We start from the raw sequence: 72,089 nt of genomic DNA, 5'->3' as shown, positions 1-72,089 counted from the left end.
CAATACCTTCTTGCTTTTTCTTTGCCCCCCAAAAAGGTATGTACAAAACGAAGGAGAACAATGCCGGTCCGTACAAAGACAGACTTGATGAAAAGTCAAAGAAAAGATACGAGAAAAAAAATCAAAGGAGTGAAAGGTTTAGACCCTTACGAGCACACAGAGTGGACAAAAGACGTTAGCGTGCTGCCCAACTTTCACCACGCTCATATTTATAATTATACGGTTCTTGGAGTGAGTGCATACACTCATGAAGTATTTAGTAACTTCAGGTCACTGCAACAAGCCCAGGTACAGTTTACCGACGGATGGGTACAGGACCTTGAAATGCACCGTGTAGAACGAAAGACCATCGTACAAACAAAGGTAAGTTTACCAGTCTCACAAATCGTCTTCATAAATACACATTTGTTAACCGTTTATTAATAGGACCTTTGAGCTCAACGGTAATTAATTAGTAGTGGAAATAATTTCTGGTACGCGTTACAGAAATGTAGCAGTGACAATAATATTGTATGCTGTAATCGTACTGGGCAATTAGTGATACAAAAAACCTGTTTTATCCTGTGAATAAAATTATATGTTTTTGTCAATGTACCATGGTAATAACAGAAGCGAAACGCAATATTTTGTCAGGACAATTCACTATTTATGCTCAATAAACAAAGGAGCATAGCGCAACAATTTCTGTTCAGCGCCAGACTTGTTTGAAACCTATATCACCAATTATGTTAAGAAAAATGACTCATTAACTACAACAGAAGACTGACCTTTGTGGAAATGCTTGGAGCAGACTAACATGTGAGCTGGAGTGTTCTGGGACGTTATATTTGGTCTTTGAATGGCTGCAATCCAAGCCATCCGTCGGCTCTTTGTTACTTCGGAAACATGGCTTGAACAATTTCTCTTCAACGACGTAATCCGATAACAACCGATCTCTTTACCCGTCGGCTTCCCGTGGCTGTCATGTGACCAGCTATTGCAGTTAATAATACAACAGCTTCTTGCCATTTTTTGTGTTTCTTTTTATCGCTGTGTAACTAATTTCAATTGAAAGCCTGTGTCCTGTGTGCGCTAGTACCGCTTGCCACAAGTTCCCATAATCCTTTGCGGTTTTACCCCTGGATGACGTCACATTTTCAATCTCTATAGATACCCCCCCCCCCCTCCCAAAATGGTTTGTTCCAGCTCCCCTCTCCCCTACTCTGGCTCTAGCGCCGTTGCTGCCAGAGCGCTGGTGGCTGAGACACAGCGGAGCAGAGGTGTTAGTGCCTGGCTTAAAACAGGACATATTAGCTGCATTTAACCTTCAGTTACTCTTTATATAGTTAGGTAAGAGTCAGACCATGTTTCTTTTTAGCTGAAAAACTTGTTGTAAAACTTGTGTAAAAAAACTTGTTTTTCGGCGATGTTTGCTACCCTACAATTCGTCCTACACTGCAGTAAAATCAGCGACATTTGACCGTCCTGTTGCTCCCATTGAAATGTATACAGCCTATTTAAAACCTAAAACTTAAAATTGTCCGTAGCCTACTGTTGTTACCACTGTCCTGTTTTAAATCGATACTAACTAGCTAACTGACCGAATGCTCATTAACCTTATAACTCCTGTTGTGTGTGTGTGTGTTTTGGGGCCACCCTGGGGCGCACACATGTCAGTGCACCCCAGGGTGGCTGTGGCTACAATGTAGCTTGCCAGCACCAGTGTGTGAATGTGTGTGTGAATGGGTGGATGACTGGATGTGTAAAGCGCTTTGGGGTCCTTAGGGACTAGTAAAGCGCTATATAAATACATTTACCATTTTTTTTTGTACAGACAGACAGCCAGGTTCATAATGGATATAACGAATTTTTTTTTAAAAGGAGCCACATTCAGGTAAAAGTGTAAGATCAAATGATCCATCAATCAAGAATAATGTTGGATCAGTGTTTCAATATTTATATCTTTTATTAGATGTTCATGTGGTTTGGTTATTTTCCTTTTGGTTGAAAGTAAACTGAGAGAGGACTTTTTGTTAGTGATCTTAATAGTATTTTTTTTCATATTAATGTAATTTATCATCTAATAATCTATTTGTGTATGGTTGTCAGTCCAAAGAGGGAGAGAGGAAAGAGGGGAATGTGAGGAGAAAGTACAAGGTCAGGAAGAACCAGGTAAGAAAACAGACAGGGAACAGTGACAGGCACAACAGAAACTATTAATCTGACGAAGAGAAAAAACCTGATTTTACTCACACAATCTGGAAGTTGTGTCCTCCCTATATTAAAGCTGCTGTACAGAATCTGCAACTGGTTTGAAACATTTTTGACCCTCTTTAACAACATTCCAACATAACATTATAATTGATTGGGGAGATTAAAATTAATAATATATTTTTATGTGGTTCAGCCACAACTCTACTAAAACCTCAGCCAGTAATAGGTAGGCCAACTTTTGGACCGTCCAGTTGTCTGTATGACTGCCAGTGCCAAAGTGCCAAACGGTGCCCTGGTGGAGTGAGGCGCTGTAAAGAGAAGCAGATGCTCTGTTTCTAAAAATGTTTTAAGCTTGTTTCAAAGATTCTGTACAGCAGCTTTAAATGTTTTCCAAAAGTACACATACACTTATCAGTGTTTCTTAAACTTCTTACAGTGTGTACCACCTGATAAAAATGTCAAGCTCTCCCAAGTACCACTATGAAAGCATGAAACCCATAAATCTTACAACACAAAATTAGTATTATTAAATTAGTAAAATTAGTGTCTGCAGTAAAGATTTTTATTAATAATATTTTTTTCTGTTTTGGGAGTGTTTTTTATGTATTTGTATTATATTATACATACACATTAAAAGTGAATCTCTGTCCAAAAAATGCACTCAGTTTACTTTTTACTCACTATGAGCATCATTCATTATTCTCCCCCAGTAATTAAGGTTAGGATATGTATTTTTTTTTTTATTCCAATCCATTCTTCTTTAGCAGCATTTAAATAACCTTTATCAGATTTGATGGTTTTGTTACAGACTTTTCAAAAAAGTGTTTTGCTTTTCTTTCACAAATGTGGGGATTAAATTGTGTTAAAATGTACAAAACAGTGATGTCATGTTTTGAGACGAGGACCCAGGGACAGAGAGACTTGATGAATTTAAGAATCATATGATTTATTTTGGCTGGCTGGGCAGCTCTCTGGGTGCTCAGCACCCCCAAAGCTCTAATTCTAGAATCGCCCCTGCTTCAATGTAATATTACCGTATTGTGTGTGTATAAGGACCACAAATGGCACCTGTTAAGAGACATGGTTACAAATGAGGATTTCAAACTCCAGGCTGTCAGTCACGCAGTAGAACTTGGGAACAGAGAAGCTGCGAAATCTGTCTGTCTTTGTTATTATGCTCAGGATCTGTTAGTTTACATTTTGACTGCACAATTGTGAGCTTTTTGTTAAGCACAAAAACAACATTGTTTAATTATATTTATGGAGCATTATTATTTAATAAATGCTGATAATTTATTTCTGAGTAATTTTTCCATGTACATCTACGCTGTATGTTAATAAAAGTGAGAGTCTGTGTGAGATCTGGGACACAGCTTTGACTAAGAACTCTCTTTTTGTTCTTATTTTATGGCTTAAAAAATATATATCGTATATCGCCATCCAGCTAAAGAATATCGAGATATGAATTTTGGCTCATATCACTCAGTCCTAGCAGGAAATACTTATTCTCATTTCTCACAGAGCTGAATCTAAATTCTGATGTAAAACTCCAGCAATGAGTTTCTATAAATTACATGTCAGTTAAGATTAAATGTCACAAATAAGTCAGGTCCACATAACCTCATATGAAGGTAGAAGTACATATACATGTGCAAAAAAATTTAAAGTACTGATTCAACTTCTTTGTGCAAGTTTTTTTTCTTGCCAAGCTAACTGATAAGAAAACATTTACACAAAGCAATACCATACCTTACTTCAACTTAAATTATAATCCTAATTCTGAATGTACTCACTGTGAGTATCTCTTATGTAAACGACAAAAAGAGAAAGACAAATGGGGAAAAAATAGCTCTATTTAACATTCGCTGAATTGTAAATGAGTGACTGTCTTTGCACCTAAACAAATAAATTAGTACACTGAGGAGTTAAAGTGGGAGCCAGCAGGTGTGGGAACCCTACGATTGGTTGTAGTGGTGCAGCGTGGGAAAAAAAAATCACTTGTACATAGGGCTGCTCGATTATGGCAAAAATGATAATCACGATTATTTTCACTGAAATTGAGATCTCGATTATTTGATGATATTTATTTAACAATAACAATGTATTGAATAATGGCTTAAAAGATTGTCAAAAATAATATAAAATAGTGTGCAAATACTGATAACAGTGCAAATGTTTGCAATATAAAAAATAAATGAAAAATGTAAACATCTATGTTTAGTGAACTTTGCAGTGTTGCTCTGTGGTGCAGCTACGACACCGTAGCAAAGTTTACACACTATGTCTACTTGATCCACGTCTGACTCCGCGAACCCATAATGTTTCCACACCACTGAAGTTTTTTTTTACCTCTCTTTTCAACCAACGGCAGTCACTCTCCTCTCCAAATAACTTCTGCTTAGCTTCCCTCGGGTCCTCTTAATTGTTGTGACGCGCGTTCGAAACGCAGAGAGGTGCGCTCGATTTGCCACACGGAGCAGCGCGAGAGTAAAGCATGAGGGAGGTGCTAATAATCGGCTCAGTCATTTTTAATGATCGTTGAAAGCCCAGATCGTAATTTAGATTAAAATTCGATTAATTGAGCAGCCCTACTTGTACATGTCACAGTAATTTTTATGGGGAAGACTTTTTGTAGGAGCTATGATCAGCTGAGCTGTGCTGCTGCTCTTTGTGGATAGTCAACTAAATTCAACAAGACATGAGCACATGTTACATGAGCCATCATGGCTGATTTCCCACCCCTTGACAGTATAAAGCTAATATAAGAGTGGAATTCAGTGAATGAATTTAATCACCACGATTTACCATGAACACCACAGCCGCTCTGCACCAGTCCAACAGAGTGCATCACTGTAAACTTCACCACAGTACTTTAGGGCAATTTAGCTGCACTAAATTGCACAGTATTTTCATGTAACCTTTGAATAACACAAAGCTAGTATATTTAACTCGAATTATCACAATAAGCACTGTTGATATTGTCAGAAAAATAAATACTCAAGCAAAGTACCGATACCTCAAAACTCTACCTAACTATTTTAAGTAAGTATTTGTACTTCATATGTGTTTTGAATCTACATAAATAATTTAGCATATTTTATGATCATTTGAGGTGTGTGTGTCAATAAAATACATCTGACATTAAAACAAGCATTTTGGTCGTGAGCTGCTGTATCGTTTATTCACTAGACTTTAAAAAGGTAGACTACAATGTTTTTCCTTACCAGGCATGCGATGTAACTGTGCACCTATAAAACACAGATAAAATCAGTTATACAGACAGTCAGGTTTCAAAAATACAAAATCACACACCTACATGTGGAAATTTACAAAAGCACACGAACAAGGAGATAGAAAGAGAGTGCTGTATCCCATGCACACAACTGCAGATGGCAGCATACCACTATGGCCTTTGAAATCAAGGAGGCCTTTTCCCAAATGTATTTAATTACACATCAACAGGAATGCCATTAATGACCATTAATGAATTTCTACTGTTCCACTCTGACAGAAAAAAGCAGTTACACAATAAAACTGCTGCTGTCACTAGTAAACTGCAAACTCCCTTTACTGCTGTGGCTTGTAAAACTCCCTCAGGACTTCGGGTCACCGTGACCCAGACAAAATCCCCAGAGACAGCCAAGAAAGAAGAGCGTGCACAGAAATCCTTTAGCAGTAGTGTTAGAGCATTTTGTCTCATTTCTCACATGCTTAACAGTGCTTGGTATGCTGATGACAATACTGATTATTGTCTACTCTGCAGTGAACAGCCTCAGGAATGTCTGGGCATCATCCAGGTGATAGCAATTATGTCATCTGAGCAGCTTGAGGTCATATGTTACGTCACGATGAAAGAATGAGGGCATCGATGGCCAGTGAATACCACAAATCTTCCCTAGAAACATGTTTTTTTCTTCTCACTTTCATACCACTGGAGACCTTTTCATGATTGTTTTACATTTTTTGGCCATTTTAGTTTATTGTAAAAAATACAGTGAGTATGATCTGATTGAAAGTGTAACGTTACCAATAGCTTCATTTTTTAAAATTTATTTTAGTTTTAAATTGGAATTTTGTTTATATACTCTTGTCACTTTATTTGGTGTTCATGTGTTCAGCTGCTCATTATAACAAATATATAATCAGCCAATTGTGTGGCTTCCACTGTATTTATGCATGTAGACCTGGTCAAGCCGACCTGCTAAATTTCAAACTGAGAATGGGACAGAAAGGTGATTAAGTGACTTTAATTGTGTTATGGTTTTATTGCCAGATGGGCGGGTCTCAGTATTTCAGTTTGTGATCTGCCGGGATTTTCCCACGCAGCCATCTTTAGGGTTTATAGTGAACAATCCAAAACAGAGAAAATATCCAGCAAGCAGCAGATCTCTGAGCAAAAATTCCTTATTGACACCAGAGGTCAGAGAAGAAGACTGCTTCCAGACTCCTTTGGAAGAGAAGGAATAGGAAGAGTTCAGTTAACTCCGAGGACCGTTTATCACAACCAAGATATGTAGAAGAACATTTGTAAATGGAAAACAGGACAAATTAGAACGTTTAAGCTCATCAGGTGCCTCTTCTGTCACCTACTGAGGCTACATTTCCCACTGGCCTACCAAAATTAGACTGGTTTCTTTAACATCTCAGTGAGTTCACTGTACTCAAATGGACACAGATCTCAATAAAACAGAGCACCTTTGGGATGTGGTAGACAGCAAGTGTGTGATGTTCTTGCTGTCTCACAGCAAGAACATCCTGGGTTTGAATCCACCAGCCAGCTGGGCCCTTTCTGGGAACTTTCCACGTTCTCCCTTGCCTGTGTGGGTACTCTGGAGTCTGCTCCCACAGTCCATGCTAGGTTAATTGGTGATGCTAAATTAGCATCACCAATTCATTCATGTCACTGTGAATGACAGTATTCTGCCTGTTAGTGTTAGCCTCGCAATAAACTGGCTACCTGTCCAGGGTGTACCTTGTCCCAGGATAGGCTTGAGCCCAACTATAGACTTGAACTGAATATATAGAAGATAATACGAAGAATGTTTCTAGAATCTTGATTAATCTATCCCATGAAGAGTTAAATTAGGTCTGAAGGCAAAATGGGGTCCAACCAGGTACTATCCCACGTACCTTATAAAGTAGCCAGTGATTGTATGTTTACAGCAGCAATTTGCTTCATGTTGTGAGTTAAACACTTCTCTCGCTAATACAATATTAGCGAGAGAACCACAGAGATACACTGTGAGTTCTCAGCAATGGTGGAAGCAAATGGCAAAGAGAAGTGAGAACACAGGAGCATTAAGAGATAAAAGAGAACAGGAGAAAAGACAAGCTACACAAGAGGATAGAGAAAGGATGACATTATGCATTAGCTGCATAAAAAATGTTTTAAGAGTGAAAAAGACAGGAGTGGAAGAGTAGTGATCAGTGCTTCATGGGGGCAACATAACTGAGGGATGATTCAGGGTCACCTAATTCAGTCCTAAATACAAGTTTCAGGTCTAACTTTAAAATGAACCTTTAGCACTCATTAAGCGCACAGTGCTTGTAAATGATTTCATGACAAAGCCCGCTGCTTGTTACTCTGTTGATCCACGTGACTTGAGAACATTTATTTCCCAGGGCGTCGCTGAACATAAAGTCCAAAATCTAGCAAACCAAACATAGTTATCTGCTCAAGGGCAAACTGTGGTTAGCAAAGTTTTTTGCTCCCTGCTTGGAAGTATAGTTCACATGAAAGTGACTTACCAGTGTGTGCATGAGCTTGTGCATGTATGTGAGTACATTGTGTGCTTATGTCTTCATGGTGATTTTGTGTAGGTATGCACGTACGTGGCTTATTGTCAAAAAAGTATGCAAAAAGAGAAGGATTTAAGTTAAGATTTACTTTGCAGCAAAATCAGTTCAGTTACACGTTTTTTAATATCTCTTAGTGTTAACAAACAAAGAAGTATAAAGACTCATGAAGGCTGTAGTTTTGATAAAAAGGTCCTGTTTTCTCTCTTTTAAAAATTTGCATCCATATTTGAGAACGCATGAATGAGACTGGTGTTTATTGTCACAGCAGATGCATGGTGGCATCGATGCCAAGGGGCGGTTTGTTAAAAATCCACAGTAAAGTTTAGTAAATAACAGATTTCTTATTATGCATTAAGAAATACATAATCTGGAATATTTAAAAAAAAATCAATACATTTGGTCAGCATGTGCCCTAATCCTTCTGTCATTTCAGCACAGATAAACTGACTCCTAATTTAACAGTAGTTATGGATGTATGCAATTGTTATTAAAAACAGTTTACTCACTACTTTTGAAAATGTTTGTGGTCTAGTTTTGCTGAACTTCAAAAGTGACAAAATTATAGTACAAACACAGATGGTACAGAAAATAAAATTTTATCAGATATTTTTTTCTTTATCAACAAACTTTAATTTATGAATGAAGGCTTTCATTGACCCAATCAAAGAGCTAATTCTGTACACGTGGGAGGGAGCGCAGGATGGTTTCGTGTGAGCAGTTGGAGTTGAGTTTTTGCAGTGGGTAGAGTTGGATGTTAGGAGACTGATTGCCTGGACTTTCAAACCACACTATCTACTCAGGGTTAGTGTTTGTCTTCTTCATTTTCTAGTTGATTTTCTGTTAATCATAAGCCCCAAATACATCATTGCGGTGCCTGAGCTTCCTATGTCGAAATACCCAGCCACAAGTGCAATTCCCAGGAATAAGGGTCCACCTTCTGTCGTCTGGCTCAGAGAGTTGGACACCATCCTACAAATGTCTACTCTGAACTGTAAGGGCAAATAAAGTCAAATTAAGATACTAGGAAACAGGTATGATGATAAGGTTCCACGTTAAGTTTAAACTGCATAGACATGCTGTTTTGTTATTCCAAATGAGTCTCAAATGTGTGTGGATTGATATAATTATGTTTTGTGGTTGCCTCCAGAGAATCCGAATTATGTAGTGGTCATGGTGCTATTCATAGTTTAGTGGGATTAGTTGAGGTCCACATTTTCTCAAGTCAAAAACATTCTCTAAACAGCAGCTGGAGTTTAATGAGAATCTTCAGTAGACTGTGTCTATAAAGGGTTTTTAGCAGGTATTCAGGCAAAATACTGCCTTCTGTTAAGACATGGACACGGTTGGAGGGACGGTGTTGTTTTAGGTACTGCTTACATGTAAAATATGATGTAGAAACTCTGGTATGAGGAACAGATTGGGCGTTTTAAGACGTACTAGAGAAGAGCACTGCACATTGGTTTTTAACACACAAAATTACAAATCTGATCTCTGATGATCACAGAGATGGAAAAAGCAGAAATACAGTATTCGCATTTAAAAGTAATGCATCAGGAATGTACGCTTGCATGTGTATATATGAGTGACTAATGCAGTGCCTTGCCAGATGGCATCCAGTTAGGGTGCAGCAAAAGTTGAGCCTGATTCAATTTTCTTGCCTGAAGACTCTGCTGTTATTTTGCAGGACCTCCCTTTGCACAACTGTAGTTAAAAACTTAATGCTGTGGGACTGGCTGCATTGAAATTGAAGAGATGTGGGTATTCGTTTTACTGGCTTAAATCAGTCCAAATACGGTCTCATTCGTGTGTAATTTCCTCTTATGTTTCCACAGAGAGTGTTTCCTCACTAGCCGTTGTGGTGGGGTAATTCAGTACAGAAAAGACTTTGGATCATACCAGTTTAATTTAGAGCTTGAAATTAGTTTCAGCCAAACTTTGGACTGGGTGGATGTTTGCAAAGTATGATGAATGCTGAGCTGGACCCTGTTTAACTTAGATTGAAATTTAGTTGGATTTAAATGAGTTTCAAGCTATTTTAAGACAGTCTTGACTAAAATGTGAATCTCTCCTTTTTTTTTACAACACCATCCCATTCATCAAAAGAAAGGGACATGACAATCCTGCATGTTCATAGAAATCCAAGTGCAACGTGCAAAGCATCATGGATGACATGATGACTACAAACAACTCCACTCACTGCAGAAAACAATTTTTATCCATTTTACCCCCTTCCTACAAAATTGTGTGAGGATTGTAGGGATTGTCACATAATTGAGTTATATCATGTTTACAGCACTGGACCTGGTCACAGTTTGCATTTAAGAGATAAGAGATAAGATAAAACTTTATTAATCCCTCGGGTGGGTTCCTCTGGGAAATTCGGTTTCCAAAAAAGCACAGCACCGACAGAAGTTACAGAGTTACAGAATATTATATATATATACACATATATAAATACAAAGACATATATAGATAAAATATACAAAGGGGATAAATAGAATCAATAGGAATAAAAATAAAAATACAAGTGAATTGCACATTTCAAGTATGGAAGTCTATTGCACCGTTGACTATTAACAAAAAAACAAAAACAAAAAAACATTTCACCATGATATTCTTGTATCTTGACACAATAAAGTCTAAATAGTAAGCCATATAAAGTCACATGATTCTTGTGCTAGCATGCATAGAAATTTGCATGCATGTTTGACTACTTTATTCATTGTCTTCCAGTTATGCTGAAAATTAAAGAAGAAACGCAACACAAGTAACAAAACAAGTGTTTGATTGCTGATTATAAGGTTATCACTGAATTTTAAAACATTATTGTGCTACATGACAGAAATTTCTAGTCAATGAAAGAAAGATTAGGGGCTCAGAAGGGCAGGGCTTGAATGCAGCAAGAGGCAGGCACCAAATCAATCTTTCAACCCTCAGTTTCTGCGAAAAGACAGGTTCCTGCTAAAGCATGCGTTTCATAATGGAGAACGAATGTCAATGATCTTCTCTTGTGTTTGACATGCGGAAATTTATCAGCTCAGCCAATAAATCCTATCAAAACTCTGGTTGATCATTAACTGGCCAGCTGGCAAGTTGGAACTTATGGTATTGGAAGGGTCAGTGCTGAGGACTTCTGTCTCCCATTATGTTCACAAAGGTTTGTGAACATCAGCTGAATTCAGAGAGGAATTTAAATGCTCCAGGTTAAGAGCAGGTGTTTGGTTTCTCCAATGAAAATCATGTTGGTGCGTGTACAGTATGTGCCTTCAAGTTAGTGGTCAAGCAGAATGAAGTGGTCTTAAATGTAAACAACTGAAAATGTATACTTGCAGTCATGTGTTCAGTGAATGTGCATGCATAGAAGTGGTGCATTTGAAATGCAATAGGAGAAATAGACACAAGATGGAAGACGCTTAACAGTATATTTTAAGGAATACATTGGCCTCTTGTCTTCATCTATGCTATCTTTATCAGTACAGATAGGTAGATACAGTTATGGATAAACCTTTCAGTGACTGACAAGAAGAACAGTGCAGAATAAAGATAAGGTTTATCATAGATTACTGATTTGTTTTACCTGAATAATGTACAAATAATGTATAATGTACAAATTACCTACGTTTTCGGTCTCCTGCATATGTATATGTATATGTACTAACTGTAAAACATGGGTGCAGCATCTAGGCCCTGTACTACAAAGTGAGTTCAATGTGCTTCGAGTACATTCACTTACCCTATAACTTTGGTAATTTAGATAAGTGGTCACACAAACGTGGTTATAAACTTGTTAACCCAGGGTTTCCCTGTACATTGACACGAAAGGGGTAGCGCTGATAGCATCTAACCAATCACCACTATTAATAGGCATACTGGCAGCAGAGTGGCTGATTTCTCTAAGGAAGATAAAATGTTATCACTACAAAAATATGAAAAGGTTAAATAAACAACACAGAGTGAACACAACAAAGCTATTGCAGACAAAGCAGCAGTGTGAGTGTGTGGGGGAATAAATGCACTGTACAGAAGTTTAGTATTAAGCCCCCTGTATGAAGTTGTGAGGGCTTCAAGTACTTTGGTTAATTTGGAAATATTTAATACTGTTGCACATTAAGGAAACACAAAGACCTCAAATGTAAAACACTTCAGACACTTTTACTCTCCCAGGAATGGTGGCACTAGAGAACTGGTTAATCAGTTGGCAGTGATTTAATACCTGTTGATCTCTACGGTTAAATTCCACAGGGTAACCTTTAAGTTAGCTGGATAGCTGGATCCTGCTTCATAGTATCGGTCTGAAGAAAACTGAAAACCTACATTCTGTCTAGAGGTCAGCAGAGGGTGACCCCCTCTAGCTGCAAAACAAAGTTTATTTAATAGACGTTTGTGAGAATTTAAATCCAAGACTTTCTTTATCACCATGGCAAATATTTTCCTCATGACCAACCTTTGCATTATAGCTCACTCCAGATTGATTTCCTGTCATCCAGGTGTCTGTAGATTCACATACAGTACCTGCTTTCAGACAGTGGAAGAGTACTGATGATGCAGTCACCAGTATCATTCACCTGATTGTTAAGCACCTGGAAAATCCCAAGCACCATGTCTGTATTTTGTCAGTTGAGTTTAGCTCTACCTTTAACACAATGCAACCATACTTAGCCAACCACAAGAACACAGATCACAAACTGTTCTTCACTGAGATAAATATTCTTGTCATTAATTTGGATTAATTTGGCTCCATCTGTTACTGTTCTTATTGTCTTGGAGCAACTGTAACCACATAATTTCCTTAGGGATTAATAATGTATTCTGATTCTGCCAGACCCATTATATATCCTCCATTATGATTATGAGTTTTTGTCATCTGGCAGATGATATAGAGTCCTACAATGCAGGCTAAATAAGTAAAAAAAACACCCCCATTTATACCACATCAATCAAGCTTTTAAATAACAGTTTTTAAAGGTAACTGTGCAGTATGGGCATTGTTGAGTGTTTTTTGTTCTAGGTTGTACTAATGTTGGACTACCATATTGTATCGTATCATACCCCAGTGTATGAGTATTTGGTCTTGGTCACTAATTTCATTTCTTATTAAATATTTTGTGTTCACTATATATATTTTGTCACATTTAGAGTAAAATAACAATAAAGTGACTCTCTCCATAGTGGCTACCCTATGACTAACTAATATGAGTGCACAGAGTTTTCACTTTTTCCACAGAGTTTCAACAAAAACAGGTCATGACCAAAATACTCAGCTAAAGACTTACAAACTGGAATCCAAAAACCAATCATGTTAGCCACAACTATCTTTTATACAGTTGTGGTTGGACGTTTACATACACTTGTCATGGGCGTGAATGTCATGGTAATTGTGGGCTTTTAGTGATTTCTTTGAACCATTTTTTCCATGGTGAAACGTAGGTGGCAAAAGTACAGAATTCTTTACTTTTAGAGATACTGTTAAAAAATATCTCTGGTAAAGCTAAAGTACTGATTGAGATTCAACTTTTTCTCTAAAAGCATTAAAAGCATAAAAAGAATGTCAAATCAAATCAAATCAAATCACTGTACACTGGTACAGCACATGCGAGTGAAATTCTTGTGTGCAAGCTTCACAAGCAACAGAGGTGTGCAAAATACAATAACATAAGAACAAAGCAAAATATAAGAATGGGAATCTGAGAATTATAAGAATAAATATATGTACAAATATAAGAATGTATGCCCATTACTGAATATGTATACGAAATATGTATATGTGTGTGTGTGTGTGTGTGTATACATATATATAAAATAAAATAAAATAAAATATACAATATACAGAGGTTAGCAGTTGGATATTGTGCAAAAGAAATGGCACTGTATGTACATTATGGAGTGCATAATGAGGGGAGGTGTCTATAAAGTGTTCAGCAGTCTGATGGCCTGATGGAAAAAGCTGTCTCTCAGTCTGCTGGTTCGGGACCGGATACTGCAGAACCTCCTGCCTGATGGAAGTAGTTTGAACAGTTTATGGCTGGAGTGACTGGAGCCTTTGATGATTCTCCCCACTTTCCTCAGGCACTGCTTCCTGTAGATGTCCTGGAGAGAGGGAAGCTCACCTCCAATTATCCTTTTGGCACACCGCACCACTCTCTGGAGAGCTTTGCAGTGTTTGGCAGTACTCATTGGACTGACCAGTACTCAGCACACTCAGCACAAGTCCAAGCAACACAGAGAAAATCTAAGGATTTTCTCCAGCTGTAGGATTATAAAAGTTGAGAAGGAAGTGCAGATTCCAAGATCATCAGTGCAAACAAGTCAGTTGTCAAGCTATTTTGATGTATCACCCCTTTAACAAGGTCTGAAAGAAGACCCAAGTTCTTACCCTCAAATTAGAAGAATTTGGTTGTAATATTCAGGAAGCTACCAACACTTGGGATACCAAGGCCCAAGCCTCCCATTAACTGGAAAATGCTGGAACACAAACATCACTGTGCACATTGAAACTAGTTTTATATTACCACACAGTGTAAAGGTGGTGCCCAAGAAAGAAGCCCCCGCTCCAAAATCAACACCTTTGCAGCTGCCCATGTGGAAGAGCCTTATGCCTTCTGGAGAAAAGTTTCTGAGACAAATATTGAGCCACTTGAGCCTAAAACTAACCCAGAAACAGATTCAGCATAATAATATCTACATAATACATGCAGGTATTAAAGACATGCATGTCTTTAAAAAATATATATTTTGCAGGTTTTATCAATGCCAACTTTTCAAAAGTGTTTTACAAAGCCATTATTTTATTATTAATTTTACTGTTGACAGCAAAACAAGTATTCAACAAAGTTAAATAAATGAACAATTTATGATTTAATAATGGTGTCTGTCCTAAAGTGTTAACTGTAAGTAATGACAGCACCTTTTCCTTATTTTATTTTCACACCATTTGAAGTTGTTAACTCACCTGAAAATGGACAATACTATATCACGTGATATGTAGAGTTTGAGTGAGGTGGACAATATTAAGGTGGCTTAAGGTGAGTAAAACATACACACATTCACAACAAGTCAGTGTCTGAATAACAGAGTCAGTTAAATTCTGTCTAGTTTGATTTTTCCTTATATAGAGCCAAATCACAACACCTGTCACCTCAAGGTGCTTTATATTGTAAGGTTAAGACTCGACAGTAAATTACAGATACAGTCTATGGTCTGGATTTTCAACTGTGTGCTCAGCAGTCTTTTATCCTGTTGGGTCCTTTTTGTATTAGTCATAGAAAGTCAAAAAACTAGCTCACCCGGCAACTTCCTTCAGCATGTCATTTAATTTTCAGAAAGCAGGATGTTTCGTAGGTCCAAACACTTCCTGTTGTGGTGTTTTCAGAGGATGTCTCCTCATGCATTATGTCAATGGATGCCATTTGAGGTGAGTGCTTTGTTCTTCCCGGCACACTTACTTCTTTGACATCTCAGGAGAGAGCAAGAGAAGATTAAAACAAAGGAAGACAGCATGCTCAGTCAAGGGAAGAGGACAGAAGACCATGAGAAGTTGTCTACCTTATAGCTCGATCTGTTTACATTAGACTTTTAACTTTTAAACTTTTAATAGCATTTGAATTTTTCATTAGATTTGAAGTGAATCTGCACATCTCAATGCTGAAGGCTACTCAGCAGCTATGTGTCAGCAAGAATTTCTTCCTGATTCTAAGGGGTCAAACACGCATTCTGTTACAGCAGCGCCGTCTGTTAATTCCAAACATTAAAATCTACGTGTGTGCAAATAGACAAAAAATTTCAGGCTGCTGCTTGTTTCTCTTCTGAACGTAACCTTTGGTTGGGTTATCTGTTAATAGAATATCAGTTCAGATTGTTCTACTTGCACTAAGTCTGTGGGTGTATATGAGTGGTTCAGGACCATGGACAGAGGCTCAGACAGTTGCGCAGCCTGTTATTGAATGTTCTGCTGTTGGAGACTCCCTCCTCCTCTTATTACCATCGATGACTAATGTCATCGTTGGTGATTACTATAGCAATAAAAAATACAGAAGATGATCCTGCACACACAGAAAACAAGCTCTGAGGATTGAGGTAAAACAACTTGTAGTACAGTTTTTTTTCATCTCATAAATTAGGATACATATGTGATCATTTAGAACTTTTTTTCTTTCTGACACTGATGTCATTTGCTGGTTTTATGCTTAGTATGTACCAGAGAAAGTGCAGACTAAATTATAGTAACTTTTCTGAACCCTAGTCTTTACCCAGATTTTTGACAAGCATTAACCAGTGCCAAAGTTTGTGCCCTAAACTGGTTTAATTTGTTTTTATTCGTTGAGTCCACTGGCTAACTAAAAATAAATACATAAAAAAATGAAAATGATTCTCAAAATTGAACAAAATGATGATTTTGCAGTTTGGAACAGGAAAAAGAAGAAAAAAGGGATGTGGAACCAGATGTTATCAGCAGCTGTAAAATGTCGTTGTCTCACATGTTGAAACACTGAATGGTGCATGTTATCTTTAGATACATCACTTGCAACAGTGGGCCACTGAGTTCGCAGCTAAGGAGAAGTGAAAACACATTCAAGTGGTCACTCAGTGGTTACACAATAGTTTGTGCAAGACCATAGCTTTGCAGATTTCACAGTTAAAAAGTGAAGTTGCAAAAATAGGATAAAAACTGTCATGTCTCACAGTTTACTCGTGGATTGAGTAAATTGTGATGATATTTGGTTCTGTAACTTATGTACCTTCAAATGCACATTTTACATAAATGTTTACAGAGTTGTGTAAAAAGAGAGAGAGAGAGAGAGAGAGACGTTTTCACAGGACTCGAGTCCAAGAGCTTAACAAAAAATTACATATACCATTCCTGCTCATGGGAATTAAAAAAGGAAGTAAAAGCCAATTAATGATAATCAAATGTATTTGATTAACTGATAATTAGTAAATGTTAGACCTCAGTTAAAGCAGTTTATTGGTCTGAAGAATTCAGGTATCTGTTAAGGCAGTGCCAGAGTCTCCCCAGGTGTGGACTTCAAGCTAATTCAACCTAAAATCAAACCAAACCAAGCAATTCTCAGAGTAACAGCAAAAAAATCTAGGAGCTACATCTCAGACTTTAAAGGCCTCAGTTAATATGTTAAATGTTAAATTCTTGACAGTACAATTAGAAAAAGACTGAACCGCTTGTTAGCTTGTTTGAAAGGATTACGAAGAGAAAGTCTGTTCTCTCCAAATGAACATGGCAGTGTGGCTTAGGTTTGCAAAGTTATGTCTGAACAAATCACAAGACTTGTGGAATTAGGTCCTATGGAAGGAATGAGGTAGGATACTGTCAAGCATGGCAGAGGGGTGATGATTTACGGCTATCGTGCTGCCACAGGACCTGGGCACCTTGAAGCCATTGAGTTGACCATGGACACCAAGATATTCTAGACACACATGTGATCTGCCTGAGAGCTAAAGCTTGGACCAAATCGATTCAATGATCCTAAGTGCAGCTGGAAACCTACAAGACGATGGCCGAAAAAAAGGAAAGGAATCAAAGTTTTGCACCTGGCTGAGACATAGTTGTCGGCCCTTAAGAGCTGTTCATAAACGAGTATTTTAAAAACAGTTATTACAAGTTATTGCTGCTGTAGGTACAAGGTACTGAATCATGGCATGTACTTAATGTTTCACAGGACTGCATAGTTCCCAGTGAAAACTCTCTTTTTAACATGACTGTATTGTATATCCCACTATGCTGTGAGAAAATTTGCTTGACACATTTGATGTAGGTTACCTAATGAGTTTTCTTTTAGCCCTACAATTTATTAGTTAATTTACTATCTGACAGTGTAAGATTTAGAGAGGCTCCAACCAGACCGGTTTTCACTTGAAACAGTGTGATGTGGATTACAGTCTTTCCTTTTTTGTTATGCTCTCTGTTTTTCTTTCCTCCCTTTTTCCAAGTCTGACTCTAATCGCTCTCATTTATCTAATCTGTTGTTTCAGCTTTCATTTTATTCCCTGTCATCCCACAGGCCTTTAAAGGAACCCAGCTAAAGAAAACAGGTATTGCAGCAGAGCTCCACTGAGGACTCGTATGTGACTGTGGACAACACATTCCACACCTGCAAAATAACCTGAAACGCTTCATCTTCCAGAGCCCTTGAATAACAGTCTTGTCTCATTCAACTCATCCATTTTACTCTCTTCATCCATCCCATTCTCTTTTCTTCCACAGCACAACTCTCTGTTCATGGGTAGTCAGTGCCAGAGCCCCTGCTCATTACAGCTCCACATCTGCACTCAATAACAAGCCACACTCTGCATGAATAACAGCAGTGTTGCAGATATGAGTGAAATGTCAGTGGAAGACTTTATTACTCGTGGGCGGAGAACTGCACGAGTGTGTGTGTGTCTGGCAGCCTTTCTTCAGGGCCACACTGCTATAGCGCAAAGGCCGGGGGAACCTAGCTTAACCTCTGCCCTAATTCTTCCCCCTGTGTGACCCTGCCCCTTGCCCCTGCCTGAGTCTCCTTTTACCTCCTTTGCTCCCTCACATTCTGGCAGAGATGGATGAGAAGGAGGCCGACAAGAGATCACACGCATTCTGCACCACTCCTCAGTGAAAACAAAGCGTGTGGCATTTAAGGAAGACTGGGGGACCAGAGCTTTGATTTGACAGGCTGACAGCCCACAGCGGCCTCAGACAGAATGAGGGAACAGCTGAGAAACACAGTGCTACCACACACAGAGGGGTTAAGATAAAGGTGGGGGTAAATGACCTGAGATAGAGACATTCCCCTGCATTCCTTCGGTTGTCTGAAAGGAGCTGTAAATATTTGTCAACAGACACACAACATGCCTTTACCTTTCCCTGCTGTTTCTGCTGAATGAGCCACATAACAGAGATGCCTGTCTGAGCATCATGACCTGCAGTGGCTGAGGTGGCAGCCTGACTGCCTTTATTGAAGTGTTTGGTTTCCCCAGAACAACCTCCATCTGCTTGTTTGGCCTTGAAGTAAAGAAGTAAAACATGGCCTTTCACTTTTACAACATGAAATTGTGGGAATAATGGGATGGAGGCGGAGAAGGATGTGGAGTAGTGACCCGCCTGTCAGGACGTCTAAACAAAGAGGGAGTGGAGGGTCAATCAGACAGACCTGATAAGCCTGGTCCAGACCTCTGCTAGCCACTGTTTACTCTGCAGACATACCACTGACCTACAGTCACTTCCTTCCAAGTTGGTCTCAGAGATGGAGAGGCATGAAGGAGAGCAGGGATGTAGAAAGAGATGAGGTTGGATAAACTGAAGAAAATTAAAGAAGGAAAAATATCCAATTTGTTGGCTACTGCTATGACTTAGAAATTTGCTTTTTGTGATATCAAGGACATAATTAAGGCTAAGAATGGCTTTTGATTTACTACATGAAATGAATCTAGAAAAGAAAAATGAAAAAAGAAACAAAATGAGAGGTCAAAACAGGCATCAGCTGTTGTTTTCACTCTCGGGATCTGGAAAGATGACGTAATTTAGAGAGAATGGTTGTGGTTGCCTGTACAGAGAGAGCTTTACTGGCCCCAGGCTGGCTGTCTAGCAGGCACACGAATCTCTGTGCATACAAGGGGAATCTCTTTAAAAAACCAAAAGAGCTCATGCTTGGCGCACCTCATAAATTAGGATAAATACCTATGAAAACATTCATAATAGAGAGAAATCTGTGAACTTATTTTATGTCACTTTGAGAAAGAACCTGGCAACCTCTTGATTTTATCAGCTTTCCTAATAATTATTTCAGGGGTAGTCCCAGGGGAACGTTCCTTTACTCTGCTCTCCCATGTTTTGGATCACAACGCCACCAAGTGAGTCTTCCCATTCTGTTCAAACATTTATCAATATCAAAGTCATCTCACTTAAAAGGTTTTTCCTTATATATATTTTGTTCTGTCATCGTGGGGCTCCTCTCATCTCTGATAACATATTATCTATGGGCTTAAGATGTTGACAGGAAACAAATTCCCAGGGATGACAAAAGCTTGGAATGTGCTGCAAGGAGGTTGTCTCCCACACTCCCCCAGAAAACCCACCCCATCCTTTCCCTCTGCACTCCCCCATCCCCATTCCCTCTGAAGGATGTTTTTGTTGGATAATTGATGCAAAGGTGCTATTGATAAGAAAGAAAGAAACATCAAACCACCTCACAGAAAAGAAGGCAGGTTGGGAGGGGGTGTGCAGATGAATCAAATGTCTTGAGAACGCCGCCAAAGGGAGGATTAATCAGTCCCCCCCCCCATTTCTGTTCTCACGTTTTCTGTTTTCCTTCTCTCCAACCCCTCCTCCATCATCCTTCCATGTGTGTGCTGCTGTGTGTATGCACAAATATGTGTGTCTACACGTGGCCCATCAAGACCTCGTAAAATTTCGGGAAATGAGCACAAAGTCCGAAATCCAAATATTTCTCTAGCACAGATCATATTACGTTAGCACAGTTTTGAAATCTTGTGTTTATGACATTAATGGTTACCTCATAGTTAAGATTAATTTAAGATGGGTCAAAAGTTTGTTTAGGAGTTAAGAGACCATTCGTTAAATTCACTGCATACCTTTTGTCTGTTTCTACTCTGAAAGGTCACATCAGAATAGGTTGGAGATATTTTTCATGTGCGGTTTGTGTCCTGATGAAAGAGACGAAGAAAGGGGAAGGTCACTCATTTTAAATAGCCGCATTTTCAGACTGTTCCACCTGGATTTTACGAGGCCCATGGCTGGACAGACTTTGGCCTCTTTTCAGCAGACTGATGTCATGGGTCAAATTCCAGTGCAGAAGTAGGCCAGGGCCCCGTATGATAGCAGATTGCTGACTAATCATAGAGAACAAATCGATGAAGAGACAATGCTCAAGCTCAAAGGAGCTTTGTATTGACAGCGGCTCACAGAGTGCTTCAGTGCTACTGGGGCCTCAGCAACGGACGGTCCCCTTGATGCTGTTTGAATTAAGCTAAAAGTGGCTTTATCAACAATTATCATCGTTTGTGTGTGTCTTTTATCTGTTACTCGTCTTTCAGAATCAGTTGCTGAGTTTAATAGCAGGTAGCAGCAGAGCGTAGCCAGTTTAGATTCTGTTTATTGTTCTACTACTGAGCCGATCTCTCACTGTGGCCTCTTAGAAAGTGGAGATGCCTTTCCATTGTAAGAGGGGGAAAAAAACAACAACAAAAGGAAGGGGGTAGGGTAGCATGTGTGTGTTGTGTGCGAGGCAACTGTGTGTTGGAGATGTCTTGTGTAAAGCTGAATTTGCCCAGAGGGGGGGTTTGGGCTCGCCTGTTCTCAGGGCTGGGCATGTTCCTCGAATGCCGACCCTGGAATTCCACACCCCGAGGTTGGGACTTTTATTTGCAATTCCACTTTAAACAATTCCCCAAAACACACACAAACACATGTCCTTGATATTCTGCTGGCCAGGGGAGGGAAATAGCTTTTGCAACCAAGTATTTACTCATATGCTAAGGGTGTTTTTAAAGAATTTGCTGCGAGCAACAAATTCTCTACCAATCATACACATTGATACAGCACTATCAGATAAACCCGGCGCATGTTCTTTCATGCAAATATTTGCATAAAAGACCCCAGTGGCAAAGGTCACTTTGGAGAGAAAGAATGTTAAGAATGTGGATTTGTTTTGTAATCCATTGATAGCAGACTTCACACTGAGGCTCTCTGTTAACTCTAAAATCAGAAGCAAATGAACATGCTTAGGTAACTTTGGTACAGATTTGCCCACAATTCAATTCAATTCAATTCAATTCAATTCAATTCAATTCAATTCAATTCAATTCCAACAACAGTCACCTCAGGGTGCTTTATATTAAAGATAAAGATCCTACAATAAGACAGAGAAAACCCGATAAAACAGACAACTCCTTTTAAGCAAGCGTTGGCAACATTGGGATGGAAAAACTCTCTTTTAACAGGAAGACACCTCCGGCTCAGGGATCCAGGCTCAGGGAGGGTCAGCCATCCAGCACGACCAGCTGGTGGTTGAGACCGGACAAAAAACACACCGTGGAAGAGAGTCCAAGATTAATAATAACTAATGATTGAATGCAGAGTGATGTATAAACTCAGAGAGTGAAAAAAAGGTAAGTAGAGATGAAGCAATGGATCATGGCAGAGAAATATGCTTGATCTTTCTAGTCTCTGTCAGTACTCTCACTGCAGCATTTTGGATCAACTTTTGAGGGAGTTTTTTGGACAGACCTATAATAATAAATTGCAATAGTCCAGCCAAGAAGTAATAAATGCATAAACTAGTTTTTCAGCATCACACAGAGTGAGGATGTTTCTAATTTTAGAGTTATTGCACAAATGCAAAAAAGCAGTCTGACATATTTGTTAAATATATACAAATGTTAAAGAATTAGATTTGAATGGCTTAAGTTCCTGCACCTTGTTACAGTTTTATTTGCATTTTTGTTCTTGCAAATGTAAGTTTGTATGTTTAATGCCATTCCTGCATGAATGGCATTAAAGACAAGCTTCAGCCTGCAATAAGTATTTATCTGTATCGTCATATTAAACATTGGTCCAGAAAAGAAACCGAAATTCAATTTTGTTTTAATTATATTGCCAGTACGACTGTAACACGAAACCTAAAGCGCCAAACTTAAACATTTCTCCACAGCGCTTAAGGCTGGCCTTTCCACCTGCTCAGCAAGACATAATTCATCACTGATTACTTGGTTGCTGCTGTGCTACATTGTGCACTATATTTCTTAAGTGTTAACACCATGAATCACTGTAAGATGAGTCGCTCTTGTAAATGTCAGCCACTGTCAGATGTACTGCTGTCTGAGTCTGACTTTTAGGGAACTGCTGTTGAAGTGAAACTCCCCGTAATCTGTGCTGTGGGTCATCCAGCTCAGCATGCCCATATGAGGACAGCACAAAGTATATTGGTGCCACTAATGCCAACATAATGGCTTCTGCAGCCAGGTCCAAACATTAACGGATAATCTGGCTTTGAAGCAGTTAAAACAGTATTAGTTGCAGACATACCACTCCGCTACAGTTTGTCTCGGCATAGATTATGGAAAAAAATGTTTTTGTGTATTATATTTCTTGAAAAATCTTTTGTTTATTTGTTTGTCTCTTTATTAAACTACTTAACACTGACTTAGGAATCATTCAAGTGTAAAAACACACCTAATTCAAGAACTGAACCAGTGCTGTATCTAAACCTAACAAAAATAACCAATGTGTACACAAACAAGGCGATTCACAAAGACCTATTAGTCAAAAGCTGCCATATCATAGCTTGGTTTGTTAGTGGAGGACTAAAGAAGAGGTTGCAGGCCTAAAAAACTGTCAAAGGCTTATCAGAAATGGTCTCAGTGGTATGGTGGCTGTCAAGATGCCATTGATAATGAAGGGAAACAGGGAGAAAAGGTATGTCTGGACTCTGGAGTAGTTTGGTAACAGCCGGGAGGAGGCTCTGTCATGGTTTGGGGCTGCATTTCAACCAGTGGTGGGAATCTTGTCAGAATACTGGAACACAGAAGAGGACCATCAGCTTTTGATTCATCTTGCAGTACATCTTGCCGTTTACTTGAAATTCTTATAAATTTGCAAAAAATACAAAAGATTTCAATGCTACAAGATTATGAACTGTGCCTGGTTTCCTCCGTGATGGTTATAATTCAGGCCAAAGATTTCAATTTGGCCTGAATTTAGTTTCTCATGGTCTGAGAGTACGTTTTGGCAAACTCCAGGTAGGCTGTCATGTATGTTTTGCAGAGGAATGGCTTCCGTCTGGACACTCTATCATACAGTCATGACTGGTTTAGTGCTGCAGAAATGGTAAAAATCCTTTTGGAAGGTTTTCCTGTCTCCACAGAGCAATGCTGGAGCTCTGTCAGTGTGACCATTGGGTCACGTCCCTGAGTGAGGCCCTGCTACTCTGACCACTCAGATCGGCCTGGTAGAAGAGTCCTGCTGGTTTGAAACTTTTTTCACATTGTCATTTTGGTGTATTGTATATAGAACGTTGAGGTGAAAGGTGAATTTACTCCATTTTGGAATAAGGCTGTAACGTGACAATATGTGGAACAAGTAAAGCACTGTCAATACTTTTAAGATGCACGGCATATACAGAGATTTAAGGAAGATATTTAGAATAAGAAGATAAATTAACCATGCATGTCTGTGCCATACATGAGTGAAACGAAAAAGCATCACAGGCCTGGCAAGTTCTGAAATGTTGACAGACAAACCTCAAAAGCTGAGCAGGGAACATTTTCCATACCCCCTATTGTTTCCCAAGAATTTGTGTTTAAGCAAACAAACTCTGACAGAAAGACATAGGCTACACACAAATACACACACATGCTGTAGCCTAATGAACGATGCAGTACAGCAAGCATTACGCATACCTCATTCATTTCCCTGTACTGTTTTCACTTGTTACACACGTACAGCTGCAGACACAGCACACCCACACAGACACACATGCACGTGTGCATCCTCTCAGACACTATCTATCAAACACACATCACACACAGTCTCACAATCACACAGACACGCTCAAAGTTACGCTCAGTCCCATTCTTTTTTTGTTTGTGACACTGCGTTAGCGGGAAGCCCGGCTGTGATCTAACCCCACCATGTTTTTCTCCCCTGTTATGCCTGGCACCTGTTGTGCGCTTGACATGCACACACTCACACACCAACCACTCACACGAGTCCCATACGCTTCTTCTCTGTCGTGTGCTATTAATAAATGGAAGAAATCTAAATTCTTCCCATTCCTGTCCAAAGACAAATGCTAGAAATATTGAACATATCCTTCGTAATTTCTGTCTAGTTCTTGGTTTATATTTTTCCGTACTTTGGCATAAAATTGTTACTACCAAAAAAAACTTTTACTGTATCTTTTATTTCTTATTTATAAATAGAATGGGTGGGAAAAGGCTTAAATAAGCAGGCAAACAAGGAACATCACAAAAAATGACCTCCAGGTGTTATTTTTCATGATATCAGCCTCAGAGCTCGACTTTATTCACAAGTTGTTAGACACAGTATGTGATTAAACAAAAGTGTTATTACTTTAATCTCTGTTTTTCTGCGCTTGTTGTCTTTTATCTCTGCCACACACATAAAAAAAAAGCAAACTGATGCAACATGGCAACCAAGTTAAGCCCTCAAACATATCATCCCTTATTAACAGACTGCTGGAAAGCCCTGGGCCCCCTGGACCGTCCCCTTGGGGTACACAGATGAGCAGGTGATACTGCTGGAATGTGGTTCAGCACAGGTGGAGAGGAACTTTGAACGGGAAAAGGAGTCATAGCCTGTCCCCTGCACTGCAGAGCTTCCCTGAAAAACGTCTGTTGGCAAAACTCCGACAACAACTCTGTATCCTGCGTTATGTTTTGCTTGGCCGCTGTGATTATTTTCATAGGAAGAACATCTTTATTGATAAAACTTTGTCTGTTGTCCAGGGCTGTTTTGCTCACTTTCTTGTTTGGTTTGCCAGTCTGTGGGGAGAACTCTGTCTCCCTTCTGACTTGTAAGGGATACATAATAGTAAGAGTGATATTTTTGTTTTCCATGAAAATAATGCTTGTTTTCAAAGAGACATTTACTAGAAAGAAAGAAAAAAAGAGAAAAGAATGAAATACCACAGGATGTTTACAGAGCTGGTTCTGTAATCATGACTTGGGACACATTTTGAAGATATTCATTTGCTCCTGGTTTTTTTTTGCTTTTGTTTTTGTTTTTTTGCTCTTTTTAATTAGATGAAGTAGACATTTCTGCCGGAACTCAAGACTACTGAAAAGTTGAAAAGTGTTACTGTGTATTTTAGTATGGTGTCGTTTTATCAGCTTAAGTAAAGATTAAGTAAAAAAGCAGAATCAAGAAATCTAATTTTCATAAATAATCTACTCTCCCTCCAACCACTCTGCTCCACTCTCACTCTCTGACTTTCAATGCAATCATAGAGCAGCTGTCTGAGCAGTTATGTGTGTTAATTGAGTCCAGAGTTGGACTACAGGTACAATTTGTCATACACAGATATTTAGAGTTAGCTCTCAGCACCTGAAAACTATGCAGCCTTCATTGGTTATTGAAGTACACAGGTGGTCAACCTATAGGGCTAAGAAATGGCTATTTGATAACACACTGCTGGGGGAGAAAGTTGCCTGAAACAGTCAGTATAATCTTTCATTTTTAAATATTTAAAAATTAATTTTGTAATGGAGGTCAAATAAAGACGTGGTTATTTGCAGTGATGACCTGGCAGTAAATACTGCCAGGCAGCAGTTGATTCACCGAGCATACATGGGACAAACAGAAGGCTTGTAAGCAGCAGTTTGTCTGGAGAAACATCTCACTGTTCAACCTAGCTTCAGACAGCAAGCTAACTCTCGCTTTAATGATAATAATAAGGCTAACTTGGTATAGCCTCTCTCCCTCTGAGCCCACAATTACTAGCCTGACACACTGTGTACGCACAGTCTGTCTGGGGTGCAAGCCACTGGATAATTCTTGGTTGCCTGTCGCAGCCACTTCTCACAAACACACTTAACATACAAATACCAGCAAAAAATACATGGTTATAAACACACACTAAACATGAACGCACATGCACAGACATGCATTTAGGATCATGCACATATCACAATATGAAATTAGCCAACATGTAGAGGGAGACAAATGTGGATTTGCAGCTAATTTTCCTGCCCAAAACGTCTAGTTAAGGTGAAACCACTGCTGTACGGTACGTCATTTCTTAGGATCTTTCAATAACCCAGAGGGGAGTAAGTGTTCAGTGAGAACAGGAAATTACCAAAAACCTTTTGAGTTAATGACAGTAGCTTTGTGTTTCTATCACCTACTCTCTGGTATTGTGCTGGTGACACCCTGTTGAGTACACAAGCAGCTGATTTTTGACATATGGTGAAAATCTGCATATCACTGACGTGTCACTTTGCAATGTAAACGTGTAAAACATATCAAAAATGATTTGATTGACTTTTTTGTAAAATTGTGATCATAGTTTTGGTTGGTTGGACTGATTAGAGCTGCAGAAGTGAACAATCTAGAAAGGGCAACAAAAAAAATGCAAATCCCCCCCCCCATCCAACCTTAAACCCCTCATACCAGGCAATCAAAGCCATATGCATGCACTTCATATGTACACACAACACAAACTTGAATAAAAGGCCACCAACAACAAGACAGCTCATTTTGTGGTGCCATCTGACTCAGTATGTGCCTCATTGTTACCTTCACTTGTGGGTGAGTACATCGTTGGGGGAGTTGCTTTGCAGTGTAGGCTGATGCTCCATCTGAAGAGATGTTCATGTATATTTGCATCTGTATAGCAGCCAATAGAAACAGAATTAGTCTGTTCTCACATGCCATTGGGATCACATTTGTAAGTGTGTGGGGGTTAATAGCACAATATTGAAATAAAGTTTGCACAGTAGTTTTTGCCAACTTTTCCAAAACAGCTGGTTGAATCACCCATGTGGACTCTATCAGTCTTTAAAAACAGGAACATAAGCTGTCTGCTTCTGTTATTACTAAGGCACAAAGGTGCATCAGACAGAATGGTGATATAAGATGGACTAAGATGAGAACTTGCTGTTCTGTGAATGGCTAAAGACACCGACTTTATATTTTTGAAGCCTGAAACGAGAGCCTGAGAGGAGATGGTGAAGGCTATTGCAACTTATTTATAATTACATGAGCTTGTGTACTCATTACCACCAAAGGTCTATAAATCCACATTATCTCACATTCTGCTTTTTTATGGCTCAGCCACATCCTCTGTTTAGAATGATGTGGCTGAACATTAATCAGAATCATCCACTCTGCACTCTCACCACATTTATCTCTCTCTCTCTTTGCTTTACTCCATATGAGGAGTGATTTTTGTACCATTGGAAAGGGTAGGTGTAGATATTGAACCATGGACCGGAGTCCTGTGAGTCTGCTGGCAGCAGGCCATTAGCCCTTAATGCTCACTAATGCAATGTGGTCAGAATGGCAGGATGCATTGAAAATGATGAACTGCACTATACACACACATAATAATCATTTTTTACATTTCTCTCAACTTAATTATATAAAATCTTATTAAACTTTTTAAACATGGCTAAGCTGTTTTGTTTTATATGAAAAATGGCAGACAGCCAGTTCAGTGGCTTAGATCTGTTGTAGCTGCTCACATGTAAATTCTCCAGAGAACACATTTACAAGAAGCTAATGAGTAAGATTTTATCAGCTTGAGAACAGTCGTATTACATACGCTTCATTTTAAACCTGGCAATGTGATGGGCAGGTCATAGGTGCTTTATGCAAACGTCATCTGATTCTTCCCTTTTTTTGGCTCTGTCTTCATATTGCTGTGCTTCTTATCAGCTTTGCTCAAGTGGCACAATATAACAGTGTAACGTTGGACCCAAGAAACATAAGCCGGAGCGAATTTGACGACAGCAGAACTTTTATTTAACACTGTGGTTTACTGGGACACAGACACTCCAGCTCTCTCTCTGCTGTCACGTCCGCCCTCCTCCTCCGACTGTCACTGCCAACATATAAAGAGACACAATCACTGTCAGATCCCAGCACACCTGTTCACCCCGCCCCTGCGCCGCCCCGGGAGCTCACTGCGTCACCCCTCCTCTGCAGCTGGCCAGAGACCACACCCACGCCACAAACAGTGATAGCATCTGTTTAACAGAAGTTGTTTGCACTTCAGTGCCATAGTTTTACCACCTCATGCCAGTGAGCGAACCATATTTTCTTCTTTTCCTTGTACTAACAGATTAATTCCTGGCAGCGACAGAAATAGCAAAAGCTGTGTCTGTTCCGTAATGTCTTCAAGGAAACTATTGACCTACCATCCACCGCATAAATACACACAGCTTTTCATCCCTGTATGTTCCTGGAAGCTTTGAATTTCCCAACACAAATTGTATCTTGGTATTTTGGATACCAGAAGGTGTTTTCTTTCAGCTATCTTATAATACTGCTCAGACTTACATGTATGTATAATGCATGTTTTTGTCATGGTGTAACCTGCTCTGTCTCCATGCCTTGTATTAATGTGCATATGTGCGGCACGGTTTACTGGTCTCCCATAGGCAGACCATTAATTGCTTGGCGCCTCTCAAGAGGAAAAAGAAAAAAGGAAAAAACTGGGAAAAAAAAAAGCAAACAAAGAAACAGTTTTGTTAATAGCCTGCTGCTGTTGGCGGCTGATTTGGCCCAAGTGGTAATGCCAGTTCTTTTGGAACACACACACAAGCATCGAACTGCCACCCATCATTAGCAGAGTTCAGTGTACATAAATGCATGTGCATAGATGTGCGCATGTGTTCACATATGAGTGGTGTGTGTAAATGTGCGTGCTCATGTTTACATGTTTCCTTTGCATGTTTGTATATGCAGCGTTATTAGTTTGTGTTTGCCTACATGTATTCATTAATTTGAGGGAAAAATGTTGCCACTGCATTACATGCATGCACGCACACAGACACAATGCACTGTAGAGACTATATACATTGTCTTTATGCTGGGGCGTTTTTGGACATCCTCCCCATCCACCTCACTGAAGCATGAGAATGAAATTGACGGTCTTGGGCTGAACGATGGCACAGCAGACACAAACAACTGCTGCCAGCTTCCATGGCAAGTCTCAGCGGACAATGGTTTGGTGCAGCCAAATGGCACAGTTGCAATGTCCTTCTCGAGCAATTTCCTCACAAATATTTTCACTCTCCTTGTTGTGCGTCTGTGTTTGCTTGTGTTGGTGTGTGGGCTCCGACAATATCTGGAATGTCTGTCATTCTTAAGAAAGGTACTTGTTTACGGGATAAACTGCTGCACTTATTAAAAAACAAAATTCCAGTAAACTCTAGGGAACCGAGCTGACTGTTGGTGTAAACTAATAAAATTGACTTGAACTGAACTGAAATTAGATGAAGTTACATGTCAGACAATAAGCAGACATGGCACCTATCCTTACAACACACAAAACAAAACAATAAAAATAAAAATAAAAAGAATAATTAAAAGGTCAAAGAGAGGAACCACAAGAGCATAATAGAAAGAATGGACTCTCTAACCTCTGGACCCTGGTGAGGGCCAAAGAAATGGAGCTTATCTTGTTTATATGGGGAAGATAACTAGCATGCTCATCTGGCCTGAGAGGAACCTCTACCGTAGCCGACGCTGTTCACTGGGGACTCAGACTGAAGCCTGTTTTTGTGTGTGAGAGCCCGACAGCTGTACGCACAACCTGGAACTTGCTCAAGAGATGTACAAAAGTCCAACTCAACACTTGTTGTTCAAAACCCATAATAAGTTCCAAAGGGATTTGTGCATGGTTTATAAAAATGGAGAAACATGTTGAGCAGAAGTTAGCGAAGATTGTTTCCCTGCTATGTTGTTATTTTTATTTTCTTTTGGATCAGCAAATTTTTTTTTGTTTTGTTTTTTGTTTCATGCCATAAAATCTTGGAATTTCCTCGGTGAATTAACTCATCAGTCTGTGGAGTTCCTTTTAGCTGGTAGTCCTTTCAGAGCTTGTGCTGCTTAGCGCTACCTGAACAGAAATAATTTTGCCAGCCACTCCAGCAGAGAGTCTTCCAGCAGAGTTATTTGAAGTGAGGGATAGGTATGGATCATGGCCTGCCTTGTAATTAAGAGAGATTGCTATTTTCCCCTCAGAATGGGCTCTCCTATCCTGATCTGTAATTATATGTTGTTCAAACATAGCGGGGAGTGTCCCTGGTTATTGTGCTGCCTGGTTTATTGTGCCTCTACTGCCACAACAAGTGCCAGCATTGGTGATTGTCTGCCTTTAGCTTCTTTTTAATTTTTCTGTAACAGTACAGTGCAAAAGAAATCCTTTTTCTCCCACACTTTTTTACCCATCCCGCCTCTAATGTTTTTAATGAATCTTGACAGGAATGCATTACCTGCGCGCACGCATGTGTGTGCATATAGTTGCGGGTAGTGCCCCGGTGACCTCCACATACTGACATTGACATGCAACAATGATGAATGCGCTGAGAAAGCAAAGTAAGGACCCACCTGGATAATGTTAAAGTTAAAAACTCTGAAACTTTAAACGTTCCAAGATGCTGACCTTGTTTAATTAAGTGCAGCGTTTCGCTTTTAAATCTTTACTGCCACCCACTTCACTTTTCCTGCAACACCTCCAATTAATTTAAAGTCTTTAGCGATACAAAAATGAATAAAATTGATAAAGGCAATCTTAGTTGGGGAGTGTGGATAACATGCACTAATTTTGTTTGTGTGAAAATACAGATAGTTTTACATCCTTAAAGAGCCCATAGAGTGTAACATTTAACCCCTGTGAGTAAGTATAGCCCAGGCAGAGTCTGCACCACACACAGAGTATATTTAAGTGTAAAGCTGTGACCCCCTTGTTTTCCAGTAAGAGGAAATTGTCATGCAATGACCCAGTGACCACAATGGAAACCACTTCCCCCTTTGTTTTGATTTTATATGGCTTAACCGCCTCATTTCCCATGTTCAGGCCCTGCAGTCTACAGTCCATCACATTTTGTCACATCCACGTTGCTCTTCTGTTTCTGCCATCTATGACCTTTCAGTGTTTGTTGACCAAGACACCAAAAGCCTCAAAATTGCAAAACTTTACAAATGTTGCACTCAAAACTGTCTATGTTTAGTGTGCGAGTGGGCTGTATGGATCATTCTCATGGTTTTTAAGTGACCATTAGACAAAGACGGAAGACAAACACTGAAATTGTGGAGTTGTTTTTCTGTCCCCATATAGCTCTTTTTTTCTTTCTTTTTTTCTTTTTACCTCGTCACACCCCCAAAGTTTTATTTTACACTTACAAACTCTGATGTAGTCTATATCAACTGAAAAGAAAGAGAAAAAAAAGTCAAGACTTATGACAACAAACTATACAATGTAAACAATATAAACAAACACACATGATCATGAAGAAGACCTGACCTCCTTCTCTTCTCCTCACATAGTTTTACTTTGGAGAAATTCCACTAAAACTTCCACTTCATTGTTAATATGTCCGAACCTACGGTTACATAATTAGGAAAGCTTCGTCACAGCTCCTGGTTGATTAGGAATCAACAATTAGGTAGTTTTGTGGGCCGCTGACGAAACACAATCCCCTCTTTATACTCAGCCTCTGCTGTAACCACCTCAGAGCCAATGCAAAGATACAGATTGAATTGTGTTTTACATTACCAACTTAAGCTCTTTGGGTGAAAATTAGCCAAATGACTATCTTCCTGTGTCATTATTGACAGAAGAAGTGTTAGATGCTTGTAACCATAAACACCACACACAAGAGTTTTGACTATTCCAGATGGCCAATACAGTTTGTCCTGGACATAGAGCTTCTGTGGTATGACCCCCTTTCCCTCTAATTCTCCCTCTCACTGTCTCTTCCTCTCAATCTCGTTGCCTTCTCTCCATCCTCTTTTCAGTCCACAGCAATTAGAGAGACAAAGTGGGAAAAGAGGAATGTGTGAGCACGCTTTGTGAGGACCGAGAGAGGGAGTACAAGGGAGAAAGTGAGCGATAAAGAGAGAGGGAGAGATGAGAGATAGAGGAGGAGAGGAGAAGAAAAGAGAGGAGAAGGCCCATCTTAATTGGCCTGTGTAGCCACGCTGGGCTGTGATGGTCTGGGCTTGCCAAACCCTGTGCCTCAATAGTTGGCCTGGCCTTACATGCATCCCGTGCATCCGGCCAACCACAACTAACTCTAGTGTGCTCTTTGGCAGTTTCCAATGTCAGGCCTGGGAGAGTTGTGCCACCCACATCTCCACTCCACAGTTCAGGAGGCCTCTCTGTTGGGGATGGATACGTGGGTTTGCGTTTATGGCATATTTGTCTCCACCACTTTTATGTTGAGGTGGCAATTTTTGTGCTGTCTCTATTGTTTACTTATTTAGGATAATTTTATAGTGGCAATATGTCCCAGCTCCAGATTTAGACACAATGGTACGTTTAAATTTAAGAAGTTAAAAATGCCCTTGCTGAATTTACATGCATACCTCGGACAGATGGGAAGAAAAGCTTTGTTCTGTTCTATGTAACAAAGGGATTAATACTCAATAATGAAATCATTAATGAAAATGCAATTTCTTTCAGCTCTACTGCAATGTCTCTTTCTAGACTGTGCTACACTACTGCAGTATAACCTTGAATAAACTTGACACCTTAGCCTTAGATTTTTTGGTTTGACTGGTGTCTTGTGTTGCTTTGGATGCTGAGGAGCACAGTTCCTGCTTTAATATGTAAACTGTAAAGAGTCATCCTGGCTGCAGGGAACAAGTATGGAGCAAAGCACACATGCTCACATCGTCGCAACGAGCCACGCTTCAGAAACAAAACATTTTTGATACTATATGTTTCCAGTGTTTTCCCCTGTTTTTTGTGGGAGAACAGACTCCTTAGTGGGGCAATAAGGTTTCATGAGACAGGCAAAGGTGATTTAATAGAGCGATTTATGACCATAAAACACAGAACATGAGCTCCTCTACATTAGCCCACCAGCTTCTCCACTTTGCCAGAAGCAACACATGTGCATCCCATCATTGTAAGACAAAACTTTGTGCCAAAGTCAAAGAAAAATAGATCCTCCATCTATGGTTGTAAAATTCAAAGTCTTTGATTCCAGCCTAAAACACTGCAAAGAACTTCAATAAACCGTTGAACAAAGATAACCCCTGTGCCCCAAACTGTTCCATTCTGGGAACAAAGATAGTATGTTGTAAATCTGCCTGGCAACAGACATCTCATGGGTGGGTGGGTGTATGCATGTCAACAATGAAAGGTTGGGCCATTTACAGAATATGCATGTGATAATTTGAGACATGTTGGTTACTAAAATAGGCCTCTGAAGGGGAGATTACTCCGGTAGTTGGCAAGCCACTGGAGGATGGATGGATATATGTACAGATGGGTGTGCCAAAGGCAGTGAGAACAGGTCAGGTTTAGTGTGACATGCAGAAGGAGAAGGTCTGAAGAGCAGGCAGATTAAGAGAGAGAGAGAGACAGAGAGAAGAAAAAGGGTGTGAGTGAGAGGAAGAGAGTGGGTGCTAAAAGCAGCTGGAGATTTTTTGCAAGGCCTGAAGATGTAATAAATCATTTATAGGGTACATAAGGTTTAACCGATATAAAGGGATTTCAAAAATGCACATATAAAGAAAAATGTAAGCACACATCCAAGGCAGGCAAATGTGCAGAACAAAGTAGTAAATCGGCATTGAATGTTTGATAAAATGTTTTTTTATTGATATTAAAAATGAAAGTACATGAATTGTGCATTTCGGACGTCCTAGCGTGCAGAGGTTAAATCAATAAAATACACACAGGCTGAGTGATCTACTGACACAGAAGAAGTTGCCTTTGCTCAGCAAGATATTTCTTCATATTCAGCGAAAAGAAGTGGTTGTCTTCCACGCCATTCATAAGAACACTAAAGTAGCCTGTTTGAACATTACAATAGTGAATGAATGCAGTCCTAGCAGGAAAATATAAAATAAAATATAAAATATTATAATAATATCAATAATAATAATAATTGCACTGCCTGCTTTGTTGCACAACTGAAGTAGAATATAATTAGAGACAAGATGCAGCCTTGATAATTGAGATCTCTCTGACAGAAAAAAGACAAAGTGTTCTCTCGACTCTACACCACAATATGGCAACTATCCATTGAGTCACCGTTTCATGGGGTGATGCATGACACAACAGAGGAGGAAACTGTGATAATGTGGCACAGGATGACCTTGCTTCTGACATGGGCTTCAGTGGTTTGTTACAGAGAACTATATTATTGTGGCCAGGTATGGGTAACAACCTCAGCTCACCTTCCACAACAAGATTATCTCTTAAACTCAGCAACGATTCCACTTCTCCCTTAGAGAGCACATTTTTTTTCCTGAGTGCTTCAGAAATGTTTCAGCATGATAGCCCTTCAGTAAATGCATAATGGATGCATTAGTGGAAGATTGTGAGGGATGAATCCTGAACCCCAAACACACATACCAATGCAAATACAGATGCATATTGATGATGCACAAGATCAAGATATCTTGATGATGCACAGAGTCACTGTGCTATACCAAAAAGAGACTTCGATAGATAGATAGATAGATAGATAGATAGATAGATAGATAGATAGATAGATAGATAGATAGATAAGATAGTCTCTCTTTGACAGACAGTGACTTTCAAATGACCTTTGATGTTTGCTAGCATCACACCAACGTTGGCATGAATAGGATGACTTGGTTATGTGTAATGCAAACCCACAACTCCACAGCTGAGTGGACACTTATGGCCTCATGACCCAACTAAGAGTATCAGTGGGACTGGCACTGCATTAGATGTTCCTTAGAAGATCATAGGACACCATGCACACTTATAAAAACACAGTTTAATGAAGGACTCGTCATTCCCCCTCCCCTACCATCAATACTAAAGTGGCTTAAAAAACATAGTGGGTTTGAGTAATATCCATGTTGAACAGTTATTTCTCTTTTTTTTCCAGCAATGAAAAAGTTACTCATTGATGCTTTCATTTTCTCAGACAACCCTGACAGGCTCCTGGAAATCCATGCAGACCAACAGATTAAGAGTATGTGCCTATTTTTGTGACATAACATGCCTAAGCAATCCAGGCTATGCTGCTGTTAAAATATTAATTTAAAGGACTATGGCAAATGAAACAGGAAAAAAACAACATTTTTGGTACAAAGCATCTACAAAAAAAAGCCTTACAACTCCAATTGGAAAACAGAGATCATACAAAATAAATCTAGCAGTTGAGCATCAGTGCTACGTATATTATTTGGACCAATTTTTCAAATATATTTTATAACAAAATAAATAATGCCTTTATACAGTGCCCTTATTTGTATTTCAACAAACGAACAAAAAAGCTTGGCGGCTCATTACGCAAGGTACAGCTCAGACTAAAGGAAAATAACACAACGTCCCTGGAAACTAATAGTATATCTATATATCTATATATATATATATATCTATATATGAATGTCTATATATATATATATATATATATATATATATATATATATATATATATATATATATATATATATATACATATATATACATATATATATATATATATACATATATATACATATATATATATATATATATATATATATATATACATATATATACATATATATATATCTATATATAGATATATATATATATACATGTAGACGTGTATATATATAAATATAGTTTCAAGTATTTGTTTTCAGGCAAAAGCATGTGAATACTACTGATATACAATAAAAATAAAATGTTAGTTGACATTATTGCTGTTTTTTCCCTTTCTTTATAACTGTAAAATAACATCATAACAATAAAAAAAGCCTAACTTGGAAAAACAGGAATGTCACGGTACCAGAAACTGACAGGGTTTTCCTTTTTTTTTTCATTGAAACATTGATATGAAAAAAGACAAAAAATAAAATATAATCATCATTATCCCACTCGTTCTTAGTCCATGCCATGTTACTTCCTGCCAGAACAGTCCACAAAGCCATGGCAAACAGGAAGTACTGTCCCCAAACTATAGTACTGTCCCAATCCAGGTGGTCCATGGTGTCCCGTATGTGTCCCCATAGTGCTCCATGTGTCCAGCAGCCTCAGAGGGACAGGAGGAACAGGGACTAGGTCTCGGGTCATCCCTTGCTGCTTATGCTGGCAAACTAGTAAATAGCAGCCGCTAGCACTCACCATGAGCCTAGATGCCAACACAGCCCATATTTTTCCTCAGTGACTCTTCCCCCTTGACATTGCCACTGCCAGGAGCTCCCCCATATCCTTTATTTTATTTAAAAAAGTCACACTTTCCTTAAAACGGAAAGCTTTAATTATTAATTCAAAGAAAAAAAAACGTGCTTTTCCACCTCTTCTTTGAGTCCATTCCCAAAGCTAGCACCATGACATTTTTTTAAGCTACACGTTCATTGTTCATAAAAAAATAGTGCCATTTTTTTCTTTACTTTGACGTAATCCGTGGCAATGTGCAATTTTGCAGACTCTTTTCTGCTTTTTGTTTGTGATCAAAAGGTGCTGGAACAGGAATCTAATTTTATAAAATAATTCCTTACAGTGTGGAAGTCCCTTTATAGGTAGAGGTGCAAACTAAAGAACTAACAGAGATTTTCTTTTCGCCTCAGGAAAAATGATGTGGAATGGATTCTTTCATGCAAGCAGCTCTTCACTTTCAGTTGTCTTCCACAAGGACAAAAAACATTCCGCTAGGTGTCCTCTTGACACTTGCAAACGACAGATCTCTTTCATCTTCTTTTTCCCTTCTCTTTTTGTCTTTTGCTTAAGGATCCACCTGAACCGCATTCAGCCGAATTGTTAACTTTTTGTTCGACATTTGTGTTTGTGCCTTTTGTATCAGTGACTGAAAGAGAGTGGGAGAGAAAGAGTTCAGACAGGAAGAATGTGAAGGCATGTCTGTGTGCCAGAGGAGGGTGGGCTGGTGGGGAGGGGGGAGTTCGGGGGGAAGGGGGGGCATTAGAAAAGGGCCAGGGGTTCAAGACGTAGTGGATATGTGCAGGGGGAGGGATTGGTGAGCTCGGACAGGGCAGGGGAGGTCAAAGAGGACTGCCACAGAAATGACGTCAGAGACAAAGCTATAATCCCCTAGTCTTTTTTTCACCCTCAAAACTCTTGTCTGTGCAAAGGGCTGGCAGCGGGCTCATTTGTGGCTGACAAAGTTGTCCGTGGTGAGCAACACGGGAGGCAGCTTGCTAGGAAGGCTGATCAGGGGCCTGTGGAAGATAGCCTGCTCCTTGGCTTTAATCTTCTCCGCGTGCCTCTTAAACTTTCTGGCCCTCAGAATGGCGGGGACACCCCTCCGGAGCCGCTGGGCCGCCTTCCTCTGCCACACCTCGTATTTGGAATACTTCACGGTCACATGTTGCTTCTTCGGGACTTCCTATTGTGGCGTGCGGGCGAAAATAGAGGAGAAAAGGGAAAAGAGGGAGTCAGTTCATTAGGGTGATAAGATATTGTTCAAGAGCTTATTACAATGGAGGAAAGCCTTGTTTATTATGTGAAAAAATTCAGTCATTTTTGGGCCAGTGAAACGGAAATCAAATGTCATTCTTAAGAGTGCTGAACGTCATAACAGATTCGCCTTGTCCTTGTTTTAGTTTCCTTGACTGGGAGAAGCTGTCAACAAGCGCCTAGTTCAGCCTCTTTAACATAATGTCAAAGGGAAGGGCGGTCACTTGTCTCATATACATATGAGGAGCCGGCACTCACTCAGCCACTCATTGAACTTTGTAGCCTTCACAGAAATGCACACAAACACAATTCACAAACTTCAATTCTTACGCAGAAGACTCCTTTAAACAATGCTAGGTGTTGTCTTGAGCACCAGGGACAAAGCGGGAGGGGTCGCAATGAAGCTAGAATTTATGCGTGAGTAGCCAGTGCTAGATCTGAATGGCTTGTTTTGGTCCTGCCACTTGAAGAGTGTTTATCCCCCTTCATTCACTCCAGGCCTTCTCAATAGCCCAAGAACAGCTGGCCCTCGGAGCAGGCTGTACCCATCAACTCTCCCAACACAGAAAAACTAGAGACATGTCCAAACTAAGTCCCTAACAGCCTTTTATTTTCGTTCTTTCTTTCTTTCGTTCTTTCTTTCTTTCAAATGCCTATTACTTTCCTCAGTAACGGTATTTATATCTATACATTTTTAGCAGTGTCATGCCACCAGTACTGATTTTATGAGCAGTCAAAACAAAAACATCTTTTTTAGGCTTGTTTAAAAGTTTAACTGGATTTAAGAGGTCTGGCAAGCAACTGCTCTTGTGAATCCATTAAAAAGATCTGAAACTCTTCCGCATGTCTGTGACATATTTCAGAAGAGCTGTGGTGGTTCGGGACAGGCACAAATACATTTTGTCCACCATCTTACAGGACATATACGCACTTAACACACCCCCTTTTCCTGAATATAACGTGTTGTGCCTTTTGTGATGTTTTCCATGACTGTCAGCACTTTCTTTGTAAGTTGAGTGCTTTCCATTGGCCAATTAACTAGATATAACTGCGTTAGCATGGGTACACTGTACTCAAGAGTCAGTGACATAGGGGCTAGGCTCAGAGGTGAATGGGGGCACAGGAGATGGGAGGACAGATAGAGCTGGGATTAGCACTATTTCCCATACTGGCCTGTTGTTGTTGCTTAGACGTACCTGTTTTAGTGCGGGCATCACCGGTATGACCTGTAGAGAGGTTGCTGACACGTCCCTTTCGGACTTGGCAGGTTTGGCACAGTACTGCTCCAGTAGGTTGAGGTCACAGCTACGGAAACAACACTCCTCTACAATCCCACGGGTCTGGGGGCGTCGGTTGTTACCCCTGCTGGTTGGCCTACCTGAGGAAAAATACAAAAAGGAATGAAGACGTAGAGGTTAGGGACTGCAAACACAACATCAGTAATGAATCAAGGTTGTTTTTGCAGGATTACTTCGACAGTCATAGCAGCCCTTGGAGCAAAGAGGATAAAAGGAACTCTATGGCCAACTGCAACAAATCTTTTTGTTTGTAGAGGATAATATGATTAGGGCTATCTGGAAGTCCTTAAATGAGTGAATACACAAGTAAACACCCTGTGCTGTAGAGACCAAAGGGGAGCAGCAAAGACATCTAAGCTCTCAGGTATATTAGGCATAGCAAAATATATAAAATGGAAAACTCTTCTGTGACCTTGTTCTCTGCCAAGTCAGCAGAGATAAAGACGCTGAGGAGAGAGGAACAGTAGGGAAGTAGAGATACCAGGAGAAAGGGGATGGGTGCAGACAGGGAATGTGAGGGTCAAAACAGAGGTAAAGAATGCATAACAAAAGAGGGCTAAAGCAAGAGAGAGAAAGGTATAGAAAAAAAGGGTTGGATGGTTAGCATGTTGCACAGGAGAACATTATCCACAATGAATAAAGGCCTTGTTTGCTGTCCTGTGACCCACACAATGTTTGAGAAATCTCATGGGATGGCCAGATTTGATAGCAGAAGAAAACGAAAATGTGCTGCAGGGGGTGGGGGGACAAAGAGAAGGGAGCACATCTATGTTGGCCCAAATTGGATAACGATCTTCCTGATTGGTAAAGAAGCTGCTGTGGCAAGCAGCACACAAAGAAAACACCTTGATTTTCAAAGCAACAGTTAAAATTGTTTTTTTTTCAGCTGAAGTGTTTGAAATCAGATTATTGAGAGGAAGGTGAAGTTATGTATGTCACAAACAGTGCAGACTGTGCGAACAGAGGCTTTCGCAGTTTAGGATTAACAGCTACCACAATGCTTCCTCACACACTGCTTTACAATTACTCCATCTTCATGGAAGCAATGATTAGAATTGATGAGCTCTTCTCTTAGCCTGACATCAACAACCCCCCACCTCAACCAACTCATCAGTGTGGTCTCCTGGCCTGGGAACACTATTGCTGAGGTGACTGGTATGCCTCATGGGGTGCTATTACTTTACTGGTAAACAAGCAGCCTATTGTGTCGCCAGTCGTGTGTGCCTTTGCAGTTCACCAGTCTTTCATATGCAATGAGAGGTATGGGCTGTAAGCAGACTCAGCAGAGAGAGAAGCCTGGACCAGGTCTTGAGACACACAGCTGGCTATAATCTCCCCCTGTGTGTATGCGCACGCGCTAGTGTGAGTGAGTGCGTGAGAAAGAAAAATAGCAAACACGCATACCACACAACCGCAGCACAGTCTCAGCTCTCCAAACCAGAGGTGGCAAAAGTACAGACATTCTGTACTTAAGTAGAAGTACAGACACTAGTGTTAAAAAATACTCCAGTAAAAGTTGAAGTACTGAAGCTACTTCTTTACTCAAGTAAAAGTGAAAAAGTACAGGCTCTGAAATTATCTCAAAGTAAGAAAGTAAAAGTAGCTCTTTGAGGAATATTTCTACCAGTTATTTTGTGCAAAGCTCACTGAACCTTGTGTGATACTAATGTAATAATTAAATAATATTGGTAGATAGGAATGCAGAATTTCAGTCTGAATTTTAGAGAAAAAGGAGGAAAATAAAAAGTCTCTCTATTTTCTGTTGCCTACATTGTAGAGGGTTTTAAACAGGAAAATGAGTAGGGAAGAGGTTAAAGTGGGATTCAGCAGGTGGGGGATCCTAAAATCAGCTGTAATGGCTCAGTGTGGGGGAAAGAGTCACAACTCACGAGAATTTCTATTGAGAGCTCCAGTAGATTTTCTTTGTGTACAGGCTGTGATTAGCTGATCTGTACTGCTGCTGCTGCTCTGAGGTTTACTGGTCTTTGCTGAATTCAACAAGATGTCAGCAGATGTTGCATAAATTGTCCTCGCTGATTTCCATCCACTGTCTATGCTGTCCTTATTATTAGACAATATACAGTTGATATGAAGGTAGAATTCAGTGAATAAATCCCACCAACATCAGCTGCGCTTGATGTAACCTCCCTCTGACCATGAGCACACAGCCACTGTGTACCAGTCACACATTGTTCTTTACTTAAAATCCATCACAGTACAGCAAACTCACCTGTTTGTCCTAAACAAGTTTAAAAAAAGAAGAAACAAATAAAAAAAACCTTCCAACTTTAACCACTGACTGTGGTACTCGGTTTTGGCTCTTTCATCTCTTTTTGTGCGACATCCACTGGTGATTAATACGCAAATGTGATTGCCTGTTAACGCTCAAATTGGTTTGATGTTTGAAGGCTCAATGACGTGAAATAATAACCACCCTCAAATGGATTAAAGCAAAAGTCGCTAGCTTGTTTTGAAAATGTAAGGAGTAGAAAGTACAGATATCTGTTTAAAAATGTAGGGAGCAAAAGTTCTACCTGAAAACTCTAATCGAGTACAGTAACGAAGTATTTGTACTTCGTTACTTCCCACCTCTGCTCCAAACAGATGTGTGCAAGCGAACAACAGAGAGATTCAACAGGCAAATGAGCATTCACGCAGCCCATCGTGAAAACTTGTAATGCTTTGAAACCTACTGAAATAAAAGCCTCTGTCTTCACAGACAAACTGCAGCGCATCCACCAGTTCTCCCCCACACAGCGTCTCCGCCGAGGCCATTTCCACTACGTAGAGCGTCAGGGCCAGTGCAAAGAGCAGCGCGCGACTCGTCGAAGACATCCTCTTGACCTGCGGAATGAAGCATGGGGGTCACCAAATGTAGCCATGACATGCAGAAAGTTGTGGCATACAGAAATCATTAACAAAATAACAGTTAATGACATTTTTAAATACCATTTTTTAAATCAAAATCAGCCACTGTTTTTTTTTTTTTTTGGTTTTTTTTTTTTTTTTCAGACGAAGAGGGTACAGTCTTCATCACAGGCTTCCGGTGTGTACGGTGTACGTGCTCAAATGTTCGACAAAGTAGAAATTCAGAAAAAGAAAATCATCTCAAATCATGTCGCAATATGCGGACCCGCTCTTCACCTTCCCCGCCCGCTATTAGCAGCTGCTGTCATGTCTGTCGCACCTGAAGAAGTGCTTATTCTGGAGGAAAAAAACAAGTCGCCAGTATCACCAGCTTTCCACTCTTACACAACCCTCCTGAAGTTGCAAGGCCGGCTGCTCGATAGTTAACTAGCCGAAAACACCAAACTCAGCATATATTTTCCCTTTGCTCACCCCGGAATGAGCTCACTGACCCTCAAACCTGCCGCCCCCTATCTGCCGGTAAAAAAATCAGCTGTTTACTCCGTGTCCACGACACCATCCAGGCGCGAGAAGACTAAAATTACTTGTTCTTTTTCTATCCCAAATGCCTCAAAGCTTCTCCTCGCCGTTTATGCATCTTGAACTTTCTCTGCTGCATACAAATCAAAAGATGTCCCGGTTCTCATACTGCACAAAACTGATGCGAGCACTGCATCTACAGAACCCGAACTGGTTTTCCTACTTATAAAACCAAGACAGCACCGCTATAACCCTGTCAGACGTCTTTCATTACGCACACGGCAGAGCCGGAGAGTATAAAACAATTTGCTTGTTCTTTGGTTACCTTCATTCGGCTGTTCTGCGTTCTCCGGCAGGTGTGGCAAAGTGAGTGATGTCCGTATCTTTGCTGGGTTTCCATGTCAGATGGCAGTAGTCAAAATGTTGGGAGTTATTTGGTTGGAGAAATTGCAGGTGAGTTAGTTTCCCAGTTGGTTAAACTATAGAGATGGTGAGTGAGAAGCTGTCCCAAAGACTAGGCGACAGGCAAAACTTCTCAGGGAGAGGTATTATATACTAAAGCACGCCCCTTACACCCACCCCACCCCTTGCTCCTCCTCTTCGCCCATGAAAAAAAAAAAGGCCCAGAGACGTTTTATGAAAGTGCTTGAAGGGAGAATAAGAGGGTGAGAGTCACAAAATATGGAACACTTCCATGGGCATTTTCCACGTTTACGCACTGTAACCTACAATCACAATGTTTACACACAGGACGCAGACTGAACAAGAATAGGGGTAATTCCTTCGACTCCAAGAAAAATGTCAATGTCTCCGCCCTGCTGTAATTAAGATTAACATTCAGTGGAATCACTGTGGCCAAGGTTTGCGGCTTTCCTCAGACTGCGTAGATGCAGGCACTGGGGTCAAAGGTGCCTGACAGTGAAGGGGAGATAAAACTGGGGGATCATGCAGTAAAAAGCGGATGCAGCGGGACACCAAGTGGGAAAGTAGATGCAGGCATGTCTCAAGCCACACATATGATGGATGGTCATATGATGGAGAGTCAGCATTGAGACAAATGTGGAGACTTTTTAAAAAGCTTTACTAATGCATTAGTATGCACATTATGACAAATATGCATCATACAGTTCAGCAGCACTACTTCATGCAGATATTGAACAGGTAGAGGAGACAAAGAGTGATCCATACTTTGAAAATCTGATTTTAACATATAAACACGCACATTCACGTTATGCTTTATAAAACTCTTCGAGGGCCCCCTTATTTCAGTGTGTGTTCTGGTGAAGGTAAAGATCTGGACGTGTCTTCAGACTCATACTGACACCTGCTGGTCTGGTTACGGTACCTCCGTTTGTTTGTCCTCCAGCTTTTGGCTTTTCAGCTTTTGTGCTGGAATGTTGAATCCTGGATTTGATCGCATCTTCTTACCTGAACAGAAGGAAGCGTGTCCCAGCAAACTCGTGTTCTCTTTCACAGCTTAACATTTCTCTCTTATGCACAGCTTTTCTCGGGGTTATTTCAAAACAGCACACGCTGTAAAAAGTAGATCATTTAAAAGTAGATAATATATAAACTTAATTTATATATTATCTTTTCTACTCAGTTAAGCGATGATTATGCAGACAAACAGTTTCAAAAATGGCTGATTTCTGATTTATTTATTTATTTTCAATAAAGCACATTAAATAGAGTTTCTATAGTGCATTTAGTGTCATTAAAATGTCTTGAGGTTGTTTGTGAGCTTTAGCTTGTTTTTAAGACCGAATAACGTCTCAAAACAGAGATTGGTGACAGGAAGAGAACCTTAAGAAGATTTATTCTCTCAAAAAAATTCAATAAATATGCTGTGATTTTATGACGAGGCAGGCTAAAACAGCTAGACAGCTCCCTCTTGCGATAGACAAATGTAAAGCAAGAAGCAGCCAGGTGTCGTTAAATAATAATTCATGCCAAAGTATTTCTAGGTTTTCCCATCAGCGATAAGAGCAAAAACCTATCAAATATAATACTATTATTTATATTTTTAGTTTAACTGTAGGAATAAAAACTTGATAAATCACAGAAACGATAGTGGAATGTTAATTTGCAGTTCTTTATTATCTGACAGTTTGTAATCAATAGTTTATTACATAGAAACTATGTTTTCTTTTCTCCACTCCCCCTTTTTATTATGCATTTACACTGCAAGACGAAACCAGCATAAAATACACAATGCAAGACAAGAACAGCATATGAAAGCCATGGATTTAATTACTCAAATGCTAAATTCACATATTTGGAAAATAAAGCTTTTGACAGAGCAGTTACAGATTTTTTTTTTCTAAATAAAATAAACGATCCAAATATACACCATTATAATTCTTTAATTTCAAAATATCTATACCATACTTATATAGTCTTCTTTTAATACATTCATTATCAGAGTTCCCCTTGATGTGACTCTAGATTTGACACATTTCTCAAAAAACAAACTTTAAAAGCATGAATGGTCCAGTCAGTAAAACCCCATCATTTCACAAATGCAAGCATTTAAGATCTTTGGATACTTTGTCAGCGCTGAGTTTTGAGGTTTTAATGGTTGCAACTTTGCTGGAAAACCAGCCAACCACAACAAGCAAAACTCAGATTCATACAGCAGGTACGGCACAGAAATATGAACACATTGGCAATCTTCAACAGCGTGGACTCAGCTGAGAGAAAAGCAAACAACAGGCGGATGGTGAAAGACAGCGCATCATCACGATAGCACACTTAGGGCGTCTGTCAGCACTTTAAGCTCATCCTTCACACCTTCCAGGCCTCCTTGGATCTTCACTGGGTTGTCCAGTACTTCAACACTGCTGGTATATGGATCAAATCTGACTGAGAAGGGACGCTTGATGCCAGCTACATAAGCCCTGGTCAAAATTGTAAAGATGTAAAGAAGTCAGAAACTTAAAGATCTCAAATGGGGCTGTCTTTTTGCTCCAACTGAAAGTAAGCAACCAAGCCTGCAAATTGTCCTTGTGTTATAATTTGCCATGTTGTACATGCATGCAAATTATTGAGACTGTGGATTCCACAACATAAAGAAAACACTCCTATGTAATGATGCTCACAATGTTCTCTGTGCTCTTTCAAACATTCCAGTGCGGGTATTTTCTCATCCAGTGTGTCGGGGATGTCATGTGCTGCATTCTACTAGAGGCTGAATATTGTGAAAACACTCACTTAAGCTACTTGTTTTGCAGGGCAGCATTTGATCTGTTTGCCAAATAAAACTCCAGAGTTTTGCCTCGGTAAGGAAGACTACATTAGGAACAGCTGTCTTCTGGCTGCTATGGCTGACCTACAATAGTTTGTGGCCTCGGGGGTTGGCTGGCTGTTCTCTGACCTCGTCCTCACATAACCCCTCTCTTTGTTGTTTTTCGTTGTTGTTGTTTTTTTTACTTTTTTTTATCAGTTCTGTATGTTCTTGTGTATGTGTATGTCTGGTACGATAAAGAGCAGTACCTGAATTTCTCCTTGGCATCTGAAAAACTCTCAGAAATAAAGTAAACAGGCTGGTATGTCTGGTCTTGATAGGGCTGCACTGCTGCAGCCTCTGGATCAAACTCTCTTGTCTCTGGTTCATCAGACAGAGAGTGCTGGAAGTTTAAAAAAATGGAGAATTAGCTCACAGCTGTCTGTGTGCGCTGCATTAAAGGAAAAAAACAAAACAAAACGTTTGAACGTACCACAAGTTCACCATAAGAGGAAAGCAGCCCAGCTCCATAAGCCCTCACCTCACCATTTTGTTTACATAAGCCATACTCGACCGTGAACCAGTACAGCTGATGGAAAAACAGAAAGGAGGTGACTGAGAAGAAGTATGGACAATCAGTGCATTAGTTACATGTTAGATTTTAGACAAGAGGCTGTCCAAAGTAATGCATTTTGAATGATATTTTAGCAATAGTTTACTATATGGGATATGTATCTTAGTTCGTGCTCGAAGCCCAGGCTAAGAAGCGTGGGAGCATGTGTGTGTGTGTGTGTGTGTGTGTGTGTCTCTGTTGGGAGATGGGCTGGCAACATGAGGTTCAACCCCAAACTTCACCGCAGTAATATTGATACAGTTTGTATGTGTTGTTTGTGTTCGAAGACAAAAGTCTTACTGTGGACAGTTTCTCAATATCTTCATCCGACGCCCCCAGTGAAGCCAAACCAAGGTTCTGTGGAAAATAATAGATCAGTTCTTGCTAAATAGCACAAAAGAACTGAATGATCTGTAAGGTTGCTAATCGCTTCAGCACTAACCTGTGAAAACTGGGCAAAAGTGCGATCAGCCAGCATGGGTACGTGGCCCAGTAATTCATGGATGCAGTCACTGAAGAGAAAGCAAAAGTTATTTCAATTCACCACAATGTTTGATCTTGAATGAAAAACACCACACAGTTCAGTTTGATTGGATGCAGACAAACTGGAAATTCAATCTGATTACATAACAGTTACAGAATGAAAGCAAGCCTGTTCTCTAAAGAAAAACATATTGAGTCTTAAAATAATTACATAAACACAACAGCTTTTGCATATGGCAGCTTTTTAATATGAATTGTTGTTGCTATTAGCAGATGCTATGTGTAATTTCACTTGCATTTGTTTTTATGGAGTTATTTCTGATCGTATACTTTATAATTAGTTGAAGCACAAAGCCAAAAGAGTCACAGTAGTACTCACGGTTCTGGGGAATGCATGGGGGAGGAAGCATGTCGGATGTACTGGGTGCACTGGAACACTCGGAATGCCAAACTGGCCAGAAAATCTCTAGCTGAGAGCAGGCCCGCCACTGGACGCAGCGCAAATCCTGTGCGCTCTGCAAGTGTGTTTAGGGGGATGGTGGTGAAGGGACAGTAAGAAAGAGAGAGGGAGAGAGCAAGAATCAAACCCTGATAGGTGGAGTCGACATTCGCTAAGCGTCTGTATTTACGTATCTTTTCTTTTCATTTTGTCTTATCCCATTTTTACCTTTGAGGAAGCGTGACACATCTTCCAGCTGGGGAATGTTGTCTGGGCTGTACCCACAATGCCTTTCTAGGAGACAAAAAGCCTCAAGGTATTCACTGCAGGCATGGGTGGTGTACAAGTCCCTCAGGGTTGAATATACTTCTCGCCTAAATCAAGATTTAATTACATAAAAATTGAGATTTCATTTATTAAAATCAAAATCTTGGAAAAACTGGAAATAAGCAAAACTGCAGTGTAGTTTTAGAGTTATGGTTAGTGTTATCCGCCTGCTAATTAACAGTGTTTAAATTGGATTTATCCTGCAATGTTTAACTATTTCAAGCAATTTATTTCTTACATCATATTTATAGAGCTCTTTTTTATTATGCTGTGTTTTTCTTGTATCGTATAAACCTTATGAAAAAGCACGTTGCTATAATTTTTCTACTTGGTCTGGTGACTAAATTCCTTCATTAGTGTCTTTTTTTTGTCCTAAACTGTTCAAGTAAAATATAAACATCTATTAACTTGCAAACAACACTTTGTTCTCAGGCTATGGATATGTTTTTTATTCAGACAAGCTCGAGCTGTCACCTCAAGTTTATTCTTGTGACACCCTCCATCTGAAGTTAATTTACCGAAGCATCCATAAAAGACAAATCATATGCAAATGACTCATTGGTTGGTGGGTAGACCACAATGTGTTGACAGTAAAACAACATAACAATGAAACGTATTTTAATAAATAAAAACATTTTGTGTTCATTGTAAATTATAATTTTATGCTCACTGCTACTTCAGACTTAACTTTTCATATCTTATATTATCAATATTAAAAACTAGCGTGAAAGAGCCCCTTACCATGTGCCAATCTCCTCCTCTGTGTATTCCACTCTGGGGATCGAGTGCCCACTGAGGACAAACATATGCACACAATTATTACAATTCAATTTTATGTCTATTTTTTATGGTTGTGTGTGCAGTATTTAGGAAAAAGCCCATCTCACTATCTGTATCTGAAGGCAATGTCACCAATCATTCTCCTCCTCTGTCTGTAGGCAGGATCTGTGTAGCCCTGTTTAAATCAAATATACCAAACACAGATCACATTTTCTGTAACAAGCCCAGTAATGACAGCTATTTCTATTCAATTATTTCTTCTTCTTGGCAATGTCATTACTTACTGGATGGTCATGGTCTAAGTCTGGATCAAATTTGGTGACCAGATGATGACACCTATCCAAATCTGCAATTTTCTTTGGGAACCAGTGGACTAGTTGAGAAAACAGGGAGAAAAAAATAAACTGTTCTGTTTTTTGCTCACTTCTACAGACTATTTAAAATGTTTCACAATTATTTCATCAGTTACATTTGACTTCTTTGGTGGTTTTGACATCCTCTGCGTTCCTCTTTATGGAGCTGATCAGGGTACTGACATCTGAGAGGTGCACCTCACAGCGGACAAAGTACTCCAGGCCCTCAAGGGTGTCTTTGACCTTCCGACATGGTCGCGTCTCCAGATGGTGAATCTTAGCTTCAAATGTCTGAAATACAGTCAGCAAGCTGAGATGTGAATGTGGTAGCAGAGATCCAGAGGTGAGAAGTATTTGTGAAGCACAATAACTGATTCTGGATGCACACTTTCCTGTTCAAAACATGGACTAACCCCCCACCCACACATAGATTTTTTTTTTCCAAATGGTTTTCTTCCATGACCTTTTTCGGTACTTCTGTGTGACTAAAATGTGTAACCAACTTTAACAATAGCCAATAAAATATTATTCAACCTTTACATATCCACTATATTCCACTAACATAAAAAACATTTTACAATTACCTTGTTGTGAATCTTGACTACTTACCTACTATGAAACCGGTTTTAATTTTCCCACACTTATTGCAACCCTGTTGTCTCACCAGAAAATGGGTCATAGCTACAATATTAGAGTGCAAATGTTGATAACTGTATTATTACCAACTAGACACAAATACCGACCAATGGGAATCTTTGCAAAACAGCAAATCCAGTAGCTTAGTGTGAATTTATGAAGCATTCATAAATTAATTATTAACAAACAAAATAAATAGTCACATATAAATCAAAATAAATCTTTAAAATATTTAGTTACCCCTTAAAACTCTATTAGAATAAATTGTGATGGATTACCTCGAAAACCTTGAGTGTCCGCGACAGCGCAGGTGTCTTGGAGTTTCTTAAAGTAAAGAAAATGTTGAGGAGTGCTTTTCCATCGTCCTCCTCAAACACTATCTGTTCACTGGCCTCTGCAGCCTCTGCCGCTGCAGCGGCTGCTTCCCTCTCCTTGCGCGCGTCCTCGATCAAGCTCTGCCGTCTACCGACGAATCTTGGAGACTGTTTTAAAAAGAGAAATTAAAGTTCTGCTTGTTACGATTTAACTGTAAGACAGTAAGAAAAGACAGACACGACACCACATGGACGTAACTGATGGGCTTTGCTTACTTTTTGGATGTCTCCCTTGATATTTGATGGGTGCGCTTTACATCTCCAAATGCGCATTAGATCGGCAATGCAATCAAGGTAAACCTTACGACATATCTAAGAGTAAATAGCGACCACAGCACACATTTTAGCAGATTTCAACTGTAAAATTGAAACGTGCAGGATTTGTTTTTCCTTCCTGGGAAGCTGTTCGTTTGAGATGTGCGCCAGACAGCGACGCTGCGTAATGAACATCTTGCCAAGTTTTCTTTGTGCCATACAACAGTTTCCGTGATTCATTGAAAGTATTTTTCTTAACAGATGACTCCACAGACAATCACAGATTTCTGTTTGTAACTTAAAACAAACTTGTGCTTTCTAAAATATTTCTTACCGTGATGGAATCAGATCTCTCCAGCTCGGACGCTGCTCTGCGGACGCTCTTTGTGGAGGATGTGGAGCTGGTTGAAAGCGGCATCTTCAGGCTCGGAAGTCTGTATTGACTTAGCTTCTGTGGGAGAAGTGGTAGTGTGGTTTTGGCGCTCTCTAAACCTCTCAGTCGGTGCTGTGTGCCCACAGTTTTTCTTTTCTTTTTTTTCCCACCACGCAGGTTTCCCCTTTTTATGGGATCATTTGTTTGCCGTTTCTGACGTCAAACACGCTAATCTCAATCTAATCAATCAATGCGCAGAATCTATCAGTCTCATCCCAATTTGGAGCGTGCTGTATAGTTTGAGACAGAGCTCTTTTTTGCAGATGTTTGGCACATTCTCATTGGCCTTTATAAATGCACTTATATTTTCGAAATTTGGCAGGTAAACAAGGCAAACACGTTTCAAGTTATTAGGGTAAAATTAGAAGTAAGAGAACTGCAAAATGTAATAATGTGCTTTAGTATATTGTATGAATAAATTAATATACCGTTTTCTTAATTAAGTTGTTTGCGTCATTAAAATTTAAATAAGTAAGGCGAAGCTGTGTTTTGTATTCAATCAGCAGTTGGATACACTGTAGTCATTTTTAGACCATAATTAAAGCTTTGACCTCAGGGCTGTACGTAAAGGTTAGACCAGAGAAAAGTCAACTGTGGAAAATTAAGTCACTTTATCAGCTCAATCCAATCTCCACAGCTCCTCACAAATTAGATTTCATTTGGAAAAAAGGGAAAAAGAAACACATGCACAGACAGAAGAGAAAAAGAACAACGCATTGTTTTCCTGTTTTGCCTGCTCTGTTTCTTACCTCAGCAAAAGCCATATCAAGTGAATTTGTACCGCTTTTGCCTGACGACTTTAGGGGTTAACATGATTGTGAGTGATGTACAGTGCCCAGAGGCAAGAAGAGGTAAAATGATTATTTGTGGACCTTTTGCCACTTGCTCTCACAGCAGCAACCATACAAGGCTGCAGAGGAGGCAGGTGGGGCCCCAGTGTGACTCTTACTTAAACCCGAACACACAGGCTCAAAATGCTAAAGAGCACTGATGTTGCCCTGGGCGCAGAAAATGCAGGTTGCTTCCTTAATTGAAGGAGAGCTAGTCTAAAGAAGTAAAGAAACCTGAAACAAACAGACAGTACGATAGATACTACCATTCCCTTTTTGTGAGCCTACAATTCTGCATGGAAACAGTAAATTGGTGTATCTTTTTTTTTTTTTTTTAAAGAAGCTAGTTATGTATTTTTTTCTCTGTATCATGACCTTTTTAGAAAGTGGCATGACACAAAAGACTTGGCAATAGACATAAGGTTGACATTTATCCAGAGATAGGAATAATTTTATGCTATTTTTCCCATCCATGTCTTTCATGTGGTTTAATTCTTTCTTCAGGCAAATTACACTTGCAAGGGGCCAAAAGTAGTTGAACAGATGACTGTAAAGCTGTTTCATGTACACATATAAATTATTTATTCATTAGTAATTTAAAAATTAAGCAGGTAAAAGGTCAGGAAATGATTGCAAGGATTGTATTCTGAAACCTTTGCCTTGAATCCTCAAAAGACCCATCAAAGCAAGTGAAATAGGCAATATTTATACTGTATGTGAAAAAAAATCCAACAGAGAGATAGCTGGGACATTAGAAGTGTTGAAATTAACAGTCTGGTACATCCTGTGAAAAGCAGAAAACATTGGTGAGCTAGGCTACACAAAATGATATGGATTTAGCACAAAAAAGCAGCGGTGTATGGTCACATGATCACTTCCATGGTAGTGAAAACTACCTTACATTAATTCAAGTAAAGAATACTTTCAAGAGGATGGTGTGTTCAAGTACTGACTTCACTAAAGTAAATACAGAGGCCTCAGCAGAAGAGGCAAACAATTGATCAGTGATCCCTCTCAAGAACAGAAATCAATTAAGCGTTTTCAATAATAAAAAATAAATAAATAAAAACTCAGGCTAACTCTGAAAGAGAATATATTGGATAGCAGAAACTGAGTTCAATCTTTACTGGAATGAGAGGAAGGATCAAATTTAGAGAAAGGACGTGAAACACATTTCTTTGGTTATCTGAGTGGGATTCAGACTTTAGAAATCCATTGTCTGCAAAAATTCAAAGTATTTAAAGCACAATTTATTTTAATATATTATGGTTTGTTCAATTATATTTGAAGTGCTAACAGACATATGTGTATAAGAATTGTTATTCCTAAATCTTCAATATATTTTTGTTCAGCCTGTTTAATTAATGCAGAAATTCTGCATTTCATCTACATCTCAGTTGTTTAATTTGAAATCTGTTCTGGTGACATACAAAGCCAAACTCATTAAGAGCATCACTGTCTTCATAATTCCAGATGTAACTGTAAATTATAAGAGCTGCAAAAAAGATTACTTGATGTGATATTGATTAAAAGTTGTATTAAAAAAAAGTGAAGAAAGAAATGTGTTAAAATTGCAAGCAAACAAAAAACATTTGGAGTACATGTCAGTGTAAAAAAAAGGAATTTGGTAGCTCAGAGAATGAAGTATCGTGGTGCTCGAAATAGAGAAGAGTGTTCCAGAGAAGAATTGTATTCCAAAATACTAGAGATAAAACCCAAGTTTATTTAAGTACAACCAAATTCAGTGTGTCTGGGGAAGGACAGCAGAGCTACAGGCTGAATCAGGATGAAGATAAACTGATATCCATGCCTTTCCTCCCTCCAAATGTCTGCTTCCTGTGTCAGCACAATTTATCAAGACCATAGCCCACTGGACATCACATAGAGAGAAAGCACTCTTGATTTCCCCTGCTATTTATGTAACAGAAAGCCTGGCTCTGACATATAGTATGCATTATTTCTAGCCATTAATTTTGAAGTGATATGGTGTAGTCTAGCCATTTCTGTGCCGATGGCAGTAGCTTCCCCTCGTTCTTATTGTTTTCTACAGTTTTCCCTTTCCCGATAACTCTTAGTCCCCTCTTTTGACTCTCTTTCTAACAGGACATTGCAATTGTTACTGCTCATCCAGTCAACTTACATACAGCCACTAATCAAGTCCCTGTGCACATATGCACTAACTTCACTCTCCACTATTTACCAGATCTTTCAGTTAGCATAAGTGACACTAATGCTAAGGGCGAATCTAACCAGGTCAAACTGACTCAGCCAGCTGAGTAATCCTTGTTTCACTACATCTCTGATCTAATTCATGCTTTGCCCACTAATTGCGAGCCTCACCGAGCTCATAACTACTCTGTGTCCACCTGCCAGCTGTCCAGTTCTTACTAACTAGTAGCTATTTGCTAACCTGCCATGTTCACTGCTTAGCTCACATTAAACCTGCCCTCATCTTCCTCCCAGCCACAACTTTAATGAAGCTTCTCTTCCTCCATCTTGCCATCCCCTTGCACCTTCTCCTCTTCCACCACCCATTTCTCCAGCCAGACCATCGTTTGTTCCTGATCTTGAACCTATCACTCTGGATTTTGTCTCTTGTCTCTTGCATTTCTTCGTCTGTGTAAGATGACATTTAATCAGAGGCTTCTAACATTTTTTCAAAGCCAAATACAAAATTCATTATACTTTGGGATCATTAAGGGGAATAGCTCTGACCTGAGTAGCCTCTGTCTTTTTTTGTCTTTTAAGGAGTTAGCTTGTTATTTCAAGTGTCTGTACATCTACATCATACAAGGTCCCACAAATCCTACTTCTGCTCTTTTTCATGAGTTACAATAAAACTAGTAGAGAGACAAACTTTGTCATGCTTTTTAGTCCCCAAACACGTTTTAGTGATTTATGGTCATGTCAGCAACAAAAGCCTAACTTTTCAAACTATTTTCATGCAGTCTAAACATATTCTAAACAACAGGTCAGATTTTCATCAAATCATGTGTCCAAAAGTTAGATAAAAGCAGCAATTTGTCAAGATTTGACAAGATACCTCCTACCATACCCTGTCAGGAACTGACTGCTGCTACAGTAACCGTTAAGATGGATGGTGTCCCGAGAAGAGAGCTACAAGTTAACCTTGCACAATCAATATTTTGGACGGACAGTATGGTGGTACTCAAGTATCTCCAGAATGAGGCCACGCATTTCCGTACATTTGTGGCAAACATAGTTTCAACTATCCTGAAAAGCTCTGGCATGCATGTGTAGAGACAAATTAGTACAGAAAAGAATCAGGCTGACTGTAGGTGAAAGAGTAGGTGAATTTATGAGAAACATGTCCTGGGTCATGATTTTCTTTGCAGTCCAGTAGAATTTTGGCCTAACATTCTGCTGAGCTGTACAGAAATGGCTCAGTGACATGAAGGCAGCCATTGTTGACTGGACTTTCAAGATCTGTTCCACCAACATGGGATAAAGTGGACATTGAACCCTTCCACTGTTTCACATCATAGTGGAGCTCCACTGTAAGAGAGCAGATTGTTGATGAAGAATGCCTTCATACAGTCTTACACAAGGCAGAGTGGATCATCAACAACCGACTAATCAGAGAGGGGTCCAGTGATTTAGAAGCTCTAATACCTCAACATCTCCTGCTGTTGAAAACAAAACCATCATTGCCTCCAGGATTGTTTGACCAAGATAACCTCTACTCGTGATGTGGATTAAAACAGGTGCAATATGTCCAACTTATTCTGGAAGGCATGGACTAAAGTACCTACTGCAACTCCAGGAACATCAGTGGTGGGCCACAGCATCAAGAAACGTTGCAGAAGGAGGTGTCATTCTTCTTGTGAATAACTGTGCACCAAGAAACTCGTGGATTATGGGAAAGATCACTGAAGCAGTTCCTGACAAGAAGGGTCTTGTTTGCAGGGTCTGGTTATGGTATGTTAACAGCTTTTTATGACAGTCTTATAATATGTTGCCAGGAATTATGAAACAGGCATAGCTCTTATTCTGTTAAAGGGTGGTCCAGTGTATCCTATACTAAAGGAGGGTACAATGGATGGCACCCAATGCCTGACTCAGGAATAGTCTTCACTTTTGTCAGTTTGAACTCAGGAACAATGCAAATAGTGTTAAACACCAATTCTGGAACAGCAGAGTCACTGGTCAACCACAAATTTAAAACTGAATTAAAAGGAGGCCAAAAGGAACTGCAGTTGTCTCAGACATAGATTCGACACTGACCAACACAAGGATAGGGTCTTATTGTCATCAGTAGCCTATGGGTTCCTGACTGGAGGGACCATGAGTCAAATGAAAAGTTAGGGTTGTTCCAGTATGAAGGTAACATTTATTGAAATGTAAACATTTCCTCCTTTTTTAAACAATTATGGCATTGTTTCCATTTTCAATTCAAATTAATTAAAGTTGATTAAATCTGCATCTATACCAAAATTAAAGGGCAGCCTCAGGTTTGATATGACACAGTCATCAAACATGGGCTCTTGATTATTACGTTTGATTGTCTTGGTATTTTAACGCTAAAGCAAAGAAAACGGGAACTCTAAATTGCAAAATACTACATTTAAATTCATTAAATGATTACAGGGGTTTCTAGAAATTTCTATTGGCCATGTGCAGTATGTACTTATCAAGCAGGGCACAAATGAGTAAATATCAGGGTATCAGAGTGTTTTGGAAACTGTTTGGAAAAACTTTGTAAATGATCTGACTTTGAGGTTTTGTTGATTGTGATATTCTTTCCTCTTTTTGGCTCACACCTGTTCACTGTGTACAGTAGCTCAACAGCAAAGAAAGTCCTTTTTGGCAGCATTTAGCTGGGCTGACTCATTATCACTGCTGAGTTGAATACCAGGTATCGAGGTACCTTTTGTTAGAAACACTGGACTTGAAGAGCCACTACCTCTGTGGATGTGTGTTGGATGTGTCCACAAATGACACCAGGATGATAATTATTACAATTATGTATTGATTCAGCTGCAGCATTGTGGCTTTGTGAGTGTCAGCTGTATAATTGTGGGACTTCAGACGGGCTAATTGCAGCTAACACGACCAGCTGGGCTATTATTCATCATCCTCCACATTTCTTTTCTCTCTCTCTGCTGAACAATGCTGGTCACCTGTGTGGGGGTCAATGGACTCATCTAGTTGATGAAGAAGAGAAACAAAATAAATGCCCTATTAATTGTAATATTGTTGGGTAAACAACCTCAAAATGAGGCCATAAGCTTGTAGTGCCTCCTTTGTAGCCAGCAAGACCCTTATGAACTTGCATTTAAGAATGTGTACTTATTTGATTTATATGATGTGTATTCAAATCCAATATGGCTGGTATATGGTATATGAGTCCATCCAGAACACAAATGGGTGTTTTAATGTTTCCAAACCTTAAAAATTACAAAAGTGCAACAAGAACTTTGCAACTGACTGAAGCAACAGTAAGTGCCTCTCAGGGTTACATTGTTTTTCTTTTTAAATTTGTTTCTCCTCTTCTACGTGTACGGTATGCATTAGAGTAAGACTGATACCATCAGTAGCGCCTGCCCCACAGTTTGAGAATTAGTATTAAGAAAAGCTGCTTTCAGTTGTGCCCAAGGGGTAACCACAGCAGGTAGCTCTGCATATTTGATTTGGAAGATTTTTTAAACATGATGCCCTTCCTTATGCTGCCTCAAAGGGATCTGTATCTCCTCACAGGCAAGAACTAGAGATCTTTCACTTATTAGATAAATCAATAGCAGTGAAACACTAAGTCTATCATGTTTTATACAATATTTCACTAAAATCACATTTCTTCAAAAAAAGAACCTCTTGCCCTCCTTGCTTTCAAATATCGCAGGTGGTCTTTGCAGTTTGAAAGTAGTGTGACGGAACTGAAACTTAAAATAATGAAAAATTAATAAATCACAAATACATTTTGTGACTTGCAGTTCCTCAAAAAGTTGTTTATAAGGAAGTTGTCCTGTGAAGTTCTTGTGGACACAAAGTTTCACTCACTGTTACTTACCAAAGCACTTGAATGCTGCTAAATTTAAAGCCTACCAATGTGCTAGACTGCTTTTATAAAACATATATAAACCATTTTGAACCCATACTGTTGACAATCATCATTTCATAATATAGGCCCTTTTTTACCTGCTTTGCTGACACTGCTGCATTTTTCAAAGTGCATTTTGCTTATCTGATACCAGAAGTCACAGGGCAAATGGCAGGATACACCTTGAGCAAGGTCACCAGTCTGTCACAGGGCTAACACATATAGAAACATCCACTCAAGGTTACACTCACACCCAATTTAAAAATCGCTACTTAAGCTAACCTGCATGTCTTTGGACTGTGGGAGGAGAACTGCGCAGCCCTGGGGAGAACATGCCAACAAGTGGATCTGAACACAGGACATTCTTGCTGTGAGTCCAAGCCAGTATCCCACCACCTCATCTCACCATTCCCAATCTCACCCACAAACCTATGTAAATACCTATATAGTATTATTATTATGTTATTGTATTGTGGCCTTCAGAGTCAGGTAGAACTAAATCAATTCTTATGAGAGATTTTGACGAATTAGACGATGGATGGATGGACGGATGGATAAGGAGACAAACTTTGATATTTATAGCAATGACATTAACTTAAAACTCTAAGAAGTTAATATTTTGCAAAGGAAGCATGATCTAACTAATTTATAGTTTATATTTAATGACTCAAACACACGTTTTACCCCTTGTTTTTTTAAAGAGAATGTATGACTAGTGATGACTGTTATTGTCCTTCCATGTATTAAAATACAGCTGCCAAGTGGAATGAGTAATCACCCAGAGTGCTTCTCTATTACCTCTTTCTGCATGTGTAATGACAGCAGTGACACAGAATGTTCTTGGGGTGGGGGTGAGGTTGAAAAAGCGGAGCTCAATGGTTCATGACTGACGTCATCACGTTGGTGCCATGGTGGGCGATAATTACAACTGTGGCAGCGACATAACCGTACGCATTACCCACACTACCAGCAGGCTGCTGTAACCCCATCATGATTATTGGAGTCTTTCCAATCACACTTTAGTTCATTCTAGTTTTTAAGTCATCTAGGCTGTTGGCCTCAATCGTAGTTTGTTCTTGCAGAGGCACAAACATTCACACAATGTGCAAATGTAATTTCATGTTTATGACTGAGTACAGCAAGGTGATTGAAGGTTTCTAAATCAGGCGCAAAGACTAAACTAATCATAGTTTTCATTGGAAAAAGACACATTACACGTGTCAAATGAATCTCAATGGCCATTTAGAAGAGGAACAGCAGATTATGATGGTAAGGAAAGATGTTGAGAGAAACTCAAACTCTCAATAGCTTATTTCAAAGCAAACAGGGGCTTTAACCTTTTAAAGTGTTTGTTGATTATTCTCTGCCATACATATCAGTGCTCAAGGGTACACGTGTTTTACATCTTTATTGGTCTTTCTTTTTTTTTTGAAAGCATCCTGTGCTTTTCTAAATGTCATATCTGATAAGTCTGACTGTGGTCCGGATGCATTCAAATATCTATTGTGTTTGTCATATTAGATATGCTCAGCAGGATAAATTTTCACAAAGAGTTCTGAGACCACTTGTGGTGATTGATTTTCATCAATCACTATAAGTGGTCGGAGAACTGGTCACAGATAGCACAAATATGTTTATTGTTTTGTTTACTGGCCACTTGGAATAAAGGAAAAATGAATATTTTGATTCCAGGATTTATAGCACTATAAAATAATTTGTAGTTTCCTTTTTTTCTCCTTAGATATACATAATACATGTTGATTTGTTAAATCTACTGACCTGAATTGCATTTCAAGCATCTGATTTAAAGTTAGGGAGAAACTCACTAATGACTCTGCTTTTTTTTTTTTAAATCCCAGACTAATGTATACAAATACGACGCTGTCTGTAAGTACGTTTTCACTAGCCAGCGCCAGTGACAAAGAAGCAATTCGGTGATGCTGTAGCTTTACCCATTTCCCCTCCAGCAGTGACACAGAGCTTTGTAGCTGGAGAGACTCCTAATTAGATTTACCTTTCCTAAATGGGCCCGAGTCCTCTAGTAGCCTGGAGGGGCCGAGCTTCTGCAGCCCATGATGAAAATCAGCAAGCTGGAGCCTCAGCTAAACCTAGTGCTACATTTGCCTTTTCTGCCATACAGCCATTTGTTGTTTAAGCCATTTATGTACATGCATGAAAATGGATGCTTAAGATATAGATATTAATGTGATAATAGTGGGGTAGTTTTTATACACTGATTTTAAAGTGGCAGTAATCTCATGAAAAGGTAATATGGGTTGATATTTTAATATATTAGGAGACCTTTACCATATAATAAAGGCAAGCAGGAGTACTATATCTCCTCTGAGATACAGTAGTTCTCAGAATAGAATAATGCAGGGAGCATAAGTTATAACTTATACCACTGCATTATTCTTTGTTTGAAGGCAACATGTTTAATGCTGTGGCCTATTTCCTGGAAACACTTGTGGTAGTTTCTATTTAATATTAGCAAATGAAGCAAACTTCAAAAAATCTGATGATTACCTGGAAACTTAGTTTTTAGTATAATGACCATGAATCAGGGCTGAAAAATGTAAAACTACACATTTCTACTAAATTTCATAATAATATTTCTTTCCTTCCTTCATCTGAAAACCAGACAGAAAAAAACATGTCTGAATCAAACATGGGTGTTACGGCTATTTTATATTACGCCACTGTCAAATAAACTGTTTATATATAGTGATACAGGAAAAAATAATGGTATAGCTCTTTAAATTACAGTTCAGAAATGTAAATCGATGAATAAAAACACAGAATATACAGTACTCTGGCCCCATAAGCATACTCCTATCACACTTTAAGACCTATGAAAGGAAAAACAAAAACAAAACATCATCATATTTTAACCTCTTGGCCTTTTGGCCAGTTTAGCTTAGTTTCCTCTTACTAATAAAATGATGAAAATGAATTAGCATTTAAATTAATAATCAGATTCAGCTTTCAGGCCTATCTTAATCAGTGTGCTAATTCACACGTTTTTGCATACAGTTCACAACATTTTGCAGTCATGATTCCTGGTTGTCACACAACAATTACCATAGTTATTTCTAGATGATGAGGAAACGGGAGTAAACAGAATATCTGCATTGTTATCTTTAGGATGTTGGGGACCTAAGGTACGATTTAGTTCACCATATTAATTATCCTGATATGTTAAAAGCATCAGTAGATATTTTATATAATATGAGAACATGGATTGTGTAATCCTTCACTGAGCTTTACTATTGACAGCAAACTGTAACTGCACAGATTTAAATACACTGTTCCAAAAAATAGTAATGTCAAAGTATCTTACTGTATATTTTACAGTTTTGTACTGTCTTTCTAGAATATCATTAAATTTACATAAGTAGACTGTGATTTTACATGTCAAAGGTAAAATAACATAACATCACTGTAAATATAGTAAAACACAATTTACTTGTTTTTTAAATATATTTTTTTGTACATATGCATATTTAGATTGTAAAAATACATTCAGAAATGTATCATAATTTCCCAAAAAAACCCTATAAAACATTGCACGGCCACGCTGTGCTAATTATATATTTTAAAAAATAAATGTAGAGGTAGGAATTGCAATTAATATAAATCTCAAAGTATTCACAACATTCCTGAACAGAAATAGGCCTCTGCACCTGGGGTGAGGGTGTGGCCATGAAAACAATATGACATGCCATTGGATGTTGGGACACATAATAACATGACGCTAAGCATCGGCCAATGAATGTGAACTAACAACCACAAGGTCGCGGGTATGGCTGCACTGTAGGAAAGAATCCTAATATAAAAGTATTTTACTGCATTTTACAGTTTTGTTCTGTTCTTCTAGAATATCATTAAAGTTACGTAAATAGACTGTGATTTCACATTTCAAATGTAAATTAACGTTAAATCACTGTAATGTAATAAAACATAATTTTCATGGTTATTAAATGTATCTGTCTGTACATATGCATATTTAGATTGTTAAAATACATTCACAAATGTATCATGATTTCACAAATATCTGTCCGTTATTTGAAAGATCGAACTGTTGAATTCAAATGTAATGCTATGGAAAAGTATATAACATGATTCCTATAAGCTTGTGTTACATCACACAAGTATTATTATCATTGCTATTTAGGGCGACCGTGGCTCAAGAGTTGGCAGTTCGCCTTGTGATCAGAAGATTGCCGGTTTGAGCCCCGGCTTGGACACTCTCGGTATTGTGTCCGTGGTGAAGACTCTTCGCCTACTGGTGATGGCCAGAGGGGCCGATGGTGCGATATGGCAGCCTCGCCTCTGTCAGTCTGTCCCAGGGCATGCAATCAATTATTATTTAAACCAACTGTTAACTGTATATTTCTGTACATTTACGTATTATGATTCATATTGCCACATTCATTGACCTTGTTTATAGGTAATTTCATTGTTTGATCACGTTAAAATGTTCCTAATTTGATGTCTAAAAGCACTTGGAAAAGGCAGAATCCCATGTGAAATTAGCGCAACAAACTGTATTGTCATTACTGGAAATAACCGTATTTTTATGAGGAAGTTATTTTCTGTTATTTTACAGTAGTATTTTGGCGCCCCAGCTGCTGGAATATTACTGTTTTTTTAAGATATTTTTTTTAACAGTGTACATATGGATCCTGACATTAGACTTGAATTGAAAACACAAGCACCATTTTTCCAACAATTTGAAGTACTGTGCTCATTATTTTTCACATTTGTATCAGATATCAAATGTATAAGTTGCAAAGAACACATTGTGTTTTCCAGGGATCACTTGTATTTCTTCATCTTGACCTGATAAAACAGGCATTTTTAAAATTAAATTCAGTTCAGTTATATTTGCAGTCATCTCACCCTAAAATATAAGGAAAAGAATCTCAGTTTCAGTCTTCTTCTGAGTGGGAAGAGCACTATGGCAGAACCAGGCTCACAGCATGTTGAGAATTTCTAGGTACTTTATAAATATTGATGTCCTTCTATTCATCCTCTTTTGTTTAAAGTATCCTATTGTATTGAGAGTGAATATAACTTTCTGTTTAAGAGAAGCAAGAATGTAACAGCATGGCATTCAGAGGTAAAAACAGAAACTTGTTGAAAACAATAAAAATGTGTACATCTGGGTAAGTTACAGGAAAAAAATTACTCTAAAATAACAGTGTGCCAACACAGATCTGGTTGGCAAAAGAGAAAAAACATTCAAGGTTTCGGGGGTTATATAAAAGATCGGCCTACTGACATTCACAGGAAAGAGTTACCTGTACTTAAGGACATAAAACCTAATAATTAGCTTTATTTTTTAAAGATATTGCTATATCGGCACACTAATACTGTTAATAAAAATGAAAATGATCAAACATTAAAGTAAGTGTGCCCTTGACAGAATATCCTTGGCTGTCCAAATTTGAATGAAGGCAGTTTTGTCGTCAATGTTTTGATGTTAAAATTATAGCGAAGTATAACAAAAGCACTAAAACTGCCATTGTGGGTGTCTGCTCATGTGATAGCAGGTGTTATGGACATTTTTTCCTGCTAACTAAAAGGTTTAGCTGTCGCTGCAGAATTAGACTGATGGAGGACAACGGGCACAACAAAACAAACAAACAAGATGTCATGATTGAAATTGCTTATTGGTGCAGATTAAAGTAAATTGCACTCAAAGTGTGGAAAGCGTGAGCTGCCCTAAGTTGGATTGACGGCTCTGCTGAATTTGTTTTACATGCACATCCTTCTGATGCAGCTGACTCACAGGAGATATAGTAGTTCTGCTTGCCATTTTTTTCATCCTCCCTACCATCCTCACAAACACACACACATTCACTCAAGACCCCCTCCTGTGAATAATGACTGCAGCTGTGTCAATGCAGCAGCTAGCCATGTGTGCGCTTGTTTGTGTGTCTTATATTGATGGCTTTTTTACAGTCAGTGGGGATGTGTGTGTCTGTCTGATTATGGTGTACAGATAGGCCATTACCCACGCGTTACGAGTAGAGGGGCTTAATGGACAACACAGGATGCAAGGGCAGGCTAGCTCGTAAATATTGTCCTGTCTTCCAGGCCATATCAATACTGTCATCTGGGAGTTGGGCCACTTCATTCACAAAACCAATACCCCATTGGGATGAGGTGGCCCAGTGAATGCAGTGTTCAATCAAGAGAAAAAGACAAAGTCAATCATGGCATCCACTTTCACCGATGATTCTTTTCTTCTCTTGTGTGGATGTGGATAGGTTTGTGTGTTTAAGTGCAACGTGAACAACAGAGGCTTTGATCAGCTTTGCTGGGTCCAAACCAATCTTATTGCAAACTGAGATCAATAGAAGCAACACAATGTTCATTATGGAGCTTTTAAATAATGCAAAGATATTATTGCAAATCTATGTGTAGCATAAATTTTCAAATTTAACCAATAAGGGCAGAGAAATTGACAAGCTAATCTGTGAAAATGTAAGGTTCAATGATTCATTTCATTCAAGGTCACAGAGTATTGAGGTTCTCTAAGTATGTAATCTAGTAGAGGGTAACAAGACAACTTTGCCATCATGTCACCGTTTAACGCCAAACGCCACCTTCACAATCATATCTGTCAAAGATTATCAGCACATGTTTAACTGCCAAGAAAAGTGAATATATACAGTAGAGAAATTGAGCTACAAAGACAGAATGGATTAGAAATGTTTACAGACTGCAAGATTTCTATTTTTGTTTTTAGGAAAATGCAGCATATTACAGTCACTGAGAAAAACAGAAATCAGTAAATCATGACTGGATTAAAAAAATCTGACACCAGCAAAGGTGAGTCAAGTCATCGAAAATGACAAAATTACACATGGTGGAAACTATTTGCATTTAATGCCTACATGTAATTTGGTATTCTTGAACAAAATCAGAGCTTTTTCAAACATTTAATAAATAAGATTACTTCTGTGGAAAAAAAACAAAACAAAAAACAATTACTCCACTGGTCTTAGGATTTTAATTGCCTAAAACTTACTTTCAGCTGCTCCGATGGCATGAGGGGTCACAGTGAGTAGTTCAGCATTTTTGCAAGACTACTGACAGGGACTAGAAAGAGAGAGCATATTTCTCCTGTATTGGCTTCCCTTCATTGGCTCCCTGTTAAATCCAGAATTGAATTCAAAATCCTGCTCCTCACATACAAAGTCTTGAATAATCAGGCCCCATCTTATCTTAATGACCTTATAGTACCATATCACCCTATTAGAGCACTTTGCTCTCACTCTGCAGGCCTACTTGTTGTTCCTAGAGTATTTAAAAGTAGAATGGGAGGCAGAGCCTTCATTTTTCAGGCCCCTCTTCTGTGGAACCAGCTTCCAGTTTGGATTCAGGAGACAGACATTATCTCTACTTTCAAGATTAGGCTTAAAACTTTCCTTTTTGCCAAAGCATATAGTTAGGGCTGGACCAGGGGACCTGAATCCTTCCCATGATGGAGAGTATTTCTTCTTCAGTCACCTTTTTCACTCACTATGTGTTAATAGACCTCTCTGCATTGAATCATACTTGTTATTAATCTCTGGCTGTCTTCCACGGCATGTCTTTTATCCTGTCTTCCCTCTCATACTCCAACCGGTCGCAGCAGATGGCCACCCCTCCCTGAGCCTGGTTCTGCCGGAGGTTTCGTCCTGTTAAAGGGGAGTTTTTCCTTCCCACTGTCGCCAAAGTGCTTGCTCATAGGGGGGTCATATGATTATTGGGGTTTTCTCTGTATGTATTATTGTAGGGTCTACCCTACAATATACAGCACCTTGAGGCGACTGTTGTTGTGATATGTGAATAATTGAATTGATGTGAATTAATTTGTCAGAGGTTTATGCCAGGTGCCTGTGACACCTCACCTGTGACTTTTGCTTGCAAAGGAAATGCATTCACTATTATATAATGGAGCCACAAGCTAATATTGATTAACTAATGAATATTAACTAAAGAAAAGTGATTATATTATTATTTTGCTGATATTTCTATACTTTAATGAAACATGCAGCTCTCATCCCGAGTACAATTTTGTATTGCTTCAATGCTTATTTACTGTCCTTTGATCACTTAGTTTTCAGTAATTCTAAATGACCATTATTTACCTGTTTTTAAATCATATAATTAAAATATATCAGGGTCACTTTGACCGCAATATAAAGAAATTACAATAAACACACAACCAGCCCAGATATGGAATCTCTCCAGTATGCCTCAATGCCTCCTTCCAGTAGTACAAGCCCAAAACACATAACTTAGGAGGTACCCAGGAGGCATTATAGTCAGATGCACATACTACCTCAGCTGGCTCCTTTTGATGCGGAGGAGTAGCGATTCTACTCTGATCCACTCCTTAATGATCGAGCTCCTCAACCTATCTTAGAGCCTGAGCCAAGACACCCTTCACCGGAAGCTCAGGTGCATCTCTTATATCCATTAATTTATTCTTTCAGTCACTACCCACAGCTTGTGACATAGGTAGGAATGTAGATTGATGGTAAGTCAACAGAACCACATCTGTGAAAAGCAGACTCAAGAGGAACAAGGATCAACTAACCCTTCACAATCCACCCACTGGCTGCACCTAGAAATCTTGTCCATAAATACTATGAATAAAATAGAATAGAATAGAATAGAATAGAATTCAACTTTATTGTCATTGCACATGCACAGGTACAGGGCAACGAAATGCAGTTTGCATCCATCCAGAAGTGCTTTAGTGATATAGATATATTACAATATATATTAGCAATAATATAGATATGTAAGTATATTACAGAAATGGGTCTATTATGGTATGTTATAATGTACACGGTATGAAGTATGTTGTGAATATTCTATAACTATAGGTATGTACAGGCTGTAGTGAGTACAAGCTATGAACAGGATATAAATATGAAAAACTATACAGAATATGAAATAAATAACTTTACAGAAATCTGAGATATACAGTTATACAGAAATGGGAACTATGCAAGTTGTAAACAGTTGTAGGGTTAAAAATTATCGTATGTACAGAATGATTATTTACAGAGCTATACAGTAGTGCAGTTAAGATAAATTAGATATGTGGATAATTTCTACAGAGGCTATATAAAGTGCTAGTGGTTGTGAGTGGTGGTTCAGTCCATGTTATTATTGTGTGTTTGAGGGTACAGTTGTCCATTGTGGGTGTGTGTGTATGTTCAGTCCATGTGTTAACGTGGGTCAGATGTCAGGAGGCAGAGTTCAGGAGTCTGACAGCTGTGGGGAAGAAGCTGTTCCGGTACCTGGTGGTCTTAGTCCGGAGGCTCCTGTAGCGCCTCCCAGAGGGCAGGAGGGTGAAGAGTCCATGTGATGGGTGACTGGGGTCTCTGATGATTTTCCCAGCCCTTTTCAGACACCGCTTCCTGTAGATGTCTTTTATGGCAGGAAGTGGTGCTCCGGCGATGCGCTGGGCAGTTTTCACGACCCTCTGCAACGCCTTCCGGTCCGAGGCAGAGCAGTTCCCGTGCCAGACTGTTATACAGTTGGTCAGGATGCTCTCGATGGTGCAACGATAGAAGTTCACCAGGATGTCTGAGGACAGGTGGTTCTTCCTCAGAGTCCTCAAGAAGAAGAGGCGCTGGTGAGCCTTCTTGACCAGCTTGGAGCAGTTGGTCGTCCAGGTGAGATCCTCGGAGATGTGGACTCCCAGGAACTTGAAGCTGCTCACACGCTCCACAGCCGTCCCCTTAATGTGGATGGGTGGATGTGGGTCAGCATTCCTCCTGTAGTCCACGATGAGCTCCTTGGTCTTCTCGGTGTTAAGCAGCAGGTTGTTTGTGTCGCACCACTCAGCCAGACGATCCACCTCCTCCCTGTAGGCGGCCTCATCGTTGTCACTGATGAGGCCAATCACCGTGGTGTCATCTGCAAACTTAATGATGGTGTTGGAACCATCAGCAGGTCTGCAGTCATGGGTGAAGAGGGAGTAGAGGAAGGGGCTCATCACACAGCCTTGTGGTACACCGGTGTTCATTGTGATGGTAGATGAGCAGCGGTTATCCAGCCGGACATGTTGGGGGCGGTTGGTCAGGAAGTCCAGTAACCATTTGCAGATGAGGGAACTGATGCCCAGGTCTGTCAGTTTCCTGATGAGTTGTGAGGGGTGGATTGTATTGAACGCTGAACTGAAGTCTATAAACAGCATTCTGGCGTAGGTGTTGTTGTTGTCCAGGTGTGAGAGGACAGAGTGCAGTGCGATGGAGACTGCATCCTCTGTGCTCCTGTTCTGGCGGTAAATAGGTGACAAAGGACAGCCTTGGAGGACACCACCCATCAGGAATGAATCTGATTCATGGCTATTAATGTAAACCAAGCTCTAATTATGACTGTACAGAGACTGGAAACAACTAAATACACTCAAACCAAGCACACACTACATATTGCACACAATCTGCCTTATACTGTGCTCAGCATATGTGCTTTATGTGCGTTATTTGCTTTCATAATCACTTAACAGACTTAAAAGCACCCATAACACACCTTAATATCAACAAAAACATTTGACTATGTAAGCCAGAGGCTTAAATAAGACAGGCTTCACTGGTCACTCCTTAAGGAGGTTCTTCTGACAAAAAGAAACACTGCAAGAAGAATGGGCGAAGGCAGTCTATACTATTTGTATGTATAAATTGTGTGTTTCTGTAACAGGGAAATTTCAAATGTCTTATTTGCTAATCTAACAGGCGTTTTCTGGTACATTAAGATGAACAGAATCAGCTTTTTGGGAATTCCTTATCTGGATGATTAAGAATCTATCAAGCAATTTAAATGTTCAGGTATAAGGCCTTGACTAAAAAAGTGGAAAAGCAGCCATTGTCCAAAGGAAAGAAAACCTATTCCTCAAGACCACTTAAAAAAAATTAGAAAGTCTGATTCACTGGGAAACAAAAATCTAAAGAAATGAGGGATGTTTCCAGTTTTACTTATCGCTAAGTATTGCCAGGTATCTATGTATGTGCCAAAGTGGCCCACACACTCTTTGTCTATACTTTCAGGTCTGACTTGCTTACAAGAGTTTTTCCTGCATTCTTCACACGTACATGGTAAAATCTTGTATCGCATAATGAAACGTGTGAACACATGAACAATGAAGAGGGACCACTGCATGTAACACCTGATGTGTGCCTCTGCTTCCCAAGTGGGAGGACAGGAGAGAGAAAACTGAGATAAGATGAAATCTGTGAGTTATTACTTGACAAATGGCTGTGAAGGACACCCTACTTCTTGCCCTGCAGGTGTTATTATTATCTAAAAATGTGACTTTGTCTGAGATTTCAAAGTGGTTGCAATAATGTTGCAAGCTTTCAGATAAATATATTTTCCCCCTTTTTATGGCTAACTCAAATATCTACATTACATTGGTTGGTAGTGCGCAATGTGTTTGTCTATACATTTATAGTATAAATTGGCAGTTATTATACAGTTGTTTCTAGACCCCTGGCTCTTCCCAAATGCTATACAATCACATTTGATTTCTTCTGTAAGTACAGACCCTGCTGGTAAATGTCACAATGTGACAGGCACAAAGTCTGGTCACAACAATCCTACCCTTAGGGGCCCCAGTGCTGTCACTTCCTCTCAAGTGCGTAGACTACACTGCAGTTGATAGTGAACAGAAAGAAGACCAGATTTCAGTGATTTTATGTCTATTGCACTATTTCCGTAAATTTCAAACAGAGGGGGAAAAAAAACCCTTAATGTTATAACAGCGGGATGTGGCATATAAATAGTCTCTATGATCGCTACCAGTTTAGTCTCATGACCTGTTCTGTGAACTTGTAAAAGAAAAGCTTGAATTGATCTAGTTATTTCTAAAATTTTTAAGACAGGTGATTTATTAAGAATGATGATATCAGGATGAGATAGGTGTGCCAATCCAAGCTACACATATTTAAAATTTCCTTTCATGTCATTTCCTGGTTCCAGTAAAGACAATGATGATCTCTGACAAAACAGGCAAATGTTACCCTTTGTCCTAATGGATAAGATGAAACTGTATGCCAAGGGCAAGCATGGCATCAGCTTATTGACCCAACTCAGTAAGATCTGCAGCAAAAACAGGGATGTCATTTAGGGTGCATAAGCATGGCCACATGGCAGCAAAGATGGGGAAGATGATCGAGATTAAAAGGATGACACTACCAGAAGGCAAGCGGCTATCTGCTATCCCACAGGTCAACGTGAACAATGGTGAGGATGCAAGGAGATCAGCCACAGCCAAATACTAGAGATGCTTTGGTGACAATGGGCTTTTACTTCTGCATGAGAAGAATTTATGTTACGTTTTAGTAATTGGAGTTGAAATGTGCTTGTTGCTGTCACATTTCAACCTCTCTATAACACCCCCCCCCCCCCCCCAAAAAAAAACCCCACTCAGAGCTATTACATGTGTTTATTTCATTATTATTAGTTTTATTTGTTCTTTTTTTTGTTTTTGTTTTTTGTTTTTTTGTTTTTACAAAATGTAACATTTTAATTCTTCCAGATGTTTTCCTGAGTATAATGAAAACAATGAGTGTTTCACGAATGTTATTTGGAATGGAAAACACTTATCATTAATAATCTTTTAGTGGCTTATTAATATATTTATACAACATTAGAGTCTCTTTCTGTGGGTAAATACCAAAAGAGTCATTGTCTCTGACAAAATGAGTATATGAAGCCCTCTTGTGGTCTACACGTGATCTGGCCAATCACTCAGAACACTCACTAGAATTTAATTGAATTTGCTTGTCTCTTGTGCCAAAACATTTGAATTTCTCCTATTGCAAAGTCCTACATTTAATTCTGTAAGACTTAAAGTGCCCTAAAATGTAGTCATTATTAATTACATCCGAAAGTACTCACCAAAACTGATAACCTGAGTTATACCTGTCCTCTGAAATCACATGATTTTTAAATGCAGCTTTGAAATATACAATCATAAACATGCTGGACTATTTAAAACATAGATTTCTAAAACTACAAGCCACCTTAAATTTTCAAAACTGTGGTTGCATTATGCCATGTGATGTGTAAATGAAGGCTGAAATGGTTCCAAATATCCATCAAATAAAACTCAGGCCAGGACAGACACCAATGTGGGATTTTTAATTGGCTCTTGTGAGACATTATGATCATATCAGAAAGCATTTATCAAGAGAGTATTTATCTTGTCTAATGAAACATCTGCAGGCTGGACACTATGTATAGGAGTTTTCATGCAAATCTTATATTCCTTGTTCCACAAGCTGTTATCTTCTGGGTGCAAGATAAGAACTTGTGCATGCAAGAACATTTGCATTTTTAAAAGTAATGATCCTGTGAGCATGCTTAACTTCCCCATACATACATACAAATGTGCACAGAAGATGATGACACTGTTCTGACAAGAAAACAAGTCTTTTGGTATGAAATGATTATCTTCTGTGCATTTGTGTTGCACGTACACAAGATGTACTCTCAAGAAATGCTTGTTTGTTTGTTTGTTTGTGTTTTTATCAAACCCTGACAGGGGTTTCTAGAATTAGATTACATATTAATCATGAAAACACTTCTTTGTTTAAGAAACCCTGGATGACTGAAGCACAAGTGAAGGTAGATAAGTGATCGGTGTTACCAAAAATGACATTTTCGCAACGCAGTGCTTAAATGTAGCACCAAGCTCGCTCTCACCGGCTGTCCAATCAGAATCCAAGAAGCTGGAGCATGTGTGTCGCTCGGGCGTGCGGATTGAAGCGAATACGCGTGAGCGACGCGCCTGGCGAGATTCCGCTCATATAGAGGTAAGACTGCTGAAACAGTCAGTAAGCAAAGATTTGTCATTAATTTTAGCATATGTTTCCATGTTGGAGTATTACTTTTGCAGCCGGAGTTATCTAATGAGCCCGGCGGACCGCCGGTAAACTGTCTTCACGGTACTTTTGTCTGACTCTGGTGTTTTTAATTCACGCGCGAGCTAGCCGAAGCTAGCTGGTATTAGCTTGTCAATGCGGTCGGTAGTGGCTAGCTGTTGTACCGTTATCCGTCGAGATACATAATGGAATTGTACAGCACTGCTGCTCTGCCTCCCCATTCTGATTGTCTTCAGCCAACTGGCGACAGTCTAAAATAGTAACCCTTACACTTTGTCCTCGCCCAAGCATTGTTCTTAGCACGTTGGCTTGTAGTTTCTTGCTACCTAGCTGGCTAACCCGGTTAGCTGCTGTCAGATCTTTGGCACGCCCATACTAAGTGATTACACCTATGTGTTTGTAAGTGAGGTGATGTTAGCGTCCACTTTCATTAGATGTTGCCCAGAGGTTCCCTGATGGCCATAACCAGCGCTGGTCATTTTACACTTGTTGAAAATGGAGAGATGCTAACTTTGGTTGACATAGCTTAGCCCAGCTGCTGTTAGCATGTCAATGCGTCATCGGCCTGCGCTTGCTCAACACCGCTGTTGCTGTAGATCGGTGAAAGTTAGCTCAGCTGGTCTGCCT

General features: G+C 39.3%; 3 protein-coding genes across 7 annotated transcripts in view; 1 reads left to right on the top strand and 2 right to left on the bottom strand.

Moving 5' to 3' along the window:
- Window positions 1-36,262: 36,262 nt before the first annotated feature.
- igf2b (insulin-like growth factor 2b) lies at window positions 36,263-43,277 on the bottom strand. The gene is made up of 4 exons (XM_084932958.1): window positions 43,086-43,277; window positions 42,067-42,217; window positions 39,272-39,453; window positions 36,263-38,004 (listed from the first exon to the last, which is right to left on the bottom strand). The coding sequence occupies exons 1-4, from the start codon at window positions 43,158-43,160 to the stop codon at window positions 37,765-37,767; spliced, it is 648 nt and encodes a 215-aa protein (XP_084789084.1). The 5' UTR covers window positions 43,161-43,277; the 3' UTR covers window positions 36,263-37,764.
- Window positions 43,278-44,838: 1,561 nt separating this feature from the next.
- th (tyrosine hydroxylase) lies at window positions 44,839-50,762 on the bottom strand. 2 transcript variants are annotated; one of them, XM_084932956.1, is made up of 14 exons: window positions 50,578-50,762; window positions 50,205-50,300; window positions 49,893-50,096; window positions 49,095-49,269; window positions 48,910-48,998; window positions 48,733-48,800; window positions 48,587-48,637; window positions 47,747-47,892; window positions 47,459-47,594; window positions 47,039-47,108; window positions 46,897-46,953; window positions 46,477-46,572; window positions 46,253-46,386; window positions 44,839-45,657 (listed from the first exon to the last, which is right to left on the bottom strand). In XM_084932956.1, exons 1-14 carry the CDS (start codon window positions 50,659-50,661, stop codon window positions 45,498-45,500), a joined length of 1,566 nt encoding a protein of 521 aa, XP_084789082.1. In that variant the 5' UTR covers window positions 50,662-50,762; the 3' UTR covers window positions 44,839-45,497. The 2 variants fall into 2 exon arrangements, with proteins under 2 accessions (XP_084789082.1, XP_084789083.1); XM_084932957.1 differs by lacking the exon at window positions 50,205-50,300.
- A 20,555-nt stretch (window positions 50,763-71,317) lies between these two features.
- The window catches only part of nap1l4a (nucleosome assembly protein 1-like 4a), an 11,305-nt gene continuing 10,533 nt past the window's right edge, over window positions 71,318-72,089 (top strand). For 2 of the 4 annotated variants that reach the window (XM_084932950.1, XM_084932953.1), the window contains exon 1: window positions 71,318-71,393. The gene's annotated coding sequence lies outside the window, so the exon portion shown is untranslated. The other 2 variants (XM_084932951.1, XM_084932952.1) reach the window with 2 other exon arrangements.

Source organism: Perissodus microlepis, chromosome 7, assembly GCF_051167445.1.
Source record: "Perissodus microlepis isolate ML-2025 ecotype Zambia chromosome 7, ASM5116744v1, whole genome shotgun sequence".
NCBI classification, from domain to species: Eukaryota; Metazoa; Chordata; class Actinopteri; order Cichliformes; family Cichlidae; genus Perissodus; species Perissodus microlepis.
This window is presented reverse-complemented; position numbering and strand designations above follow the sequence as displayed.

Coding starts and splice junctions, on each gene's coding strand:
- igf2b (XM_084932958.1), bottom strand. CDS start 43,160: ATGGAAACCCAGCAAAGATACGGACATCACTCACTTTGCCACACCTGC. Junction 39,454..42,066: donor AGACAGAGGCTTTTATTTCA/GTAGGTTTCAAA, acceptor ATTTTTCCTCAG/GTAGGCCAACCAGCAGGGGT. Junction 38,005..39,271: donor TGATGCCCGCACTAAAACAG/GTACGTCTAAGC, acceptor ACGCCACAATAG/GAAGTCCCGAAGAAGCAACA.
- th (XM_084932956.1), bottom strand. CDS start 50,661: ATGCCGCTTTCAACCAGCTCCACATCCTCCACAAAGAGCGTCCGCAGA. Junction 48,801..48,909: donor ACTTAGACCATGACCATCCA/GTAAGTAATGAC, acceptor TGATTTAAACAG/GGCTACACAGATCCTGCCTA. Junction 45,658..46,252: donor GATGCCAAGGAGAAATTCAG/GTACTGCTCTTT, acceptor AATTTTGACCAG/GGCTTATGTAGCTGGCATCA.